Source organism: Pelobates fuscus, chromosome 5 (genome assembly GCF_036172605.1).
Source record: "Pelobates fuscus isolate aPelFus1 chromosome 5, aPelFus1.pri, whole genome shotgun sequence".
NCBI classification, from domain to species: domain Eukaryota; kingdom Metazoa; phylum Chordata; class Amphibia; order Anura; family Pelobatidae; genus Pelobates; species Pelobates fuscus.
In genome coordinates this window covers 49,347,638-49,419,726 of record NC_086321.1, presented here as the reverse complement: position 1 = coordinate 49,419,726, position 72,089 = coordinate 49,347,638, and positions in this window count along the sequence as shown.

Below are 72,089 nucleotides of genomic sequence, written 5' to 3'. Positions count from 1 at the left end.
AGACAACTTTCTTTCCTTAATTTTTTTCTAGATTTTGCATTTACTAGGTGTGATGGCTATGTTAATATTATTTTAAATGGTAAAGGTCAATTAACCCTTCTAGTTCCTGAAAGCCTTGAACGACTATTTGGCAATTGTAGGGGTTAATTGTAAGTCAAGATTGCTTCAAAGAACATGAAGAATTACCAAGCTTGCAACAAACATAGAATAGTAATACAAAAACCATAGGACGCCTCTGTATTTATTTCAAACACATAATTCAAAAGCTTTTAATTACATTTAATGAAAAATGTTCCTTGACCTCACATCCTGTGAACGCACACTCCTGACAAAGAAAAATGACTTGCATTTAATTTAAGTTATGCTTTTTCCCATGTTTAAATAAATATGGCATAGGTTATAAGAGGTTTATTCGGTTTCCTTAGCTGTGTTTAATTGTGGGAATCTTAACAAATCTGTGTTCTAGTAATTTTTAACTCAGGTTTAAAAGTCAGGTTCGTGCTATAAAATAAAATTATATTGTACAAATTTACCTAAACTTGACCATTTGTTGCATGTCTCTAAATACTGATAAGTTTAGGACTAACCCCTTAATGGCAAGTTTTTTTTTGTACATTTCAGAATAATGATTGAAGCAATTTTGATGCATTCTTTTGTATTTATTCCACTATAATATATATATATTTTTTTTTTATTTGCATTAGAGGGAACCAGATAAAAAATATATAGCTATATTAAATTATGGGGGGGGGGGGGAATTAAAATCCTTTTGCTTATAATAAAATCTGTGGTTGGAGTATGTGTATGCATTATTTGGTAAATACTGGTTGTCTAGCTGTGTACAAGTCTCTGTCTATACTTGCATTTGTTATTATTCTTATTATTAGCATATACGTGGTGCCAACTTATTCTGCAGCACTTTACAAAACTATTAAAGGGGAAAATTAATAATAAGGACCTTGCTCAAAAGAGCTTTTAATTTAGAGGATGTCTGCATATGTATGTTCTCTGTTTTAGTAAATTGGGAGCAGGTCCTGTATAAATAAGGGGTGTGCGATTCATTCTATGTCTTGTTAGCAAAAAAAAAAAAAGAGTACAAAAGTTAATATTGTCTGCAGCACAGAAAAGGGATATTACTATTACCAACATGGGGTTGATCATGAGCTAAAACCAATTAAACATCTAACACTTTTTATGTCATGATTTTTGAAGCTGCTAATTATTGATCAAAATCTGCATATCTCCCCAGCTTATAAAACTAAAATTGTAACCCATTTTTCCTTCTACAAACCAGAAGACCCTTTAATTTGCCTTGCAATGGTTAGGGAACTAACAACTCATGATCTGTTATCTGAAAAAAAAAAAAAAAAACCATAACTTGCTGTTTAATATGACTGCAAAGGAGATGAAAGGATTTCCTGCTCTACTTAAGTAAAACAGGCTAATATTTATTTTTTTGAGAGCTGGAGATATAAACATAGTTGGTTTATTGCATTGGAAGAACCTAGCTTAGCCATCCTTTTCTCAGTATGTGGAAGATATGAGGTGACTGATCAATATAGGCTTCCTTCACTTCTCTTCTTCTCAAGCCAATATTGTTATTTACTGCTATATTTTCATTGCTTGAAGCTTTGCTTTCAAACTCTGAATTCTCCCCTCTTAGAGTGCTCCAGGGGGAGTATAAAGGACAGTTTAAATGTGTTATTTTCACTTGCCACCTATACTCCCTTAGACATTTCTGAACCTATGATTATCTATTAGAATCATTGCTACAGGCTAACTAATTCTCAGCCAGCTTCCAGGAACAGAGGCTGAGTAAGATTTAAAAAAAAAAAAAAGGAAGTGATGGAGTAGCTTCTAAGGAGCTGCTAGTCTGAAGATAATAAAAGGTAATTGACAACCATAAAAAGGAAAAAATGTACTTATTTATTATAGACATAAAAGAAACAATAGAGAAATAATACAAATAAGAAGTGAGATTGTGATCTAAGTATTAATTTAAGGATTAGGGATATGGTAAAGATATGTACACTAAAGGCAATTAATTAAGTTTAGTCTTGTTATGTACTAGAATTGGGGCTAGTAAATTTGAGATAGGGTTAGAGTTTCCAATTACAAGATAACTGATAGTATACACTTCACACAACTTAGACATGGATTTTTCTGACAGTGTGAAGAAAATGTTGACATATGTAAAATAAAATAAGGTATCTGCACTACAATATTAATATTTATGAACAATCTAAAGCCAAAAATCTAAATATAGCATAACCAAAATAAGTAAAAGATTACTTTAGGTACTGGTAAAAATATGTGGAATATTTAAAACAATGAATTTGTCATCACAGATTTCCCATCTAAATTTAATATATGAAGAATTCTGTGGTGAATCAAATCCCAAACCTCAATAAGTAAGCTACTCAGCCGAAAAATCCACTTTGACTCGTTCAACTTCATTTTCTTTGATGTATTCAGACTATCCAACATATTTTAAACTATGAGATTACACAGGGTGAATGATTCTTACAAGGATGGTTCTAGTTTTACCCATTTTCAAAAACCACATGTTTTTATTGAGGGCGAAAACAGAAAAAAATAATGACAAGTTTTAAGCTAGCTTACAAAATACTGCAACCCTGTATCATGAATTGATTCCAAAGTTTTAGGAGCTTGAATTTAGTATGCTACAGTTTGCAATATACAGGTGTATGTTTAGATTTAGAGGAGGGTGATATGATTCATAAAATGTATTTTTAATTTGTTTGAATTAAATTAATGCTCTTATTAATGTGATAGTGAATTCCTTGGTATGTGACTTGAATTGTGAATTTCTTAAAGAAGATTCACCAGCATAACATATTTGTAGGATACTTGTATACTGCCACACAAAACATTTATTGGCTTAGTCTGGAGAACAGGGTCCACACTAATGGATCTTAGGAGCCTTTCATGTGACTCTCCTCTCTTGACGTATTATTATTTTTTTGTTTTATAGGGCCCAATGATCAGGGTATCTTGTTTATAATGTTAGTGAAATGTAATAGCAAGATAAAGATAGACTATTAAACATAAAGTTTAAATATAGCTACAGGGACAAATGCTTCATGACAACTTGACAGATGTCTCCAAATCATCACACGTTCCTTCATAACTAATTACAAAATCATTTATCTTAAGGAAAGGACGAAAGAGAAGTAATTATGGAAAACATGATTCTTAGGGGATAAAAAGATAGAATCAGTTTAAAACATTGAAATGATCATAATCATTTAGAATCTTTATTAGTTTTCTGGAAACACTGACAGTTGTACTTTTCTAAGCCAGCGGGAACAAGTTTTTTTTTTTTCTAAAGAGAAGAAAACATGATATATCTTGTTATGCTAAAGTTACCTCCTTACTCCGGAGACTTCTTTGATGAGCAGTTCATTAAAATTTTCTTCTGCAGATGGATTTCAGCTAAAATACACAAATGTTTTAATTATACATTCCTTTTTAATTACACTAATGACTTGTAATGTGTTTGTGTTGGTTTAAAGTTGAATTTCTTCTCTTAAATTAGGTGGTTGACTTAAGGATTGTAGTTGTTGGTGAAACAGTGATATTCCATAACATATGATCATGTGTTATTCTGTAAAATATAAAAGCAGAATGAATCCTCGCTATAACAGTGATTTATAAATTAGTCCTTGAATTTTCAATATGTAATTCTGCAAAATGAACAATCTGTGATCTGTAGGAATAAGAATAATGGGTGAATCAGATCTAAAATGAATACTATAGGGTCAGGAACACAAACATATATTACAGACCATATAGTGTTAAAACCACCATCTAGCCCCCCTGTGACCCTCATGTCTCCATAAATATAGCAAAATCTTACTGTATTCATGCCAGAAGCTGTAACTCTGCATGCTGTTTGCCAAAAAAAAAAAAACAAGCAGTCTGCTGACATCATCAGAAGTGGTAGCCTGATCCAATCACAATGATTCCCCATAGGATTGGCTGAGACTGACAAGGAGGCAGATCAGGGGCAGAGCCAGCATGATTCAAACACAGCCCTGGCCAATCAGCATCTCCTCATAGAGATGAATTGAATCAATAAATCTCTATGAGGAAAGTTCAGTGTCTGCATGCAGAGGGAGGAGACACTGAATGTTTGGATGCATTTTAGGCAGCCATGACCCAGGAAGGATCTCTAACAGCTATCTGAGGAGTGGCCAGTGAAGTTATCACTAGGCTGTAATGTAAACACTGCATTTTCTCTGAAAAGACAGGAATTACAGCAAAAAGCCTGAAGGTAATGATTCTACTCACCAGAACAAATTCAATAAGCTGTGGAGGATGGAATGATCACTAAATGGGTATAAAGGGTCTTTGGGAACCTCATTTTATAAATAGTTATCGGCCCTTTAAATTTCCTGTTATTGAGATCGTAGGGGATCCATATTCATTTTTATTTACATGTGGACTTAATATGTTTCTCCTTCTGTTATTTCATTTGAGAGCTGACTGTTACAGAACTGAAAGGGTTAATCTGGATTAAACATTTGACTACTTCATTAGAAATCCCACACAGCACTCTGATTGGTTGGTTTGAAATCCACCAATCAGAGTGCTCTGTGTCATTTTACACAGCGTGGGAAAGTTCTGTGGAATTTTCACTCGCTGTGTAATTTGACTCATAACACTCTGATTGGTGGATTAAGTAACCAATCAGAGAGTTATGAGTCAAATTACACAGCGTGGGAAAATTCCACAGAACTTTCCCACGCTGTGTAAAATGACACAGAACACTCTGATTGGTGGATTTCAAAACAATCAGAGTGCTGTGACAGGTAAATGTAGAGACTTACCTGTCAGTCTCTTCATTTACCTGTCAGAGCACTCTGATTGGATGGCTTAAACCCACCAATCAGAGTGCTCTGAGCCTAATTGCAGGGTGGGGCAAGGCTTTATAAGCCTTCCCTCGCCCTGCAGAGCTCAGTCTGTGCGGAGCCCTCTATGGGTGAAGATGGATTATTATTTTTTGCGCTCGTTTTTTTTTTTTTCTTTTTTTTTATTGCTTCGGTTATTATGGTTTTTTATTTGGCCTTTTTTGGGGCTGAAAAAAGAAGATTTTAGAAGAAAGAAAACATCCAATGTGAGTTTTTTTTCTTTTTCTTTACAGGTTCTTAGTTAAAGGCCCCCCCCCCTCATTCTTTTTAGGGTGAGGGGGGTAGGTAGGGGGATACTTTTTTTTTGGGGGGAGGGCTGACTATGGGTTTGGGACCCCTAGTCACCTCGGGGGGACATTTTTTTAGGGCCCCCACCCGCCGCTCAGGGGTGGGGGCCGGGGGGAGGACAATAGGTCCCCCCCTATTGGTATTTAGGGCCCCCACCTGCCGCTCAGGGGTGGGGGCCAGGTGGGAGGACATTAGGCCCCTCCCAATTTGTGTTTAGGGACCCCACCCACCACTCAGGGGTGGGGGCCAGGGGGGAGAACATTAGGTGTCCCCCCATTTGTGTTTAGGGCCCCCACCCACCGCTCAGGGGTGGGGGCCAGGGGGGAGGACATTAGGTCCCCCCCAAACACAGGTTACTGGCTATGGGGGGATAATGTATAATAAACACAGGTTACTGGCTATGGGGGGATAATGTATAATAAACACAGGTTACTGGCTATGGAGTATAATGTATAATAAACACACAATAAAATAAAATAAAATAATACCAAAAAAAATGAATGCAGCTTCAGAATTAATCTAAATTGTATGCTGTCTAGGAGGTCGGAGGGTCTGGGAGGGAGGGTCTGCTGCTGATTGGCTGGAATGTGTCTGCTGACCATGAGGTACAGGGTCAAAGTTTACTCAATGATAAAGAATAGGGGGAGGACTGAACATTGCATATGTTCGCCGTCCGTGGCGAACGCGAACACGCTATGTTCACCAGGAACTATTCGCCAGGGAACCGTTCGGGACATCACTAATATAGAAGGATATATTTGATACCAAACTGCTTGAATTATTCAAAGTGATCCATAAATTAATATGCATAACTAGTTTGTCACTAGGTAACCTACCCTCCCATAGTAGTTTTATTCACCTGTACTTGATATTACTCATTCACAGTAAAACATTTGTGACTTTGTACAAAAATGAATAATCACCATCTTAAAATAATTCTCTGAGTGTGAAATGCATTGGGCTTATTCAATAAACAGTGTACCGTAGTGAAGTGAAAACTAATTTGCAAACTTTAGGATAAGGGTTACGTAAAAACTTTGGGGAGACTTTTTTTACTGTTTTGGACTAAATTTGGCATTTTGATTTTCACTTTACAATTTCTTATGTCTGGTCCAACATTATGTTTTATCCAAATACTAACGGTAATAAATTGGTATGAAGAGAACTAGATTGGTAAAAAACACTTTGTTTTCTAAGGAATCAAGAGCTGAAGATATATTGACAATATTTATGGTGTGAAATGGAAGATGACCTTTGCTAATGATAATCTATCACAGCTATTCATTACTTTCGTAATTATTATTAATCAGAACAAAAATCTCATAAACAGTTTTCATCTTAATATTTGTTGATTCTAAACAAGTTATAATTTAGTTAATAATCTCCTTAATTATTATGAACTTTGAGATTAACAACCTTAATTATTGCAACTTAAAAAGAAATTCAAACTAAACTCATAATTTAGGCCAAATTCTTGGCATTTCTCAATTTTGAATATTAACCATGTGCATGCGTTAACCAATATTGACCTAAATATTGTTGGATAAGCTTTCCAAGTGATGTAATATTTTTCGGTAAACATTTACAATTTCTTTTTTCAATATAATAAAAGGTAAAACTGTATAAATATATTAAAAACTATCAAAATATTACAAGGGTAATACATTTATTATAATATTCAATTAGTTTGTATGTTTATCCAAAAATACTAAAACATTTGGAAACCTTACAACTAGTGATGTTCCGAACTATTCGCCAGCGAATAGTGTCGGCGAACATAGCATGTTCGCGTTCGCCGCCGCGGGCGAACACATGCGATGTTTGATCCGCCCCGGGGACCTACTGTCCTCCCCTCCTGCCCCCACCCGTGAGCGTTGGGTGGGGGCCATAAAAATAATGAGGGGGGGACCTACTGTCCTCCCCCCTGGCCCCCACCCCTGTGCAGTGGGTGGGGGCCATAAATCACCTAAACCGGCCAATCAGAGTGTTCTTAGCCTAATTGCAATGCGTGGCAAGGCTTTATAAGCCTTCCCCCGCCCTGCAGAGCTCAGTCTGCGCTGAGCCCTCCATGGGTGAAGATGGATTATTTTATTTTATTTTTTTATTTTTTTATTGCGTTGGTTATTATGTTTTTTTATTTGCCCTTTTTTGGGGCTGAAAAAAGAAGATTTTAGAAGAAAGAAAACATCGAATGGTACGTTTTTTCAGTTTTTTTTGACAGGTTCTTAGTTAAAGGTCCCCCCTCATTATTTTTAGGGTCAGGGGGGTCGGTAGGGGGATAATTTTTTTTTTGGGGGGAGGGGGTGACTAGTGTCTCCCCCATTTGTATTTAGGGCCCCCACCCGCCGCTCAGGGGTGGGGGCCAGGGGGGAGGACATTAGGTCCCCCCCTTATTGTTTTTTTAGGGCCCCCACCCACCGCTCAGGGGTGGCGGCCGGGGGGGACAGTAGGTCCCCCTCTTATTGTTTTTTATAAAGCTCCCACCCACCGCTCAGGGGTGGCGGCCGAGGGGGGGTCAGTAGGCCCCCCCCTTATTGTTTTTTTTAAAGCTCCCACCCACCGCTCAGGGGTGGCGGCCGGGGGGGGACAGTAGGTCCCCCCTTATTGTTTTTTTAGGGCCCCCACCTGCCACACAGGGGTGGGGGCCGGAGAGGGGGAGGACAGTAGGTCCCCCCCTTATTGTTTTTTTAGGGCCCCCACCCACAACTCAGGGGTGGCGGCTGGGGGGGACAGTAGGTCCCCCCTTATTGTTTTTTTTAGGGCCTCCACCTGCCACACAGGGGTGGGGGCCGGAGAGGGGGAGGACAGTAGGTCCCCCCCTCATTATCTTTATGGCCCCCACCCGCCGCCCAGGGGTGGGGGCCAGGGGGGAGGAAAGTAGGTCCCCCTTCCTCATTATCATTATGGCCCCCACCCGCCTCCCAGGGGTGGGGGCACGAGAGGGACAGTAGGTCCCCCGCTCATTATCTTTATGGCCCCCACCCGCCGCCCAGGGGTGGGGGCCGGAGAGGGGGAGGACAGTAGGTCCCCCCTCATTATCTTTGTGGCCCCCACCTGCCGCCCAGCGGTGGGGGCCGGAGGGAGAGGACAGTAGGTCCACCCCCCTCATTATCATTATGGCCCCCACCCGCCGCACAGGGGTGGGGGCCTGGGGGGGAGGACAGTAGGTCACCCCAACTCATTATCTTTATGGCCCCCACCCGCCGCACAGGGGTGGGGGCCTGGGGGGGAGGACAGTAGGTCCCCCCCTCATTATCTTTATGGCCCCTTCCCGCCGCCCAGGGGTGGAGGCCGGGGGGGAAGGAGAGTAGGTCTCCCCCCCCTTCAATCACTATTGTGGCCAGAAAGAGTCCCTGTGGGTTTTAAAATTTGCCTGCCTATTGAAGTCTATGGCGGTTTGCCCGGTTCGCCCGGTTCGCGAACATTTGCGGAAATTCACATTCGCGGTTCGCAAACCGAAAATTTTATGTTCGACATCACTACTTACAACATTAAATTGAGACTATAAGTAGGAACACAATATGTGCTGGATATAGAACATTACTTTGAATGAGTTGTTAATCTGACAGCAATATAGAATTATTCACTGGTAGAAAATAGAAATGTCCCTCTCATGTAAAACTACGCACAACACATTAAATACATTTAATTAAACTAATAAGTGGAATATTTTAAAATTGTCTAAGAACTCCTAATAAAATATAAACCCTGGTGGGCTTGCTTGATGTTATCTTCATTGAGCAGGGCTCTGCTGCTGCTGCCTTAACCTGCATTGTTTAGTATAACGGTATGCCAGGTAAAGTTCAGTCATTGTTTCATGTTCTGTGGATGCTGAGTTATGGCGAACTTTTTTACATAATAGATCTTGCACAGCTTTAAAGAACATACCATGATACCTTGGATTGAATATGCTGTCAGTACTCAAACAGCTGGGTTTCCAGTACATTTTCAGTACATTTTCAACAGAGGGCTCACTATCATGCTCTGATAAACTCAAATGCTGACCTGTGTAATTAAACCTTGTTTATCTCTTTCATTATTAACTTGATGCTACTTTCTTGATCATATACATTGCTTGGTTATTGTTAGCTGGTTATTGTGAGTTTCCTTATAAAATCATATTTTCATCAGTTAAGAGCCTTTTAATGCATGGAAATACTTCAGAGGTCCTTCCATTCAATGACACATTTACTAAGTTTGGTTTTTAACACTTTTTTTTAAATATAATTTTCATTTATTTCATCAAATCAACTCAATATGAAATATAAATATGCAAATCTAAATGCATTCATAGAACAGGGATAGACAACCTTCTGCATAACAGGTGTTGTGGACTACATTTCCCACAATACTCTTAAAGCCATAATGGTGGAAAAGCATCAGGGGAGATGTAGTTCACAACATCTGGAGGGGGGATGTTTGGTTAACCCTGTCCTAGAATGTTATTTATTTTTTCTCACATTTTTTGACAATAAATTTCAGCAGCCAATTTCTCTCCCAGTTCAACTATTTGAACGCATTTTCCTATACTTTAAATGGTTACCCCAAGTGTCATAACCACTATAGTCCACTTTAGTGATTATGATGCCAGGAGTATACTGGCTCATTTTTCCCTCTTACCTGAGTCCTGCTGGATGCCTGGTCTTTTCTCCTGTTGGTTGTGACAACATCCAGCTTCTACAGAACTGTGGAAGCTAGATGCCAATCCTGTTGGCCATTTATTGGCTGAGAGCATCAGCGTGGTGCTCTCAGCCAATGAATGACATTATGTGCATAGAAATAGATAAAGTATATAACAGACATTATAATGGAATATTAAGATAATTTAGAATTGGCCTGTCTAATTACGTATCCGACATTGATTACATGCTGGGTGCTAGTTTTCCTCTCGGTATTCAGAAAATGTTATTGAAAAAAAATGTTGTGTTTTTTTTTTATATTTTATAAATAGACCCCTTTTTGAATGTATTTTACAGGTCCCCTACATCATTGCTATGTGCTATGTATTGCTATCTATCTATCTATCTATCTATCTATCTATATATATTTGTCTGTCTATTTATATGTATAAAGAATTGTCTTTGTAAAAAAGATTTTTACCATCTTTATGTAAGTCTCCTTTAAGAGTTTGCAAAAGTAGTTATTTGTCTCATAAAATGTCCCATTTACTATGATATTTTTGTTATCACTCTTGTTTAAAGTTTATGTTTCCAAAGTTATTTTTTTTAAATAACTTAGATACTTCTAGGTTATCCAGTTGTATCCATTTGTATGTTTATTTTTAGACAGAGACTGGAGCATTTCCTTTGCATCCGCGAGACTGATCAATTGCATGGACATTTACTCACAATGTATCTTAAGATATCAAAGAGACTTGCATGTATGCTGGGGTTCCTTGTTTTAGATCAATAACGTTGGCTTTGTTTTTTACTCCCTAGTTTTTTGGGTTTTTTTCATAGTGCACATGCAGAAGTTTGCATGACCAGCAGAAGAAACATTTACAGTGTATTGCGCTTTTCGTGAGTACAGTTCCATCAAGGTAAGTCACATTGATCGTACTTCACCAAACTAAAGAGATTTCCAGTAAACCCCTTGGAGTTGCAACCGAGGTTTCCACTTTTTGAACTCCTGACTTTGCTGGGTTCTGTCTATACTACAGCCTTTGTGGCAAAGTGCTTATGCACATTGTTAAGACACTCACCGCTTAAATAGATGAAACCGCCGTTTAGCCGATAATCCCCCTTTATATAAATGCAGGCTCTGCACGGCCGACCGCCAAACTCCCGAACCGAGTGTAAGGGAATGCGGTAACTGACGAACATAAAATCAGCCGAACTCCTTCCACGGCTAAAACAGACGAAATAAGTCCTTCCAAGTAGCAATCCCCCCAAACACGAGACCAAGCTCCGTCTTGAGGGTAAAACAGGATTCTGTTTAATGAGGGCTACCTGCCCGGTATTTATGCAGGTCTCCCACCTGGTGGACACTCCCCTAGGGGACCAGATGGAAGACTGAGACATATATTGGACAGTAGCCAATCACAGTGGCTCAGGTTTAAGCTCTCCCCTTTACATGCATAAATCCCTCCTCTCTATCCTGGAGATAATTGTGAAGAAACCTAATTATCTCCAGGGATAGAGGCAAATCGCCATTTTAAATACAACTGAAAAAATACATAAAAATATATAAGTATACAAATACCGAATGCATGTGCTTCGTATAACGTATCACCCAGATAGCCTGGATCTGAGTGCATATTTCTACCGAATAGCGCTCAGATCCAATGCGCATAGTTCAATCGCCATGGAGTCAAAGTCTTTCATATGTCTTTCGGTATACGATTGACTCCATGGGATGGCTATCTGGGTTAAGTCCATGCGTACGTTCCAACCTCCCGAATGGACCGGTGTTCGTATGCCTCGACGAAAACGACGGACGATCGGTAGTTTCAGCGGTGTTCGGCAGATAAGGTGTCCGTTTATAGTTCCATAGAATCCTCGCCGGACACCGCTGGTCTTTCGTGTGTTTAAGATGTTTTTTTTTTTCCTCTCCTCCTCTCTACTCTCCTTTTCTCCAGGGCCAATGGAGAGAGAAACAGAGTACAGTGGTGATTATTTTTCTTTATGATGTCACTTAATATTGTTTCATGGAACGTTCAGGGGTTGAACTCACCCCAAAAGAGGGGTACCGTACATAAATTTCTAAATGATAATCAGATAGATGTTGCCTTTATCCAAGAGACCAATTGGATTAATCCATCAGACAGATTGTGGAAATTTAAAAAATATCCTTGGGTATTTGCCTCAAAATTAGAAGGGAAGAAAAAAAAAAGAGGTACTGCTATTTTCATCTCCAACAGTCATATTGTTGAAACTGTACACATCTCTCCTGATCCTATGGGTCGATATGTTTTCTTAGTGGTTAAGATAGATGGAATAATATATACTTTGGTTAATATTTACGCTCCAAACCGAAATCCAGAAAAATTGCTTGATCAAATCATGGAAACATTAGATGAATCAACTGGTGGTAATATATTAGTGGGTGGCGATTTCAATAGTGTTATGGATCCATAAAAGGATAGAAGTTATAAACAAACAGGACATTTTAAACCATTAAATAACTATCCATATAACTTAACAGATTATATAGCCAAAAATACTCTCTACGATTGTTGGAGGATATTTAATCCAAATGAAAGGGACTATACTTTCTTTTCCCATGTTCACCAGACATATTCACGTATAGATATGTTTTTTGTAAAAGCAGGCCTTTTAGATTCTATCGTTAAGACAAGTATTGGTTCTATAATATTATCGGATCATGCCCCTATATTTTTGAAAATTAAATCTAGAGATAATTTTAGACCTAGGACAAGGTGGAGATTTAATGAAAGTCTGCTGAAAGTTGACCATATCAAGGATTCTATTACAATGGAAATCGAGAATTTCTTAAATATTAACAACAATGGAGAAGTCTCGGCCTCCATGGTATGGTGTACTCTCAAAAGCTTTATTAGAGGACTATTAATTATGGTTCTGAACTTAAAAGGAAGAAAGGTGATAGTCTCCAAAAATTAAGAATTAAATTGGCTGAGAAAGAATATTTAAATAAAAAAGTAACAACTAAAGAACTAACTGAAGAAATAATTAAATTAAAATGATCTATTAAAGATAAAATATATGATTCAGTTAATAAGAACCTTACACTTCTTAAACAAAGATGGTACCACAATAGTAATAAAATAAATAGAGATCTCTCAAATAAACTTAAAAACTATAATAAAGACAAATCTATAAAAAAAATAATTTCAGGTGATTCCCATCTAACCCTACCAAATGATATTGCTAAAGCATTTGTGGACTACCATAGTTCCTTATATAATCTGGACGAAGTTAAAGCAACTGACCTAGAAATCGATAGATTTTTAAGTAGCCTTAAACTCCCTAGAATAAAAAAAATTAAATCTAGAAAGACTTAACGCTCCAATTTTATTAACGGAGATTATTGAGGCAATTAATAATTTAAAACCTAATAAAGCGCCTGGTCCTGAAGGATATCCGGCAATATATTTTATGAAACCTTTCTTAAAGGGAAACTCCAGTGCCAGGAAAACGATCCATTTTCCTGGCGCTGGAGGGTCCCTCTCCCTCCCACACCCCAATCCCCAGTTGCTGAAGGGGTGAAAACCCCTTCAGTGACTTACCAGAGGCAGCGACATGTCCCACGTCGCTGCTTCCTCCTCCCCGCCGCTCCTCCTTCTGCTTACGTCGGCCGGTGGGCGAGACTGATCTCGCCCGCCGGCCGAGGAGACCTAATGCGCATGCCCATAGGAAAGCATTGAAAATGAATTTCAATGCTTCCCTATGGGGAATAGAGCGACGCTGGAGGTCCTCACACAGCGTGAGGGCGTCCAGCGACGCTCTTGCACAGAAAACCTGTGCTATGAAGCAGGCACTAGGGGAGGACTTAACCCTGCAATGTAATTATTGCAGTTTAAAACAAACTGCAATAATTACAGTTGCACGGTTAAGGGTAGTGGGAGTTGGCACCCAGACCACTCCAATGGGCAGAAGTGGTCTGGGTGCCTGGAGTGTCCCTTTAATCCCATTTCTTCTATCCTATTGGAAATGTTTACAAAGGTATCTACATATCTTCCCTTCCCAAAAGAAATGATGATAGCCTCAATAATACTTATTCCAAAGCCCGACAAAGATCCTACTCTAATTACCAACTATAGACCGATCTCATTGATCAATACAGATACAAATATTCTCTAGTATATTGTCCAAACGTCTTAAAAATGCTATTAGCGATATAATTGGAGTGGATCAGTCAGGTTTCGTAAAGGGAAGAAGCACTACTGACAACACTCGTAGGATCTTGAATTTAATATAAATATATTAATATATTAATATATTTATATTTAATATAAAAATTTTATGAAAGCAGATTGGGTTCGGTTGTGATGGCCCTCGATGCCGAAAAGGCCTTTGACAGGGTCAATTGGAGATTCCTTGACTCTGGCATGGGCCGGTTTGGCATCGAGGGCCAATTTAGGAGCAAGACTATGACACTATATAAGAAAGCTTCAGCAAAAATCAGTAATCCTTTTTTCGACTCAGATATCTTCGAAATTAATAATGGTACTAGGCAAGGCTGCCCTTTGGCCCCACTATTATACATTTTGTCAATAGAACCACTAGCTGCCTTGATCAGGCAAAACACTAATATAAAAGGAATAGCAATGCGAGAAAGCAAAGTTAAGATAACTTTGTTTGCGGACGATATTATTCTTACTTTAGTTAACCCTCAGGTGTCAATTACACACTTATTAAGCGATATAGCTATATATAGCTCCTTTTCTAACTATAAAATCAACATTAAAAAAAAAACAAATGTTATCCTACATATTAAGTGATGTTGAGAGAGAATTAATAACCAAGCAGTTTAATTTAGCTTGGGCTAAAGATGAGATTGAATACTTGGGGATAAAGATCTCTCTTGACATCCCTAGTGTAATCCAAATGAACTATGAAAACCTATTTGGCAATTTACAACACCAAATTACCAAGTGGAAACGAATAGAACCATCGTGGATTGGTAGAATAAACATGGTTAAAGCATTTCTGATACCAAAACTCTTATACCTTTTTAGGGCAATTCCATTTAGAATTAAGATAGAAACGCTTAACCGGTTTCAAAATCTTTTCTCCAATTTCATATGGGCTAATAAACCTCCTAGGATTGCTTTTGAAATACTACGTAGAAGCTACCCAAAAGGAGGCATAGCATTTCCGGATGTGTATAAGATTTATGAAGCCTGTAAAGCATCCCAGTTATTAATGTGGATGAATATGGATCAAGACATTTTATCATGGTTTGGTATAGAACAAGAAAGTAGTCCTAAATATAAATGACCTATTTTGGTGTGGTTAGGTCCTATAGACTTAGTTGTATTGGAAAATAATTTTTTCCCCAATAATATTCTAAACGATATGTTTATAACTTCTAAAATACTTATGAAGAAACTTAATTTGAAAGAGAGAATATTTTATGACACTCCAATAGAAGTGCTACGTTGTATATTGATAGACCTAGACATTAACCCCTGGCACCAATTAGGGATAAATAAGATCTCTGACTTATGTGAAGGAAATAAACTGATTACATTTAATCAACTACACTTGAAATATAACATACCCACAAGAGATATATTTAAATATCTAAGACTAAAGAATTTCTTAATGTCTAAATCAATTTGTAAAGAACATTATATAACCTTCCAAATTGTTAATAGTCAAAAAAAAGGAAGTATCGCTAGATTCTCTAAACTATTTGACCTAATGGACCAGGACTTTCAAATCCCTTGTTTTAATAAATGGGAAATTGATACCTTTTGTAGAATGGATTGGAGGTACTCAATTAGTGAAACAATCTATTCATAATGTATCTTTACTAGAAACTCATTTTAAACTAATCTATAGATGGTACTTTGTTCCAGCTAGAATGTATAAGATCGATCCCACTCATAGTAAAATTTGCTGGAGATGTGGACTGGAAAACGGTACAATATATCACATATGGTGGGAATGCCCTAAATTAAACAATCTAAAAACTCAAATGTTTGAATTAGTAAGTTCTCTATACCCAGATATTAAAGAGATCAGCCCACAAATGTTTCTATTCAATATAGGTCTTCCTACACAGGATAACAAGTTAAATAAACTCTTGACTCATGTTTTCTTTGCAGTCAAAATCAGTATCGCTAGATGCTGGAAATCTCCTGTACCCCCTGACTGGATAGAAATCATGACCCAAATTGAATTCCAGCGTAAAATGGAGATGAGCTACGTTTTCAACTCACAACATAGGAAAAATGAGAAAATCTGGTCCCTCTGGACTTCCAAATATCCAATTTTCATTTCAATATATCTATGCACTGTCCTTTTTCTCTTTCAGTGGCCCGGGTGGAGGAGGAGGGGGGAAGAGGGGGAAAAATATTAATTTTAATTTTGATCTCTTAATTTAATAGTTATTTTTTATTTACATTTGTGATTGTTATATAAGTTGAAAATCCTTTTTTTTCTTTTATTCTCCCTATTTTTTTTTGAGTTTTTGTTTGTCTGTGTGTCTATTTTTAATGTTTATACATAATCTAAATATTTTGAATATTTTGATAGATATCATCACTTATATTGTACGTTTATATCAACATGGGATGTTATTATCTAATTGCATAATTATGGTATGCGTGGAATGATGAAGTCTATATGTTATAAACAAATGTGATTTTATGTATTTTCTGAAACTTTTTTCCTGAATAAATATGATAAATATAAAAAAAAGATGGCCGCCGCCTCGTGGTCAACATACGAACGACGACCACCCTGCATACGGATAGAATAGAGAGGTGTCTGCGGTTAACCACAACATTCTAATCGGGGCCAAGAGGTTACCCAGCAGCACAATTCTCTCCTGGGTGGCCGTCCGTTCGGTAGTTTCAATCGGTATTTCCTGAAACAAACTAACAGGGGCATACGGACAGGCAAATAAACAAAAAAGGGGCAAACAGACGAACCAGCAATCTCAGTCTATACAGATGGATCTGTCACACACATATTAAACCTATATGTGCCATTCCTTTTGTGAGTGTATCATTTATGTTTTTTTCCTATTTTTAATAAACAGTATTAAAGGAACACTATAGTCACCTAAATTACTTTAATAAAGCAGTTTTAGTGTATAGATCATTCCCCTGCAATTACACTGCTCTATTCACTGTCATTTAGGAGTTAAATCACTTTGTGTCTGTTTATGCAGCCCTAGCCACACCTCCCCTGGCTATGATTGACAGAGCCTGCATGACAAAAACTTTCAAACAGATGTAATTTACCTTAAATATTTGTATCGCAATCTCTAAATTGAACTTTAATCATATACAGGAGGCTCTTGCAGGGTCTAGCAAGCTCTTAACATAGCAGGGGCTAAGAAAATCTTAACAGAACTTGCAATAAAGAAAGCCTAAATAGGGCTCTCTTTACAGGAAGTGTTTATGGAAGGAAGTGCAAGTCACATGCAGGGAGGTGTGACTAGGGTTCATAAACAAAGGGATTTAACTCCTAAATGGCAGAGGATTGAGCTATTTCCTATTATCTCTGCCTAAGCTATATTTGAAAAAACAAAACAAAATAGAGGATGTATTTTTTAGTGTAAAACTCCTAGTACTCCTTACTACACCTAACCCCTCACTACTGCCCATAATCTCCCCTACTACAGCCCCTAACACTCCCTACTAAAGCCCCTTACTACAGCCCCTAACCTCCCCAACTAAAGCCCCTTACTCCTTACAACAGCCCCTAACCTCCCCTACTAAACACCCCCATACTACAACCCTAACCTCCCCTACTAAAGCCAATTACATCTTACTGTAGCCCCTGACCTCCCCAACTAAAGCCCTCTCTACTACAGTCCCCAACCCTCACTAAAGCCCCTAATCTCCCCTACTAATGCCCCCCCACCTACAGCTCCTAAATCCCCACTACAACCCCTAACCTTTCTACTAAAGCCCCTAACATTCCTTCTATAGCCCTAACCTTCCCAATTGCAGACCCTAAGCCCTCAATGGCAGTCCCTATGCCCTAGAGCTCTAACCCTCACACCTCTAACATCCCTAAAGCAGTCCTTATCTCCACTGCTGCTTCTAACCCCCTCCATTGCAGCCCCTATCCCCCGCTTAGTCCCTAGACTCAAAATGTAGCTCATATCCCCCACTACAGTTCTTAACCCCTAATGCAGTCCCAATCCCCATCTACAGCCCTTAACCCCATACTACAGCCCCTATCCTCCCACTCCAGTCCCTATATCCAATCCCCCTACTACAGTCCATTAACTCCCACGGCATCCCCTATCCCACACTACAGTCCCTATCACCTATATGTAGCCCCTACCCCCTGACTACAGCCCCATTTATCTCAACATTTTACCATCTTTACATAAGTCTCCTTTAAGAGTTTGCAAAAGTAGGTATTTGTTTCATAAAATGTCCCATTTACTATGATATTTTTGTTATCACTCTTGTTTTCTAGTGTGTGAAAAATGCACACAAAAAAACAAATATGAATGCTTACTTTGGACAGGGTTTTGACTAAGTGATTATTAAAAAAGACTTGACATACACCATTTTGAATACCCTGGGTTGTCTATTTTTGCAAATGGTATGATTTTCAAACCTGGGCAACATAACCAATCTGGCAAATATCAACATGTAAAAACTGAGAAGTGGAAAGCCCTATATTTGACCCTGTAAGTTTTAAAAACCCATACAACCTGTACATGGGGGTTATTGTTGTACTCTTGAGACATCACTGAACACAAATATGTGTAATTTATTGCAGTAAAAGCTAACAGTATTATGACAATCAAATTTAAAATTATATGTAGAACTTGCAAAATAACATGTCTTAATTGCTCACACAATTTTTAAGATTTTATTCAAATTAAATTATATTTTATATATAAATATTTGAAATGAAAGCCCTGTTTCTCCTAAACAAAATAATATATAATAATTGAAAGAGGTATATTATGGTTCAACAGACATATACCTCAAATTCCAGGTGCTATTTTGATCAGAACTTGTACAATTGCCTCCTTCATTAAGATGTTAATTAACTAAACACCAAATTGTAGATAACTTAAAACCCAACTGAACTGCAAATTTTAGACAAAAGTAACCTGCTCTGAACTAGAATACAATTATCTAATTATACACTAATCATACACAACATTAAAACCACCTGCCTTATATTGTGTAGGCCCCTCTCATGTTGCCAAAACAGCTCTGATTGGTTGAGGTATTGACTCCACAAGTCCTCTGAATGTGTCTGGCACCAAGACATTAGCAGAAGATCCTTTGAGTTCTGCAAGTTGCAAGCTGGGGCCTCCATGGATCGGATTTGTTCTACCAGCACATCCCGCAGATGCTCAATTGAATTGAGATTTGGGGAATTTGGAGGCCAAGGCAACATCTTGAATGATTTGTTATGCTCCTCAAAACATTCTTAAACAATGTTTGCAGTGTTGCAGGGTACACATTCCTACTGAAAGTGGCCACTGACATCAGGGATAACCATTGTCATGAAAGGGTATACGTAGTCAGCAACAATCTCTAGATAGGTGGTACATGTCAACACTCACATGAATGCCAGGATCCAAAGTTTCCTAGCAGATCATTGCCTAAAGCATAACACGACATCCACCATCTCCCCCAGTTAAATGACACTCATGCATCCACCTGGTGTAAAAGAAGACATGATTCATCAGACCAGGCAATCTTCTTCCATTGATCCATGGACCAGTTCTAATGCTCATGCCCCTATTAAAGGCATGTTCGGTGATGGGCTGGGGTCATCTTTGACACTCTAAAAGGCACTATATAGCTGGGATAATTGCTAAGTGGCAGGGGGTATACTAATGATCTGAAGGTACTCTTAGTCTCTATAGTGTAGACCTTATACCTATTACCAAATCAGTTAATCAGCAATCCAATTGGAGGGTCTGAAAACTATATTCAGAGAATAGTAGGGCAGCAATCAGTTTGTCAGTATATTAAACAGGGTCAGGAAATAGCAAGTAAAGACTTCTGATAGCAGGAGCTCGACGATCTCAACTATTAACAAATCATATTACACCTAGCAAAAAGCTTTAGAACAATTTAACAAAAAAAAGAGAGAGATACTGAGCTAGTAGGACCCTATAATTCCTAAAAACACCTTTGAGGGTGTTCTATGCTGTCCCTAAGAGCTAGAGATAGGACCTATCAGATTGCCCCTTGTCAATAAGATAAATAAAAAGAAAAACTCCAAGCTACAAAATTTAAGTGAATAAAGGTGTTAAACACCTAGTGCTCCCATAGTGAGTGAAATAACAGCAAACAAAGAACACAACGTGCGTTCCGGTGCGTGTAGTTGCACCTTCGTCAGAGGTGAGATCATTAGTATACCCCCTGCCACTTAGCAATTATCCCAGCTATATAGTGCCTTTTATCTAAATGTACCAAGAAAGTATTTATTATTTGATTTTTCATTTGCACACTTTGGGACTAGATATAATTGCTGTTTGTAGTATACCAATTTAACTCCAAGCTTATTTCTGTATTGATTACATACCTTCATAATGTATTTTTCAGACTTTGTATAAAACCAGATTTGGAGTCTCATTAGTTTTGGGACTCTTTTAGTCATTCATTATTCCTATGTGTCTGTGTGTTTGTCAATATGTCTGTGTGTGTTAGTATGTCTGGCAGGGGTCAGGGTTCAGGGGGCCCAATTAAATGATGTGTGTTTGTCAATATGTCTGTGTGTGTTAGTATGTCTGGCAGGGGTCAGGGTTCAGGGGGCCCAATTAAATGATTGCCCAGGTCTGGTCAATATTAAAAATGGTCCTTGGCCACATGCGCAGCAAACTGTGATGCACTCTGTGTTCTGACACCTTTCTACCATGGACAGCACTGTGTTTTTAACAATTTGAGCTACAGTAGATCGGGCCAAATGGGCCAAATGGGCTAGCCTTTGCACCCCAAGAGCATAAATGAGCCTTCGGCACCCATGACCCACACACCAGTTGTTCCCCAAGTGCATAAATGAGCCTTTTGCACCCATGACCCACACACCAGTTGACCAGTTACCCTTCCTTGCACCACTTATGGCAGGTATTAACCACTGCATACTGGGAACAACCCACAAGGCTTGCCATTTTGGAGATGCTTTGAACCAGTCATCTAGCCATCACTGTTTGGCCCTTGTCAAAGTCACTCAGATGTTTTCGCTTGCCCATTTTTTCTGCTTTCAACACATGAAGTTACTGTTCCCTTGCTGCTTAATATATCCCACACCTTGACAAGTGCCATTATAATGATATAATGAATGTTATTCACTTCATCTGTCAGTGATAGTAATGTCGTGACTGGTCAGTGTAGTTCTCCAGGTATTACAAAATAGAATAAAAATATCTAATTGTGGTAATCAGTTTTATCTAAGACAATATGTTAGAAACACAAAATAAAAGTTTTGTTGTTGCAATTATTGTTCAAAAATCTTTGTGCCTGTCCCATTTTTTTGCAGGTATCTAAAACCCCTCTTTTGCCATTGATTCAGATGTAAAAATATGTCTTTAACAATTTTACAAACTGCAAAATCAAAATGGCCAATCTATACACATTTTTATTGAAGTAGTGGTACAACACAATACAGTCATATGGTGTGACTAAATCCCCATATTTGTTTGCAAGTAATAAAGGTAATGGTGATGCATTTGCAATCATATGCTGACTAAATCACTGAAAATCCCAAGTGTTGGTAATTTTGTCATTTTTCTGAATACGAACACATATGTCTAGAAACATGTCCCCCATAGTAGCTGTTTGCTGCTTATCTTTTAGTAAGCATTTAGGTATCCTCTTTATTCATTGGTAGGGTTGCAAAGGTCCTATAAAATAATTAATAAGCATTTGTTTAAAACAATTAATGTTCTTAAATGTTAATGTGGTGCATAATGTTCAGTATTTTCTTTAAATAACATTTTTGATTATTGATTTTATTCATACTACCCAGTAATAGAGCATATCTAATTTGTGTGCCTGCCACCTGTAACCATTGTTATAAATCAATTGTATTACTTTTCAATGAATACTTATCATTAGCCAAGGATCTATTCTGTAGTTAGTGAGGATTCAATTTTGTCTTCTCAATCTGTCTTTCAAGACATTCTTAGAACCAATATGACAGAAAGACATGTTATATCATTAGAAAACTAATGACCCATTGACTCATTTATTCATTTTTTCAGGTAATATAAATGACACTAAAAAGTAGAATTTTGATTTAAAAAAACTGCAAGATTTCGTGTGCTTAAGTAGAACACCATTTTATATAGGTTTCTCATATTTAACAGATTAAGAGCAAAACGAGAAGGCACTCTCAGCAAGAATGGACAAGGTATCATTCATGGGGGTATTTGCATTTTTTGTAAAAAAAAAATCAACATCAACGAAAAACAACCCTTGGTGAATTGTCAACTTATAGGTTAAACTAGGAAAAGTGTCTAAACTTACCTAAGCCTCTTTCTTTCTGGTGCCACCATCCTGTTTTTTAGTCCTGTTTCCAATTCTTTTCATTGTCAACAAAATTTCATCACACAGAGGTATTCACTAAACTCCGAATGTACACAAATTCGATGAGAATGGTAAAACCAAGGCCAAATTAGCTAACCTGAAAAAATTATCCAACTTAGCCATATTCATAACATGGCTATTTTTGCCTCAGTTTTACCATTCAGATTTAGTTCAAGAAAATTCAGAGTTTAGTGTGTAATCCTAAAAACATTATTTTATTAATTTTTTATTTTATTAGTAACTCAAAAGTAACAGTACAACTTTCAGAGTAAAGGATAATCCAGACTTTGATATATTTTGTGGACCATTGTGTAAACTAGGAGTGGGGGCAAAATAAAACATCAATCCAATTGTGCCCCAAAACGAGCACAGAAAGTGCCTGTAGCAAGTGTGTTAAAAAATTATAAGCTTAGAGTCATGTCTACGAATGCTCACAGTTTAGAGAATAACATCCATGTACTTGTGGCAATAATGGCAATTGGTAATGTAGATTTAGTCACTGAGACATGGTATAATGAGAAAAATGACTGGTACATTGCAATACCAGGGTACTCTTTATCTAGAAAAGACAGAGAAGGCAAGAAAGGGGGAAGGGTGGCCCTGTATGTGAAGGATAGAATAAAATCTAGCCTAATAAAAGTTAGTGAGGCGAACATAGAGTCTCTTTGGGTTACGTTAGAATTTTGTAATCACACAGTAACTCGTATAGGTGTCATTTATAGGCCCCCAGGACAAATAGAAGAGTTAGATAATCTACTAGTTGAGGAAATAGCAAAAATTTACAATGAAAGGGGGAAGTTATCACCATGGGTGACTTTAATCTTCCTGATGTGAACTGGAAAACCAAAATAGCTGCTTGTGCCAGGAGCACACATATTCTAAACTCCCTACTGGGATTGTCTCTAAAACAAGTAGTTGAGGAACCAACTTGTAAAGAGGCCATACTAGATTTAGTGTTAACAAATGGAGATTTGGTATCAGATATTACTGTAGGTGAAAGTTTAGGATCCAGTGATCATCAGTCAGTGTGGTTTAATATAAGAACAGTGACTGAGTCACACCACACAGAAGCAAAAGTTTTAGACTTTATAAAAACAGACTTTTCTAAAATTATAATATGTGTAAAGGTGTCATCAGACAGGAGCAGTTTAAATAGAGTCCAAGAGCAATGGGATTATTTAAAAGTTGCACTACTGAAGGCAACAGAAAATCGCATAAAGCTTGTCCGTAAGAGCAAAAAATTAAAGAAACCACAATGGTACTCTGCAGAAGTGGCAAAAATAGTAAAAAATAGCATTTAGTAATTATAAAAAAAAAAAACAGAGTGGGGAAGATACACAGATCGATGAGCTTAGGCAGAAAGAGGCTAAGCACGTTATAAGCGTTTCCAAATCACACACAGAAGAGAAAATAGCACAGTCAGTAAAAAAAGGGGACAACACATGTTTTTAGATACATAAATGAGAAAAGGAAAGTAAAACAAGGATTAACACAGTGAAGGAGTTTAAGCATGCATGGGTTAGGCATAAGGCTATCCTAGCTATAAGGTAAGGCCAGGGACTAATGAGAGTATTTAGAAAATTGGGCAGACTAGATTGGCTGAATGGTTCTTATCTGCCATTGCATTCTATGTTTCTATGTTTCTATGACTAGGTTATAATATTATTTAGACATGTTAATCTTAATACACATTGGTACTATTTACATATGTGGAAATTCTTTAAACATGATATGACTAGATGGTTTAAAGAAGCACTATAGTGTTAAAGCCACCATCTAGCCCTCCTGACCCTCTCTTGCCTCCCTAAATATAGTAAAATCTTACTTGTATTCAAGTCTGCAGCTGCTACCTCTGCCCCTGTGTGCCTGTGAAACTGTCTGCTGTCTGCTGACATCATCAGAAGTGGTGGTGTGAGCCAATCACAGTGTTTCCTCCTAGGATTGGCTGAGACTGTCAATGAGGCAGATCAGGAGCAGAACCAACACATGTCAAATACAGCCCTGGCCAATCAGTATCTCCTCCCAGACATTAATTGAATCAATGGATCTCTATGAGGACAGGTCAGTGTCTACATGCAGAGGGTGGAGACACTAAATGTTGTGATGCACACTAGGCAAGACTGAGATAGGAAGCAGCTCTAGCAGCAATCTGAGGAGTGGCCAGTGAAGTTATCACTAGGCAGTAATGTAAACACTGCATTTTCTTTGAAACTATAGTGTTTACGGCAAAAAGCCTGAAGGGAATGATTCTACTCACCAGAACAAATGCAATGAGCTGTAGTTGTTCTGGTGACTATAGTGTCCCTTTAATACAAGTTTTATGTTCTAAATACAGTGACGTCGACTCTTGGTGCTGAAGCGCCAGGAGCTGAAGAGGATCCACTGGAAGAAGATAGTGGTGCCTGCAAGGGACATGATCAGGTAAGCAAAACCCACCATCCTCAGCCACATGACCCCATTGGGGGTCTTTGCAAATTCTGTAAATTCTGCAAAGTCCCCAGATAGTGATAGTGCTATTTTAGAAAGAAAAATATTTAGTTATAGTTTCATAAATGATTCACTTATTTGTCTGTTTTAGCTAAAATTAAACAATGCAGTAACAGTCTAATTTTAATGGGAAAATGTCTTTACTCGGAACCCTCCATTTGTATTGTTTTATAAATCATATACCAGCCGACACCAGACTATTGCTTGTTTCTTTATTAATCCAAAGAGTTGCTTATCATAATTTTGTATTTGAACAAAGAATTATATGCAGCAGACAATCAGATCTCACATTAACAGGGCATCATTTTTACGGATACAAGTGCTTATATTTCCATGTTTTATTCTCAATTATAAACATAAATCCCTTCTCCAACAATTGTATACATTATACTCAATTGCTTATGAAGTAAAACTGCTTATGGGGACCATGTATACTGCTTCATAAGATACAAAGTGCCTTCTGACAAAAAATAGTCTTTCTTTTCTTACCTTGCATCACTCTGACAATCTGAAACACTGAACATTTGGATTTATTACCAAATTGGCAAGAGTTAAAGGAACATTCCATCTAAAGCTCTTAAGCTTTCTAAACTGCATTTTGGGTGAAGTCTCCTTTTTTCATTTTACTAAACGAAAGAGGCAGGCAAATACTTAGATCACCTCCCTTGAAAAGACTTCTTATTGAGCTGCATTGGAAAGTCTGTGATTAAACAGCCAAAAAAAGGGCTGGTTTACAAGAAGCTGGCTGATTTTGCAAGCAGTTATTAAATATACTCCCAGTGAAAAAAAATCATAATTACCTCAAATTATTATCAATTCTCGCTTTCGTGAAGAACAGCCTCAATGGAGAATCATTGGAGGGCATAGGCCATGTGCATGAGACCACACTCCATTAATCCAAAACTTCTCATATAAGTGCATTGTATTGCTTTTCTATGACATGATATGCAATAGCTACATTCAGCACCATTATTCTGGGCATGATAACACATTACCTCTAGTGGCTTTCTATCTGACAACCACCATAGGTATATTTTCGGACAAATGTAAACAAATTTAAACATTACACCAATTATCCAACCAAATACCATAGAAGGTAGAGTAGAGTTAGGACAATAATCTGGAACCCTGACATTAGCAGAGTCATTTACTGAAGTGCGAATTGCTCGGAAATCAAAATGTTTGCTTGTCTCTGTATTTAACCCAGTCTATTTAGATCTTTAAGTTTATCATATTTTTAAGCTTCCTCTTTCTCTTGTAAGCATCCATTTCAGCATCCTTACATCAGTGACATGTTATCTCATATATACATCCATGGCTCCCCATGTCTGTAATATCCATCCACTGCTCCATATCCTTTCTTATCTTAATAATTTCTGCCTCTGTTTATCCCATTACAGCTTTTTCCTCAAGTCTATACAGAGTGCCCATATCCCCTACTTATTATTAATACTTTTGCAATTTAAATGAATAGCAGAAAGGCTGATTATACACCTATGCTCTCTGTTTTGCTGCTAAATGAGCATATACCTGTATTGTTCCATGCGTTCTTGCCATCACAGAGCATGTTATATGAAATTCCAACATTATTACAAACCTAGTTAACACACAAAATATATATTGGGGAAAATACCCTACACTACATGGGAAGGTTTTTTTTGTTTTTTGTTTTTTTTTAAAGAAAAGTTGGAATAGTGTCCATTTATGTATTTAATTCTGCTAATATCTAAAGAAGAATTTTACTGACTTATATTTGACCAATGTATTTATTTTTCTGCATATGATATCAATATTTTGGATTTTCTGATATTTTTCTTTAAAATGTAGCACTTGTAGTGTAGCTTTTATTTTTCGTTTAACCTTAAAGAGCTTTTTTTTAAAAAAAACAAAACAAAAAAAAACCTTTATCATTGATTTCTAATGTACTTTGAAGTGATTTTGGCCCATCGTGGACAAAAAAAAAGAATAATGACAAAAGACGCTTATATCACACATTATTATGCAGCTTCTCCTTTCCAAACACTCAATTTACGACCCAAACTATGCTTTTTCCATGATATGCCTCTTCAGCTATCTATTCAATGTTTAGCAGAGAGTGCTATAAAAATGTCTAGTCTTCCTCTAAAAGCTTCTAATGATTGACAATAAAGTGGAACACTGTTAGCCAGATAGCCTTGATGCCAGACCCACAGAATATTTATTCTACAATAGTCATTTTCTTTCTACTTCTTTCATTCTTTTGTGCTTTCTAGTACATAAGATGGTAGATTTTATACCAGTAGGGAAATACCATAAATTCTACACTTTTGAATAAATATATTTCAAATAAAACAAAAGGCAAATTATATAGCATTTTTGCAAAACAACATAATTAACTTGATTAACCTTAAAAAAAATGTGTTAGTGGTTTTGGGTAGACTAAATGACTGCTTGTGTCTGTGGGACTTAATGGAAATTTGTATCTACGCATACCTCGATCATAACAGCTACTGTAGCATAATACATATTTAAACCCTATTTAAGAAATATTTGTTAAGCCTAATTCTAGACGTGTCAATACAAGTATTTAAAGTATTCTGTAAAAGGGACACGAAAAGTTAAAGGAATGAAGCAGATCGTGCACTTGCAGTCTAACTGCATAATTTCTGCCATTTTGGAGTTAAATCCCTTTGTTTACGCGGCCCTGGCCACACCTCCCCTGCACACTGACCAAACAAAATCCACTTTATTTTTAGCTTCCATTATTAATTAATTAATTTAGAATTCCTTATCTCCTGCTGTTAGTTGCCTGCTAAAACCCACACCAGCCTTCTGTATGTGATTAACATGCATTTAAAGATAAAAGAAACAGGTAGAACTTTTAAAATGAACACACTGTTCTGTAAAAATGATTTTCCTTTGGCTAGAGCTGTATAAACAAAGCGATTTAACTTCTAAATGGCAGAGAACAAAGCTTGGGTATTATCTGTTCAGATGGTAGCTTTAACAGCTAATGCGCACATACTGATATTGGAGTTTTCCAGAATTTAGGCTCATGCATATCACTTTTGACACCCTTTTGCAGGCATTGTTTAACCTTTGTACCTTATTCAGAATTTGGACTGGTGGCCCGATTGTTACCACTAACTAAGTCTAACAGTTTCCTCTTGTGCTCTTACCTAACCCTAACATTTCCAAGGAATACTCTAACATTTTAAATTCATTCTCCTTAGGCCCTTATAGCTTACTGAGCACCTGTAGATTTAATCCAATGACATCCCTTTTTCCCTGTGGCCCCCACACATTCTTCTGCCAATCAAACTGTTCTCCACAGAGCAACATTGAGGATCATGCAGCTTGTGTGCAACATTCACCAATACGATCCTCCTCATAGAGAATCATTATAATGCTTCTCTATGATAGACTTAACAGTTTGCACTGTGTTCATGATGCCAAATGTAAAGACTGTAAACATTTTACAATATTCACTAGACAACGCCTATAGTAGCTGCCTGATTGATAGCCAGTTAGTTAGAATTACACAGACTTATACATGCTGCTTTCATAAATGGCATTGCTTATAATTGAAAAAAAAAAAACACACATCCAATAGGGAAAACCTAAGATTCCACCGACACACAGGTTAACTCTGAAAAAAACATTAATACCAAGCAAATATAGAACAAAATTGTGTTGTAGATAAAATTAAAAGGTGAGTTATTGGTATATTTGGGGAATTTCCCCTAGGGTGGTCTTGATATATAATACTCATCTTTTAATTGTATTCACAGCACATTTTGTTTTATAATTGCTTACAATTGTCAGCCTGCAGGGACAGCATCAAGTCACCAAGACCTCTATATTAGACTATAGTGATTTTGGTGTCCAGATTGTCACATTAAGTATCTTTAAACCCCTGTACTAATGCCTAACAACCCACTTTAACCTCTCCCTTTAATTCCTAACTCAACACTTTACCCTAAATGTCAACATATTATAATAAACCCTAATGTCGGATCCAAATTCCTACCCATAACTTTTGCTCCTAATTCAAACCATTCACCCATATAGCCCAACTTGCTCATAATTTTGTTGTGTTCAAATCAACTGCAGTAAGGTTAAAAAACATGAAAAAAAAAAACAAGACAAAAAATGAAAATCAAAATTAAGCTGTTAATCTGTGGTGGTCAGTGTGGGTTCAGACATTGTGGGTTCAGAGATAATATGCCACCCCTACCAACATGAATTCATTAAATATATTGCAGATATTGCAGATCATATTGTTGATATATGTAATTAAAGGGACACTATAGTCACCTAAATTACTTTAGCTAAATAAAGCAGTTTTAGTGTATAGATCATACCCCTGCAATTTCACTGCTCAATTCACTGTCATTTAGGAGTTAAATCACTTTGTTTCTGTTTATGCAGCCCTAGCCACACCTCCCGTGGCTATGGTTGACAGAGCCTGCATGAAAAAAAAACTGGTTTCACTTTCAAACAGATGTAATTTACCTTAAATAATTGTATCTCAATCTCTAAATTGAACTTTAATCACATACAGGAGGCTCTCGCAGGGTCTAGCAAGCTATTAACATAGCAGGGGAGAAGAAAATCTTAATTAAACAGAACTTGCAATAAAGAAAGCCTAAATAGGGCTCTCTTTACAGGAAGTGTTTATGGATGGCTGTGCAAGTCACATGCAGGGAGGTGTGACTAGGGTTCATAAACAAAGGGATTTAACTCATAAATGGCAGAGGATTGAGCAGTGACGCTGCAGGGGCATGTTCTATACACCAAAAATGCTTCATTAAGCTAAAGTTGTTCAGGTGACTATAGTGTCCCTTTAAATCACATACATGCTTTCAAAGTGTTACCTTTAACAACTTAATAATAGAACAGTAATCATAAACTTTCAGGACAACAAGCACATTCTTGGCATAATTATACACTGATATCTATTTCTGCCAACAAATGATATATCTAGATTATGAATAGTCAATGGTGTAATTAGTGCTATTAAGAGGAGCTATATGTATTTATCAGGTTGCAAGTCATTCTGTTTCAACATAATTTACAAGTTGGGACTTCAATTGGCTGCATCTTTTCTGCTGAAAAATATTCACTATATATTTTTTTTCTGTTCATAAAATATTATACTGTCAGCAGCACAGCTGGTTTTCGGATTCAGTAGCTATTTTCTTGCAGCGGAAGTAACATATTATGTGTGCGTATTTTAAATCCCATGGAACTCTAGCACTCAGTGCTGTCAGTGTGACATTTTACGTTAAATAAGCATTGACTCAGCAGTGAAAAATGAGCAAAGCCAAAATTAGATCATTTTAATGACCAACATTTTCATCCTTACAAATTAAAAACAATAATAATGTATCATTTTTAAAATGAGACCATTTTTAATAAAATTAATAATGAATTTTTACGGTATCAGAAATAGAACTTTCATGAAAAAAAGTTGTAGTCAAATTAAAAAGTTTAATTAAAGAATATGCAGGACTTCCTGGATACCGAACAATGTAAAAAATGTGTTAACAAGATAACTAATTGCCTTAGGTTTCAAATTCTTACAGTATCCATCTGCATTACTTCGTAGAACAATTATTTAAGCACGCTGTTCAGAAAAAGAGAAATAATGTAGCTTATTCTAAGTGCATGAACAATTTATCGATGATTTTACATAATAGAGCCACATGAAACATACACAAAAATAAAATTAAATGTACATTATTTTTATTATTAATATTTTTAGCACATTATTCAATTATTGCTGCGGGCAGTACAGGCAAACAGATATAAAGAAAAAGAGACATTACGGAAATGCTTATAATCTACAGACAGTGGCAGATATTACATAAACCACTATATTCACATTTAACAGCAGTAATCTTTATCAGTGAAAAAATGGGTATGACTTATTGGTTATAAAATGGAAATAATTGTTTGGGTTTTTTATTTTTTTTACTTTTTTTGCATATTTTTGGGGATTAGTGTATTTTTTTTTATAAACACTGACTTTCATTTATTTATTTTGTTCAGAAACTTGATACTTCCCTTTCATGCACTCCACTCAACTTTTCACATTGCTTATATTATTTCCAGATAATGTTTATATTGTTTATTCATAGTGTACAGTTTATGGCCCTTTTATCCGTGTTACTAGGCACTAAAACAGTAAAAAAAAAAAGAGCCACAGCCTGAGTGAATTTGTAAAATTTCATTACTTGATTTCATTATCGTTATCTGTTTCAGAGCCTAATTGAGCACAAGATTAATCACATTATGAACAAAAGGAAAATAACTGTTTGTGTAAATATATACAATAAATATCAAGGGAATGAACCAAGGATCTTCATTTAATCTCTTAAAATGGAATGGTGGTCCCTCTCCCTCACCATAAATGTTGTGGAGAACTGATTTGGGATGCAAATCAGATGAGTCTCTGGGACTAAAATGCGCAAGGATTTGCTTGACTATTTTCCTCCTGTATAAGTTTTTGATGCTGAATAAATGTTTTTATTTGCTTGAGTGAGTGCTTGCCTTTGTGTTCTTTTTGTGCTGTTTGTCGTACACGGTTGTAGTACACGGTTAGGAGCATTTCCCGCCATTTGTGGAGAACTGATTTGGGATGCAAATCAGATGAGTCTCTGGGACTAAAATGCGCAAGGATTTGCTTGACTATTTTCCTCCTGCATAAGTATTTGATGCTGAATAAATGTTTTTATTTGCCTGAGTGAGTGCTTGCCTTTGTGTTCTTTTTGTGCTGTTTGTCGTACACGGTTGTAGTACACGGTTAGGAGCATTTCCCGCCATTTGGGTCACAGATCAATTGAGAAAACTAATAGAGGGGAAAAAGAGGATCAGTTGCAAAAAAAAGCTATATATATATATATATATATATATATATATATATATATATATATATATATTTTACCCTCTATTGCTCATTTCGCACTTGATATGTGAACCAAAATTAACATTTAGTGCCATTGATACTCTTTTTTTTTTTTTTTAAATAAATCATCTCCCGAATGAAGAATAAAACCAAACCAAACCATGCTCAGCCATTGTGCATTTTGATTGGTTCGGGAATCTGGTACACTTCAGAGTTCAGGAATTTGGTTAATCAACAGATAGGCTCAAATGCAAACGAATTGCAGATCAGACTGAAGCAAAAGTATATTGGTGGGCATGAAGCTGCCCGGTCATTCTTTGTCCTGTGCTAGACCATGTCCACCCCTGCCAAACTAATATTGTGATAAAATGTTTAACTAAAAGGTGACATATGTCCTTAACTTCATGTGGGTTTGAAATAGAGGAGATATGTATATTATGTTTAGCCCTGGAAAACTGATTTCTCTTTCCTCTTGAACGTACATTTGAGTTGGTAATGTCCCTGGTGTCAGGGTACCTGAAGTCTCTACCTCCGAGAGAGGCAGAGACTTAGACGTCTATCCCTCCGGACGGGTTGTTTCCTCTGTTCCTCGCGGTCCTCCCGGTCACGTAAACGCCGGCCGCGAGGGAGTCACTTCCTTTTGTAGCAGGACGTCCGGAGACCGACGTCATGACGCCAGCCCGGATGGACCTGTCACTCAATCCTTTAGTGACTAATCAGATCTCGTCGGAGGCGTGTCTCTCTCTCCGAGCCAGGGTATTTAAACTTGCTTCTCCCATTTGCTCATTGCCCTGTCGTGGTTCTAGCCTGTCTAGTCACACAGTGCTCTGGTATTTTCTGTTATCCCTTTGGTTCCGACCCGGCCTGTTTGACTTACTCTGTTTACCTCTGTTATCCTTGACCCGGCTTGTTCCTCGCTTACCTGTCCTCTCGTTCCCTCGACCTCGGCTTGTCTCTGACCATTCTCTATACTCTCCGTACGTTAGTCCGGCCATTCTAAGGTCCGGTATACGTATCCTGTACCTGTTTGTACTCTGCGTGTTGGATCCCTGTCCCGATCCTGACATTACGACAGGGCCAATGGATCCTGCAAGTACAAACAGTCAGCTTGGTCCTTCTGATCCTAGGTTTGAAGCCATGGAGTACAGAATGGATCAGATGGCGCTAGCACTACAGGTGTTATTGTCTCGTGCTAATAACCCGCCAGAGGAGACGCGTACTACTTCTATTTCTCCTGTGAGCTCAGGCCTAGAGGTAGCCACTGTAGGTGCCTCTTCCCGTATTACACCACCAGTACGTTATGGTGGTTCACCTGAGAAGTGTCGTGGTTTCCTTAACCAGATCAGTATCCACTTTGAATTACAACCTCGCTCCTATCCTACAGATAGGGCAAAGGTTGGATTTATTATTACCTTACTCATTGAGAAGGCTCTGAGATGGGCCAACCCACTATGGGAGAACGATAACCCATAAGTATATAACTATAATGCCTTTGTAGCTGCCTTTAGAAGAACTTTTGACCCCCCTGGTAGAAAGGTCAATGCAGCCAGATTACTGTTGCGCCTGAGACAGGAGAACCGAACTCTCGTGGATTAGGCACTAGAGTTCAGGTTTCTGGCGTCAGAAGTTAAGTGGAATGAGCAGGCTTATATAGATGTATTTTTGAACGGGTTATCAGACGTAATCCTTGATGAGGTTGCTACTAGAGAACTCCCTGAAAATTTGGAGGATTTAATTTTGTTCATTTCTCTTATTGATGAGCGTTTAAGAGAGAGACAAAACACTCGAGAGAGGAACCTTAGACCTTCCTTTAAATTAGCTCCCGCATTTCAAGGTCCTGATTCCACTACCTCACTGTTTCCTGAACCTATGCAGATAGGCAATACTCGCCTCTCAGAAGAAGAGAGACAATACAGGAGAAGAGAGGGATTATGCATGTATTGTGGAGTCAGAGGTCACTTACGCCTGAATTGTCCTAATCGTTCGGGAAACGCTCGCACCTAAGTTTCTCTAGAGGACAGGCCTTGGGTGTTTCTATTTTGTCCTCTACTCATAATTATAAAGATCACAGGCTTCTGCTACCAGTTTCTTTAACTTGGGAGAAGGGAGTACTAAAGACTATGGCTTTGATAGATTCCGGAGCTGCTGAGAATTTTATCGACCAAGCCTTTGTTACTAAACACACTGTCCCATCCCAGTTAAGGGATACACCCTTGGCCGTTGAGGCCATAGATGGTAGACCTTTGCTTGAGCCTGTTATCTCCCGTGAGACTATACCCGTTAACTTAACTGTTGGTATCTTACACGAGGAGAACTTATCACTTATGCTCATTTCGTCCCCTTCGGTCCCCATAGTCCTGGGGTACCCATGGTTAAAGAGACATAACCCTATTATCGATTGGGAGTTAGGGGAGATACTCTCATGGGGTCAGGGCTGCCAGGAGAAGTGTTTACGCAGGGTTTCCCCATTGGCTGTAATAAACACACCGGGTAGTTCCACTCAGTCTACAGAGGGACAGATACCGTTCATCTACCAGGACTTAAAAGCAGTATTCGACAAGAAGAATGCCGATACCTTACCTCCACACAGGTCATTTGATTGTAAAATTAAGCTTTTACCTGGTACTATGCCTCTGAGGGGCAATGTATATCCTCTATCCACTCAAGAGAACTCAGTTCTAGAGGAATATATTCGTGAGAATCTAGAAAAAGGATTCATTAGGAGATCCTCTTCCCCCGCCGGGGCTTGTTTTTTTCGTTAAAAAGAAGGATGGCACTTTGAGACCTTGTATTGATTACCGAGGTTTGAATAAGATAACCATCAGAAATGCCTATCCCCTTCCTTTGATTACCGAGCTGTTTGATCGTTTAAAGGGCTCTAAAATTTTCACCAAGTTAGATCTCAGAGGGGCGTATAACTTGGTGAGAATCCAGGATGGCCACGAGTGGATGACAGCGTTCAATACCCGTTATGGTCACTATGAATACACGGTTATGCCATTTGGTCTTTGTAATGCTCCGGCAGTCTTTCAGGATTTGATTAATGAAGTTCTTAGGGAGTTTCAACATGATTGTGTCATTGTATACCTGGATGACATACTTATACACTCTAGGGAGATTGAGACCCACCACAGACAAGTCAGAAAGGTATTGCTCAAACTTCTGCAACATGGCCTATACTGTAAATTGGAGAAATGCAGTTTTGACCAGTCTCAGATAGACTTTCTTGGGTACGTGATTTCTGGGGAAGGCTTTAAGATGGATCCTGACAAACTCCAATCTATTTTAGAGTGGCCATTGCCTAAGGGACTCAAGGCTATTCAGAGGTTTATTGGTTTCTCTAATTATTATAGGCGCTTTATTAAGGGATACTCTTCTATTATTGCGCCTATTACCAATATGACCAAACAGGGGGCTAATACTAAGACCTGGTCTACTGAGGCTCTTGTTGCTTTCAAGACGCTCAAGGAACTTTTTGCTTCTGCTCCAATTTTGGTTCATCCTGATACGACTCTGCCGTTCCTACTCGAGGTCGATGCCTCTGAGACGGGAGTAGGGGCTGTTCTGTCACAAAGGTTAGGGGTGGACAAACCGTTACACCCTTGTGGGTTTTTATCTAAGAAACTATCTGGTCCTGAAAGCAGATATGACATCGGTGACAGGGAACTGTTAGCGGTCATTATGGCTCTTAAGAAGTGGAGGCATTTATTAGAGGGGACCTTACATCCTGTTACTATTTTAACGGACCACAAGAACTTGTCCTATATTGGGGAGGCTAAACGCCTATCCGCCAGGCAAGCTCGTTGGTCCCTATTCCTGACTAACTTCAATTATGTGCTTACTTATAGACCTGGTTCTAAGAACTCCAAAGCCGATGCTTTATCTCGCCAATATGAACCGTCCACTATAGTTGAGCCAGTTCTTTCCTCGATAGTTCCTAAATGTAATATCATCGCTAAAACGAATCTCAGGATTCATTCTCCGTTGCTTACCGAGATCATAAAGTTACAACATCTAGCTCCTAAACAGACTCCTGGGGATAGACACTTCGTTCCTCCTGCTCTCCAACTGGAAGTATTGCGGTGTTTCCACAACAGCAAGGTAGCTGGGCATCCTGGCATTCGCAAGACGTATGCTTTAATCTCCAAAGATTTCTGGTGGCCTGCTTTGCGTAAGGATATTAAGGATTTCATCGATACTTGTGAGGTCTGTACTAAGACTAAGCAACCTCATACGCTTCCATGTGGATTTCTGCATCCCTTAGAGGTTCCAGAGAAACCATGGTCCTGTTTAGCTATGGACTTCATTGTCGATTTGCCTATCTCTAAAAAACAGACTGTTATCCTCACCGTGGTTGACAGATTCACCAAGATGGCTCACTTCGTTCCTCTGCCTAAACTCCCGTCTTCACCCGAATTGGCAGAGATATTCGCAAGGGAGATTTTTCGTTTACATGGGATACCCTCCCAAATTGTATCTGACAGAGGTTCCCAATTTGTTTCCCGTTTTTGGAGGTCCTTCTGCTCTCAACTGGGCATCAAATTGAATTTCTCTTCTGCCTATCATCCTCAGTCTAACGGAGCTGCTGAACGCACCAACCAAAAAATTGAACAATATTTACGTTGTTTTGTTTCTGAACACCAGGACGATTGGGTTGGTTTGATTCCTTGGGCGGAGTTTGCACACAACAATCTCGTTTGTGATTCTACTCATTCAAGCCCCTTCTTCATGAATTATGGCTTTCATCCATCTATTCTTCCCGCGGCCTCCCCTTCCCAAGGGATACCGTCGGTTGATGTTCATGTTGCCAATTTGAGGAAGTTGTGGGATCAGACTCGACAAATTCTTCTGCACAATTCTATGCTGGTTAAGAAACACGCCGATAAACGTAGAAGGGCGGCTCCGGTGTTTGTTCCAGGTGATAGAGTATGGTTGAGTACAAGAAACATCCGTTTAAAAGTACCTTCCATGAAATTCGCCCCTCGTTATATTGGACCTTACAGGGTGCTGACTCGGATTAACCCAGTTGCGTATCGTCTAGCTCTTCCAACTGCCTTACGCATCCCTAACTCATTTCATGTTTCATTGCTGAAACCACTAGTCTGCAACAGATTTTCCTCCACAACGTCCCCTCCTCGCTCTGTTCAGGTGGAGGGTTAGGAGGAGTATGAGGTTAACACTATTATCGATTCTCGAATCTCCCGGGGGAGAGTACAATATCTGGTCGATTGGAAGGGATATGGTCCTGAGGAGAGGAGTTGGGTACCTCAAGAGGATGTTCATGCTCCTCGTCTCCGCAGTGGGCGTATCTGAGAGGGGGGGTACTGTCAGGGTACCTGAAGTCTCTACCTCCGAGAGAGGCAGAGACTTAGACGTCTATCCCTCCGGACGGGTTGTTTCCTCTGTTCCTGGCGGTCCTCCCGGTCACGTAAACGCCGGCCGCGAGGGAGTCACTTCCTTTTGTAGCAGGACGTCCAGAGACCGACGTCATGACGCCAGCCCGGAACGACCTGTCACTCAATCCTTTAGTGACTAATCAGATCTCGTCGGAGGCGTGTCTCTCTCTCCGAGCCAGGGTATTTAAACTTGCTTCTCCCATTTGCTCATTGCCCTGTCATGGTTCTAGCCTGTCTAGTCACACAGTGCTCTGGTATTTTCTGTTATCCCTTTGGTTCCGACCCGGCCTGTTTGACTTACTCTGTTTACCTCTGTTATCCTTGACCCGGCTTGTTCCTCGCTTACCTGTCCTCTCGTTCCCTCGACCTCGGCTTGTCTCTGACCATTCTCTATACTCTCCGTACGTTAGTCCGGCCATTCTAAGGTCCGGTATACGTATCCTGTACCTGTTTGTACTCTGCGTGTTGGATCCCTGTCCCGATCCTGACACCTGGAAACCTACGTCAACATAGTTGGATTATAATAAGCAGTATTTCTGATATAACCCTCATACTAACTGTAATACCTTTTTCTACTTCTCATTTTTTTCACCTCCCAATAATATTTTTTCTATCTAAAACACTTTTTATTGTAATTTTTGTTCTCACGTTTTAATATCATTTGTCTTCTGAAATTACACATTTTTGGACTTGGCACAAACCCAGGAATTATAGCGAATTGACAAAGAAATTTCAATTTTTAGTGCAAAATAACAAAATTCTCAAGCTTTATTTTAGAATTTTGGCTTAAAATAAACAATTCCCTTGTCAATTTTCCTCAAATCACAGTTTCATGAACAGATGTTTTTTTTGTGTTCAGGAAAAATGACATAGAAGAGCATCACTAGAACTTTGATTTATTGTAATCATGTCCTCTAGCTGTAAGTAAAAAAAAAAAAAAACTAAATGAGTATTTCAGGGCCAAGCCAAGAATAATAATTATCTCTGGAAATATATATTTTTTATACAAGTAGGGTTTACTGAATACCATTAGCAAATATTTAAGCTAAAGCAAAAAACTCAAAATGTTAAAATAATCTGATAAATTCATCCAGCATTTTACTAATGGAATTATACATTCAAGATTTTACGTCCGAGTCCAACTTTTATTACCGCAAGATTTTATTTATTTTCCTTTGACCTTCATTTCGCTATTCTATGCCTTTGCGTGTCTTTCTGTCTACAAACATTACATTTTATATTTAAGCAGAAGTAATGCTAGTAATACTAGTACACAAAATACCGTTAAGGACCCACCTCCTACACAATGTCAGTCAACATGCATCAAGTCACACCACATCACATAGAGCATCTATGTAGCATTCATTTAACTAATAATATTTATCTAAAATACTGCACATAACTACACGTATTAAAGAGACACTATATAGGCATCAAAATAACTTTAGCTTAATGAAGCAATTAGTTTTATTGTATAGACCATGACCTGCAGACTCACTGGTCAATTGCTGCCATTTTGGAGTTAATTACTCTTGTTCCTGTTTATGCAGCCCTAGTCACACCTTCCCTAACCTGCAAGAAAACAAAAAAATGGTTTCATTTTCATATGCTAACTTGCTTTAGAAATTTGTATCCCCTGCACTTTAAATTAAACTTTAATCAAATGCAGGAGGCTCCCACAGGGTCTAGCAGGGTATTAACAGAGCAAGAAATAAGAAATTATAAATTAAACAGACTGTGCAATAAAGTAAGTTTAAACATTAGATCTCTTTACAGGAAGCATGAGGTGAGACTGTGTAGGAGTGACCAGCATAAGCAAAGTGATTTAACCCCTAAATGCCAGAGAATGTAGCATTGAAACTGCAGGTGCTTGATCTATACACCAGAAGCGCATTATTAAGCTTCAGTTGTTTTGGTGCCTATAGCATCCTTTTCAGCTCCCACCTTCTCTTTTACATATTGCATCCATATAGTTAAATAGTTATATAGTTGTATAGGCTGAATACAATGTTGAAGTTAAACCTTTCATGCATTTGTTGAGTTGATTCAGAGGACATTGAAAAGCAATTTAAAATGTATTTCATATTGTGCCACAAAAAGAGAGAACAAAATCCTTCTTGACTCCAAAGAATTCTCCTTAAGTCTTCAAACTGTCAATAACCTACAAATTAGCCTTTATTAATTAATCTTTACCAGAAAAATGCCCTCAGATCTTTCTTTTAAAATATATGCGGAATTGGATAAAACAACCTCTTTAATCATAGAATTCCACAGCTTTTCCTTTCCAAACATTTGTTATTTTTGTTTTTGCATTTGTTCTTACTAAGCATTCAGTTCTTCTGCCTTAGGCAAAATGTTGCTTTTTTATGTTAATAAATGACCTCTTATCATTTGTAGAAACCTGAAATGAACAGAAAGTTGTTTGTACCCTTTGTACAGTCATTGTGTATTTTTGTATAATGTTATCACATCTTCTCTGAGATATGTTTTTTCTGAACAAACAACTTTTCTGACCTTTCTGCATAATTGAAATCTTTAATTCCCTTTTTATTGTATTGCTCAACTCTGCAATTTCTTCATATCAGTCATATAGTAGTTCAAAACCAGCGTCACCATATATAGAGTAAAAACGGTATTTATAGTAGAAATATATATATATATATATTGTAACGGAATCACCAGTACTCCGACCGAGTACCCTCCTTTGATGGACGCTTCCTAGCTTGCGTCGAGGACCACAAGCACTGCACCGGACACCACAATCACCGCAGACTCCAAAACTGCCATAGCTTAACTGGAGTCTTACCGTCTTCCTTCCACCCTGGATCAGCCTCTGTCCTCCAGGACCGTGTAGGAAAGACCTCTCCTCCAGGAGAGCGTAACAGGAACAGCTCTTACAAGAGCTAGGTGATTAAAGCTCAGGGGAGTATACAAGTATAGCAATCCCCAGTGTGAATTTAGCTGTCCCCTCCAATCACGAGACAAGACTATATGTTGAGGGTCAAGAAGATCTGCTTTATTCAGCAACAAAGGGCTTTCTTTTATGCAAGTTTTACACACAAAGTACCACCCACATGGTCTTGTGGAACAGCCAAAAACGTACAATACAGTAAAACACTCCCATTAATTCCAGCAAAATCCTCCCCTCTGCCTGTGATAGAATTACTGTACACAATGGGTTAATGTAATTATCACAGTCAGGAATATACCGTTTTTATACAATTCCTATAACTTTAAAAGTACACATGCAATATTAATAAAAGTTACATATTCGAACTCAGCATACTTCAAATATAAACATCCAAAAATCAGACAATTCCCTTCAGTGGTTTAAAAGTTTCATGGAAGTCTCTTTTTGACCGACCGCATGCACATTTTCATGCCCAAAACAGTTCCAGAGAATCAGGCTGTGCGGCCGGTCTATTTCCGATGTTAAAGTCAGTTCAAACAGATGAACGACAACCATTCAAATTGTCAAATGAACTGTCGAACGGCGTTCAAATTGACGAACAGCGTTCAAATTGTCAAATGCATTAGTTCCAGGGGAGGTAAAACTTAATCGGTGCTCATGCCGTTTTGTAGCCGATTTTAGTTCTATGAATTTGACAGCACACACCGCTGACCGCGTTCGACTAAATAAAGATGGCTGCCGCAACGTGTTCAGATGTCGTATGGCGGCCACTTCGACTACTTCGGCACTTCGGCTGCATCCGAAGTGCCAATTTAAAGTTGCAGAATTGTGCCAGTACAATTTAAAGGGCCAGAACAGTCTTTTAAAACACCAATAAGTCCAAATAGTGTTTTCAACTGGCAAAGTCTCCCAGGGACCATAGTCACAAGGCAGGAGGATTGCAAGCAGGCCTCTCCATGACCAAGTGGCGAAGGGCACTTTGTCACATATATATATAAAAAAGGAAAAAATCCCCTGCACTCATGCTTTAACTCCTTCACTGTTGGGTGCATAAGCCTGAGCTCCAAAGACACAAATCCAATATAGAATGGCTGCTCACCGATCTTTTAAAATGTAAATATTTTATTAAAAAAGTAAAAAAATGACAGTTTTTTTTAACTTTATTTAATAAAATATTTATATTTTAAAAGACCGGTGAGCAGCCATTCTATATTGGATGTATATATATATATATATATATATATATATATATATATATATAAACTATAATATATATAGAAAATAGAAAAAAAAAAAAAATATATATATATATATATATAAATAAAATCTATTACAGTATGTTATTGGCCATTGCAGCTGCTGGCAGATATTGTACATTGTTGCTTAGTTTGTCATCGATAATTATTTCCAAGGACTTCTGTTTTAATGATCTCTTTATGGGCATTCACAAATCCAAATAGCCTAACTTTGCATGTATCTATGTTGAATCTTATATGTTACTGGTCTCTCTTTCAGGACAATACTCGATAATCACAACTTCTTTTTTTAAACTTTTTATTGAGGTGCAAGAAATAGTAGACAACATCTAAGTTGGTGCAGAAAAAAGGAAGGATGGGAGACTGTTCTAAGTTAAAGATAAAGATGGTGAAATATAAATAAAAGGCATTGTATGACAACATTTGATATATCTTGACATGGGTACAGGGCCGGCGCTACCTGTAAGGCGGACTAGGCAGCCGCCTAGGGCGCCCCTTGGGAAGGGGCGCCGCCAGGAGCGCCGGCCCCCCTAATGCTGCAGCCGCCCGAGCGCTCTGTAGAGAGCCTCAGGCGGCTGCAGCTTTGCCCGGGCTGGTGCGTCCATGAGGGCGCACCGCCCGGGCGCAGCATGAGGAGAGGGAGGGGGCTGACAGGAGGGAAGCGCTCAGCGCTCCCTCCTGTCACTCCCTCTCTGTAGCGTGACCGAGCGCAGTATAGTCCGCCGGTACAGGGAGCATCTGTCTCCTGTACTCGGACGGACTAACAGGAAGTGAACACTGGTGTTCACTTCCTGTTAGTCCGCCGGGTACAGGAAACAAAAGCTCCCTGTACCCGCGGACCATGATACAGAGCTCGGCCACGCTACTATAGAGGTAGGGGAGGGGGGAATAAATAGAGAGGGGGGGGAGATAAATAAATGGAGAGGGAGGGGAGGAGGAGAAATCAATGAAGAGGGAGGGGGGGAGAAATAAATGGAGAGGGGGGGAGGAGAAATAAATGGAGAGGGAGGGGAGGAGGAGAAATCAATGAAGAGGGGGGCGGGGGGGGAGAAATAAATTGACAGGGAAGGGGGAGAAATAAATGGACAGGGAGGGGGAGAAATAATTGGACAGGGAGGGGAGGAGGAGAAATCAATGAAGAGGGAGGGGGGGGGAGAAATAAATGGACAGGGAGGGGGGAGAAATAAATGGACAGGGGGGGGGAATAAATGGACAGGGAGGGGGGGGGGAATAAATGGACAGGGAGGGGGGGAATAAATGGACAGGGAGGGGGGGAAATAAATGGACAGGGAGGGGGGGAGGACAGGGAGGGAGGAATAAATGGACAGGCAGGGTGGGGGGAATAAATGGACAGACAGGGAGGGGGGAATAAATGGACAGGGGGGGAAATAAATGGACAGGGAGGGGGGTAAATAAATGGACAGGGAGGGGGTAAATAAATGGACAGGGAGGGGGAGGGAATAAATGGACAGGAGGGGGAGGGAATAAATGGACAGGAGGGGGAGGGAATAAATGGACAGGCAGGGTGGGGGGAATAAATTGACAGGGAGGGGAATTGACGGGATTAGGAGGGGGAATGAGAGTGGGGAGGGGAGAAGAGAGTGACAACGGGGGAGACGAGAGTGACAAGGGAGGGGGAGAAGAGAGGGACACGCAGGGGAGAAGAGAGCGACAAGGGAGGAGGGGGAGAAGAGAGGGACAAGAGGGGGGAGAAGAGAGGGACAAGAGGGGGGAGAAGAGAGGGACAAGGGGGGTTGAGAAGAGAGTGACGAGGGAGGGAGAGGGGGAGAAGAGAGTGACAAGGGAGGGGGGAGAGATTGACATCCATCACACACACACTTGCACACAGAAAAACACACAATGCATTACACACACAGACACACACACACAAGCAATTCAACCCTTACACACAATGCATCCCAACACACACAGAAACACACAATGCATTCCTTACACACACTCAATGCACCCCTTACAGACGCACACACTGCATCCCGTACATACACAGAAACACTCATTGCAGCCCTTACACATACAAACACAGATTCACACAATGCATTCCTTACACACATATCAGGACATCCCCTACTCCTGTGAACAAACTAATTGGTGGAACATGAAGGTGGACCCTGGGGCCCAGACCTTGAGCTGTGCAAAGGGCCTTAAAAAAAATGGAGCCTTCTTCCTGTTCTCCCAGAACACAAACAGCCTCCAGAGAGCCTGTTCTACACCAGACCAGTGGAGCCAGACTGCAGGTAGAGCCCATCACCATCCTCATCTGATTGTAAGTAGGCAATCTAGTATATTATTTGTGGCACTAATCTCTAATTTACCTCACATTAAAGGGACACTTTAGTCCACAGAACCACTGCAGCTTAATGTAGTGGTTCTGGTGTCTAAAGCCTGTCCCTGCAGGCCTTTTAATGTAAACACGGTGGCACTGCAGCACTTGCGTTAGTTAACATGGGGCATTGTGATGTCATATCGGGGGGGGGATGGGGGGCGGCAAACTTTACTTTTGCCTAGGGCGGCAAAAATCCTTGCACCGGCCCTGCATGGGTATAGTGTATTACATACATAATAGACTTGTACAATGCAAACAAAATTTTAATTCAGACAGCCTAGTCTTATTGAGGCAGTGGTTTGACCTTTCCCAATTTCTGCAATGCAAGAATTTGGGGAAAGGGATTCAAATGAACCGAAAGGGTGCAAAAATAAGCCTGTATTGATAATATTTATAAGTATAAGTAGATATATTTTTCAGTACTGCAATAGCTTACTTTTCATGCCCTTTTACTGAAGCTTATCCTTTATTTTAGTATTCTAATTCAGTCCACATATAATCAATATTTATATTTTTTTAAGTGCTGAAGCATTTAGTTGTTTATTTTAAGCATTTGGTCTGGCTAATACTTGTTTTTCTTCTTTATTACATACTTATTGCGTTTTTGTTTATTTGTTTATTTCTTTTATTTATTGGCTGTCCCCTAAGTATCAATCATATTTTATTATTATTATTGGTTATTATTTATATAGCGTCAGCTTATTCCGCAGCACTTTCCGATAAGAGGGGAATTTACCAAATGAGACAATAACAAAACAGGAACAATAGGTAGTTGAGTACCCTGCTCAAACAAGCTTACAATCCAGAAGAGGTGGGGTATAAAACACAATATGAAGGGTATTGAGGGAGACAGCAAAAAGACACGGTGTGAAAGTAGCAGAATTTGAGGTGAGAGTAGAGTGTGGCTACTTAGGAGAAAGCATGAGATAGAAGTTACTCTTGAAGGCCATAAGCAATCCTGAGAAGATGGTTTTTGAGGGACTTCTTAAAGGATTGAAGACTAGGGGAGAGTCCGACAGGGGTAGGCAGGCTGTTCCAAAGGAATGGAGCAGCCTGTGAGAAGTCTTGCAGGCGTGAATTTGCAGTAAGGGTGCGAGCAGCAGACAAAAGAAGGTCACCAGTAGAGGTGAGAGACTGAGAGGGGGCATATCTATGAATCAGTAAAGAAATGTAAGAGGGGCTAGAGTTGGTTAAGGCTTTATAGGTAAGTGCTAGCATTTTAAATTGACACCTTTAGGGTACAGGAAGCCCTCAGTGTAAGGATTGACAGAGGGGTGAAGTGTGAGAGGAGCGACAGGAGAGAAAGATCAGCCTGGCAGCAGCGTTCATCACAGATTGTAGTGGGGCAGTACGGCTTCTGGGGAGACCAATTAGGAGGGAATTACAGTATTGCATGCAAGAGATTACTAGAGCATGATCAAGCTCCTTGGCAGCATCTTGAGTAAGAAAGGTGTGTATGCGGGCAATGTTTTTAAGCTGGTCAACAGGTTTTAGCAATAGACTGGACATGAAGTGCAAAGGTGAGGCCAGGATCAAAAATGAAACCAAGACAGTGAGTTTGAAAGGATGGGGTGAGGCAGGTACTGTCAACCTGCAGGGAGAGTGAAGGAGGAGGCTCAGTGTTATGAGGAGGAAAAGTGAGAAACTAAGTTTTAGAGAGATTGAGTTTCAGAAATCAGGAGGACATCCAACCCGAGATAGAAGAGAGGCAATTGGTGACACATTAGAGAACAGAAGGGGAGAGGTCAGGGGCAAAGAGGTATTTCTGGGTGTCATCAGCGTATATGTGGTAGTGGAATCCATATGAATTAATGAGTTTGCCAAGAGAGGCAGTATAGAGAGAGAACCAAAGGGGACCAAGAACTGAACCTTGAGGGACTCTGACTGTGACGAGGAGAGGAGGTGTCATTGGAAAAAGAGACACTGAAGGAGCATTGGGAGAGATAGGAGAGGGCTGTGTCACAGAGACCAAGAGATTGACGAGTTAGGAGAAGGAGGCTATGATCAACAGTGTCAAAGGCAGCAGAGAGGTCAAGAAGAATTAGTATGGAGAATTTGCAACTTTAATAAGAGCAGTCTCATTAGAGTGGAGAGGGAGAAAGCCAGATTGAAGAGGGTCGAGGAGGCAGTTGGAAATTAGGAAGTGAGTCATATGAGTAAAGACAAGTCTTTCTAGAAGTTCCGAGGAAAAGCAGAAGCAGGGATATGGGACGATAATTAGAAGGGGAAGATGGGTCTAGGGATGGCTTTTTTTAGGATGGGTACAACAGTAGCATGATTAAGGGGAGCAGGGGCAACACCTGGTGAAAGAGAGCAGTTTAGGATGTGTGTTAAGACAAGGGGAGAAAATCAGATGAGGTGGGAAGGTACTGGATCAAGTGGATAGGTTATGGGGTGAGAGGAGAAGCGAAGGTACCTCCTGTTCTGTAGCTGGGGAGAAGGCTTGTAGGGTAGGGAAGGTTGATTTGTGGTTGTGAAAGGTAGGAGCAAAGGGGGAGAATTTTTACCTTAACTGTTCAATCTTGTCGGTAAAGTAGCATGCAAGGCTGAGGTGGGAGAAGGAGAGAGTTGAAGATATTAAAGAGATGCCTGGGATTGCTTGAGCATGAGCAACTAAAAAGGGATGAAAAGTAGGATTGTTTAGCAAGGGTGAGGGCTGTTCTATATTTTTGCTCTGGATCAGAAAACAAATGCACTGGTTTGTCCTTTTTTTCCATTTTGACAACTCTTAATATGGCAAACTTCTGACAAATTGCAATTGAAACTGAATGCACAAGTCTAATGTATACCTATATGCAAATAAAGTAAATATCCTAAGACCTCAATCAGTGTTTAATTTGGCTAAAAGGAAGCCTCAAATGGCATAGCAAAGTGATTATAATGTTAACAATCAAGTACATTTTTTAGACATATAGAAAAGACATGTGTTGAGAAAGGCTTGGAGAAAGTTAGTACATAGCATAATACATGTGGTGAACACTCAATATTTCAGCACACCTCAAAATTCAATCAACATTATAACCATGGCTTCTTGTGCATCATCTTAACTTTTAAATACAAATTGAGTGTCTCCAAGTATGTATAGGAGACATAGTGTCAGATGGCTTAACTAATGATGGGTAACAAAACATCTACTTTTCTTTTGCAACTACAATAAAAGAACCTTGATTGAATTTGTGATGTGCTATACCTTTATCTTGTTTGGAATCTTATAAGAAGGCACACAATAACCACAAAATATCTAGTCAACTGTTTCCCCATAATTAAATGCTGCAGCAGGATGTTTTTTGGGGATTCTTGTTATAAAGGACAAGCAAATACATATTAATAAAATTATAATATATTCCTTGGGGTCCCTTGTACATATAAGTAACCACACAAAGTGCAACCTGAAAAGAAGAAAATAGCCTAATGTTGCACTCCATCTTGAGAAAAATAAAGAAAGGGAAAGGAAGTAACATTACGTAAATCAATATCCAAGTAAATAAAAAAAATGAACCAAAATTATTAGATAAACAGTAAAAAATTAACAAACTGTACATAGAAAAAGGAGAAAGGAGAAAGACATTTATTTATTTTATTTATTTATAAAATATTTTACCAGAAAAGATACAATGAGATTTCTCTTGTTTTCAAGTATGTCCTGTGTCCACACACCTGATGAAACGGGGTACACTTTTCATGCTTTTTGATTGCATGGATATTGAATAAAGAGAAGATTAACCTAATTTTAATCCCTTTATTTTTATTTTTATTCTGTTGGAGCAACATTTGGCTCTTTTGTTTCTGTTTTACAAAATCCCCACAAGCAAGGAGAGTCACTAGCTTCCAGGTGAGGGATGTCGACTACCTAGAAAGGGACCTTTAAAGAGACCCACATATGTCCTACAGAATAAAAATGGTCTTGTTGGCCCTCTTTCCTGACAGCATTTAAAATCTGGAAACCAGAAATATACATATAAAGTTTTTGTAAATGACGAGGAAGGTAGGATACCAGGTACACTTGCCAGAGAAGCTAGAACTTTGCCCAGGTTATCACAAGTGTGTGGATTGGGTACTCCTGAACACTAGACCATAGCTTTTAGCAATGTATGTGTTTTTTTGATAAAACAGTCAATGGTGTCAAAATGTATTGTGGTAGGAGTTAAGATTAAGTATAGTATATAGCAGGCACAATGGATGCATGGAATAGGCTTCCAGCTGAAGTGGTAGAGGTTAACACAGTAAAGGAGTTTAAGCATGCGTGGGATATGCATAAGGCTATCCTAGCTATAAGATAAGTCCAGGGACTAATGAAAGTATTAAAAAAAAAATTGGGCAGACTAGATGGGCAGAATACACAAGATCCAGCGCACTCTCCTATCTACTAAACAGCAACTTCAATGTTGACAGATTTTATTAGTTTGTAAAAGTTTTTTTTAAAAACACCTAATCTAGGCAAAAAAATGGGGATTTAGTTACATTATATGATCATACATTGCATAAGCCTGCCACAACGTCAATGTACCCCATCTTTGGCAGGTCCTACTCTCACAGTCTAATGTCTGCTCTTATGAGATTAACCACTTACTTGGGAAAAAATTCCATCTGAGGCTCTCTGCAGTACAAGGCTAAATAGGGACCTGAGATGAGGCACCTGTAACAGGGAGGGGTGCAAAACCAAGGAGTTGGCTAGACTCCCAAATATATATATATAGGAAACATGGGGGGATGGTTGCACTCACCTAAATATGCTTAAATGGGGTGCTGCTGGGGGCCATATTATACAATAAATACACAAGATCCAGCGCACTCTCCTATCTACTAAACAGCAACTTCAATGTTGACAGATTTTATTAGTTTGTAAAAGTTTTTTTTTAAAGTTTTTTTTATAAGTTGTTATATGTTTAGGTGAGTGCAACCATCCCCCCATGTTTCCTATATATATATATTTGGGAGTCTAGCCAACTCCTTGGTTTTGCACCCCTCCCTGTTACAGGTGCCTCATCTCAGGTCCCTATTTAGCCTTGTACTGCAGAGAGCCTCAGATGGAATTTTTTCCCAAGTAAGTGGTTAATCTCATAAGAGCAGACATTAGACTGTGAGAGTAGGACCTGCCAAAGATGGGGTACATTGACGTTGTGGCAGGCTTATGCAATGTATGATCATATAATGTAACTAAATCCCCATTTTTTTGCCTAGATTAGGTGTTTTTAAAAAAAACTTTTACAAACTAATAAAATCTGTCAACATTGAAGTTGCTGTTTAGTAGATAGGAGAGTGCGCTGGATCTTGTGTATTTATTGTATAATATGGCCCCCAGCAGCACCCCATTTAAGCATGTTTAGGTGAGTGCAACCATCCCCCCATGTTTCCTAGATGGGCAGAATGTTTCTTATGTGCCATCACATTCTATGTTTCTATGTTTATGGCGCAATCAAACTCAAAACTGGACTTTTTTTTATTTTTTTAACCCTAATGTTATATCACAAAAGAACTAATTATTATTAATTAGAAGAAAAAAGCAACGTATTTATTTAAAATGCAATACATTAGGGAGTTTGGTTAATGCTACTGTGACATTTAATCAAAAGAACACAATTACATGTGACTGCTTCTGGTTTTTTGTTTTTTTTTTGTTTTTTTAATTGTTTATTTTCATTCCCTGCCTAACATTTAGCAACTAAGATAATTTTTTTTTTTAAATTGTCTTAAAAAAATTATAATAATAATAATAATAATAATAATAATAATATTTTTTTTAATTAATTTTGACTTTAAAATACTATGTCTGTTCCTTGTTTAATTATGCAGACTTGTCACTCTAGAATGTTTTAAATGTTTTCTACTGTAAAGAGTCTTAATTGATTAGCAGAACAGCTTAGGTACAAAATATTTTACTGGTGTATAAAGCACATTATTATTTTCCTAAACTAATTATTTACTTTAAAGTAACTATTGTTTTCATCAACACAATACCTCTGCTGTCTGAGCTGTTATGGCACACTTAATTTGCTGAAGCAATAATCATTATTATTCCATTTGTGACTCCAGAGGGGATGTCAAATTGGCCTGGAAGAAATACTTTCACTCAATGGATTATTTTTAGCCATGTCACAGGCATTTCAGCTTAGCAAAAATAAGTTTTCAAATGTATTGCTATGAGATTTGAATTTAATAGCAGTAGCACAGCAGATAGCTTTCTTCTATGGAGAAAGAAAATTCGTCACATTATGTTTTAACAATTTGTTGGCCATTCTATATGTTTTGCAGAACTACTAAAAAGTAGAAAACAAACAATTGAAGAAGAAAAAACATAGCTCCAATAGATAGAATTTGAAGACGTTTCTTCAACTTTTATTGTAATGGTAGCATATGAATATTTAATTGTTTTATTTGTTCAATTCAGTTTTTAAATACATACTTGCACACCTATACCAGTTTAAATCATTTAATTGATTTTGTGCTCATTAATATAGTTTATTTTTTGCATACTTAATTCTTTACATTTATGCACAGAAAGAAAAATAAAGATTTACAGAATGCTGCACCTTAAGCCTGCCTCCTTAGCCACACCTACTCACTCCAGGTAACGACTTCCTTATCAAATAAGTACACATCTCAGTGTATCTGACATCACCGACTGATCTGAACTAAAAAGCAACCTAGGAGGAAAGGACATCCAGGAAGATATATAGTGGGGACATCACTGCCTGTTTGTGATTTCTCTGCCTGTCTGCATCTAGGTTTTGAATTAAAACTAACTCATTCAATGCTGTTAGGGATAAATTGTATGCATTTACTGGCATGATGAGGTGTGGTTAAGCAAAAATGCTTAGCGTGCAGAATTATGCAAAACCGTTGTCTTCTTTGTGCAAAACTATAAAGATTTGAACATGTAAAAATGACAGCATATTAATGAGGCTAAAACTGCAAATGCATTAAAGTTGTATTGGTAATCATAGTGTACCTTTAATGATAGGTAAGCCACCTTGAACTGCTATTTATTTATATCCTGGTTTATACATTTTTAGTTACATAGTTTAAAAACTATTTCTGGAAGATGTTAAACACTTGAAATAGAAGGGGGATGATATGTATGGGCAGCATGGAAAAGGCACACCTAGCAAAATTGGGAATTGGCATGCAGGGCAATGTGGCAATGAATGAGGAATAGGGAAATTATCTTTAACACTAACACTGCAATTCTTTTGTAGAAAATCTTTCAAACGATTTGTCTACAGAGGTCACCATTAAAGTATACAGAATGTTTTGTAGATGAATCATTTAAGCAGTTTTCTACAGATTTTGATAATTAAAAACTAAAAAAAATATTAAATTGAGTCTGCAACTGTCATTTTCACAATTTTGCTATTCTGACCATAACAAATGTGTTTTTGAATCCATCATAATCCACAGTATAGTAACTACATCTCCCCTATCTATGCTACCATAAATTATTATTATTATTAGTAGTAGTAATAGTAGTAATAGTAGCAGTAGTAGTAGTATTTATATAGTGTCACTATTTTCTGCAGCACGTTAGAACTATTAAACAAGTTAAAAATATTGTTGACAGACACAACAGGTGAAAAGGTGAGGTGATGGTCCTGTTCCAACAAAGTTGTTCTTTAATTGGTTTCATTGTGTCATATATTAAGAAAATAAGGTAACTTTTTGAAATTTTCCAACTTTTTTTAATTGCATTTTTATTAATTCTTTTTTTTTTCGAGAATGTCACAAACAATTAAGTACTGCTACATGGATATATCAGTATAAACATCATAGTTTCCAGAAACATCATTAAATACTATCAATTATCCAGTTATAGTTAAACTGTAGATACTCTAGTAAACAGTAAAAGTAGGAGAACATAAATAACATGTAGCACACAAAACAGAGTAACAACATCATAATACTAATTACAGTTGTCCAACCCAGCCAGCGAACGTCACATGAAAGAGTGAATAATTTATGGGGAATACAGTATAAAATGCATAAGATGCAAGTAGGTTCCAGGGAATAGCTGAGAGGAATACGTAAAGTCAAGATAAATTATTGAAAGATAAATGGTCCTTACTACCCTCAGTGAAAAATCCATGTACATTTGCATAGTTTAAATAGGTAGTTCAAGATTGCCAGACACATACAAACATACAGTATATTTGGTAATGCTTCTCAACAGACCATTTGAGCTATTCATTTTTGTTAAGTTCCACACAATTATATAAATCAATTATGGACAGGTGTTGACTGGAACATGGATTCTTTAGATTTAGTTTTAGAGATATCACTATGGTGTAACAATAAACTTTCTGGAGAGAAAGAAATGTATCTGTTGATATTTATTTTTCTATTAATGCATGTACATTCCTGGAACCTAATAATAAGTGAACATGTCCACCTAAATTAGAAAATTAACCTTTGTCTGACTTACAATACTATCGGTTGGGATATGTTATAAACCACCTAATGTTATTATTGATGAGGAACAACAGCTGTTTGAGCAAATTGAGAAAGCTGCAAATCTGGGTAACACTTTAATTATTGGAGATTTTAATTACCCGGACATAAATTGGGACAGAGGGACTAGTAGCTCAGCAAAGGGAATTAGTTTTTTAAACTTGTTAAATGACACCTTCATGTCACAAATAGTACAAGCACCAACTAGAATGGACGCTTGTCTGGACCTGGTTTTAACAAACAACGTTGATCTTTTGACCAACATTCAAGTAGGTGAGCACTTGGGAAATAGTGATCACAATATAGTGTCCTTTTAAATAAACTTAAAAAAGCAAAAGCACATGGGGTATACTAAAACATATAATTTTAAAAAGGCCATTTTCAATAAGTTAAGGGAAGCTTTACAATATATTGACTGGCATAAACTCTTTAGTGAAAAGAACACTGAGGATAAATGGATCATCTTCCAACAAATATTAGAAAGGCACATTTCTCAGTATGTACCATTGGGAAATAAATATAAAAGAAACAAATTAAAACCAATGTGGCTTAGTAGAAAAGTAAAACAAGAGATTAAAAATAAGAAAAGGGCATTTAAAGCATTTAAATCGGACAAATCAGATGCATCTTATAAAAGATATAAGGAAGCAAATAATGCGTGCAAAAAGGCAATCAGACTTGCTAAACTTCAAAATGAAAAAATGATAGCTAAAGAGAGCAAAACCAATCCCAAAGCATTTTTTAAGTACATAAATTCTAAAAAAAAACAAAAATTAAAGTGTAGGTACACTAAAAACTGAAATGGGGGTGTTAGTTAATGAAGACCAGGAAAAGGCAGGAATTTTAAATAACTATTTCTCCTCTGAATATATTAAGGAAGAACCCATGGCAATAGATGTGCAAATGATTGCTACTAAAAACTTGCAGAATAATTGTAATTGGTTAACTCAAGACAAGGTGCTGCAGCAACTAAAGAAAGTTAATATAAACAAAGCTCCAGGTCCTGACGGTATCCATCCACGTGTACTTAAGGAACTTAAGTGTAGAAATAAGTGAACCTCTATTTTTAATCTTTCAAGATTCTTTTCTTTCAGGAAGTGTTCCGGAGGATTGGAGGAAGGCAGATGTGGTTCCTATATTCAAAAAGGGTTCAAAATCCTTGCCTGGAAATTATAGACCTGTGAGCTTAACTTCTGTGGCTGGTAAAATATTTGAAAGGTTATTAAGGGATAATATTCAAGAATTCCTTGAGAAGAACATGGTTATCAGCAAAAATCAGCAAAGTTTTATGAAGCACAGGTCTTGTCAAACTAACTTGATTGCATTCTACGAAGAAGTAAGTGGAAGTATAGATCAGGGTGTTGCAGTGGATGTGATCTATTTGGATTTTGCCAAGGCATTTGATACAGTTCCACACAAAAGATTAGTGTTCAAACTCAAGGAAATCAGTCTAGATGGAAATGCTTGTTCTTGGGTAGAACATTGGCTTAAAAACAGAGTACAAAGAGTTGTCGTTAATGGTAAATTTTCAAGCTGGACAGAGGTGGCAAGTGTTATCCCTCAGGGGTCTGTTCTGGGACCCCTTCTATTTAACATGTTTATAAATGATCTTGAAGACAGCATTGAAAGTCATGTTTCAGTGTTTGCAGATGACACAAAACTTTGTAAAATAATACAATGTGAGCAAGATATTACTTTGCTGCAGAGGGATTTAGATAGACTGGAGGACTGGGCACTCAAATGGCAGATGAAATTTAATGTTGAAAAATGCAAAGTTATGCACTTCAGCGTAAAGAATACACAAGCAACGTATACCCTTAATGGAAGCGAATTAGGGATAACAACACACGAAAAGGACTTGGGAATTGTTATAGACAACAAACTATGCAACAATGTGCAATGTCAATCAGCAGTGGCCAAGGCCAGAAGGGTATTGTCATGCATGAAAAAGGGCATTCATTCTCGGGACGTGAATATCATTTTGCCTCTTTATAAATCACTGGTAAGACCACATATTGAATATGCTGTGCAATTTTGGGCACCTGTTCTAAAGAAGGATATCATGGCACTAGAAAAAGTGCAGAGGCGGGCTACAAAATTAATAAAAGGAATGGAACATATCAGCTATGAAGAAAGGTTAACAAATTTAAACCTATTTAGTTTAGAAAAACGTTGCCTGAGAGGGGATATGATAACATTATACAAATATATTCGGGGCCAATACAAACCATTGTGTGGAAATCTATTCACAAACCAGACTTTACATAGGACACAAGGCCATGCGTTTAGACTGGAAGAAAGAAGATTTCGTCTAAGGCAAAGGAAATGTTTTTTTACTGTAAGAACAATCAGGATGTGGAATTCTCTGCCTGAAGAAGTGGTTTTATCAGAGTCCATACAGATGTTCAAACAGCTACTAGATGCATACTTGCAAAAACAGAATATTCAAGGATATAATCTTTCAATGTAGGGTAATAACTGATCCAAGGATAAATCTGACTGCCATTCTGGGGTCAAGAAGGAATTTTTTTCCTAGCTTGTTGCAAAATTGTGCTTCAAACTGTTTTTTTTTTGCCTTCTTTTGGATCAACAGCAAAAAAAGCAAATGTGAGGAAGGCTGAACTTGATAGACGCAAGTCTCTTTTCAGCTATGTAACTATGTAAATATGTAACTATGTAAGTAGGTAGGAAATGTATAAGGAAACATATTATGCATGACCGTAGACTTAAGATACCAACGAGTCAATAACTTGAAATTAATTTCTTGCAACTGAACACTATGTGAGGCACTTGTAGTGAAATAAAAGATCTTATACCATCAAGTCTAAATTCAAAACTTTCAACCAAGATTCTTTATAGGAAAGTAGTTGATTCTGAAATGTTTTTTTTTTCCAATAGCTTATACTATTTGGAGATACGTTTAGTAAATACAGTTTGAGGATTTGAACAAAGTAAGAAGCAAATAATTTTCTTTATGGGATGGCAAGGAGTTTAGAAAATATTCAGTTTGAATATATATGAAGTGATCCATAAGTGTTGGTTGTCTCTCTGTAATCATTTCATGATTAAAAGCAAAAGGAATAAGAGTTGAATGTTTTAGATTAGATAATACAAGGCAAGTGTCCAATGATTGTGGAGAGAAAATATTTCCAAAATTGCCAGGGAAAACAGAGATTATGAGAGATTGGTTACAAGGGAGATACAACTGAGGTCATATTAAGTGCCTTTCAGATCTCTCTCCATAAATAAATGTAGAAGTATTAGTGGAATGAGCTGAGCTTAATAAAGTATTTAGAGGACAGAGTGCAGAGAAGAACATTAAGTAAAGATTGTTCTAGTCATATCCATTGTTTCAATAGACCAATGTCCTACTTTTATATCAATTGCACGTCCTACTTAATGTTGCAGTTAAATAATAAAAGTAATAAAAGAGCTCTTGGGGTTTCACAATAGAGACTAAATTGTGTTTTCTCCTCTCATAACTTGTGCTATCAGTAGACCAGAAGAAGTAATAATGACACACTTGTGGATTCTTAGTCAGCTGAATTATGGTTCTGATACATTTGGGCTGATTAGATGTTCTTCCAAATTTTGTATGTCCAATCAATCATACATATGTATAACTGAGCAAACATGATTTTTTTCATTTGGTATTTAGAGCTCTGCATGTGGGAAAAAAAATGTAAAAATGATTGATGGCTAAGGGACAGCCATTAAATGTTGGTTTTATTCAAAAATCTAGTGAGAAGTGACCAATAGACGGAAAAAAAGGAGGAGCAGCAGAAAAGAAATCTACATTTATATATCTAATAAATATTTATATAATATATAAAAAAATTCTGTTCTTCCTCTTTTTCCCTCTATTAGTTACTTTCTCTCATTCGATCTATGGGCCAAATGGTGGGTAAATCTGTCTGTCATATATTTTGCAGGACACTGATTGATCTATGTTGCATCCTTTTTGGTTTGTCAAATGGTTTCCCCAAATATTTTTTCATGGACAATATTCAGCCGAACCAAACTGTTACATGAATAAGTGTGACGGATCGCCTAGCACCGTGACCAGGTACTTCCGTCAATCGCTGCTTCCTAGTACTTGTGAGCACCGTAAGCACCACACTGGAACACCATAACCACCATAAACACCACCAACCACCACCAAACACCACAGCTTGGTTGGGGTCTCACTGTCCTCCACCCACCCTGGACTCAAGACCAGGATCCAGCTTCCAGTGGGTAGACCTCTCCTAGTCCAAAGAGCAAAGCAAGCTGCTCTTACAAGAGCAAGTGTTGTATGGGAACAAGGGAGTATAGTGATTATAGCAATCCCCAGAGTGAATATAGCTCTCCAATCCCCCATACATGAGCCTAGACTTCATGAAGGGTAAAACAAATCTGTTTAATGACAGCCACAACTGGCTTTATATGCAGGTCTCCATGCAAGGGGCACTCACCCCTGGACCTAAGAGTATACTACAGTAAAAACATATACATGATTACATTGACTCTTAGGTCCAGGGCACTCCCATACAAAATAGGTCAATCCCTCCCCTATGCCTGGGAGATAATTGATTCAGCCACTGTATTAAACTTAATTATCTTCAGGCACAGAAAACATACATTTTTACAAAACCCCCAAAATACCTTAAAACACACAAAATCCCCACAAAAGTTACATCCCCTGACAGCCCTGATCTGGGTGACCAACATATCCAAAAATCACCCAGATCAGTTCAGGAATTTCTTGAAAGTCATAATTTACTACCGGTCTAGCTCGGTAGTTTAAAAAAAAACAAACAAACTACCGAACAGAGTCAATGTTCTTACCTGGAGCTTGTTCCCCTTGCTCATGGGAGCATTTCCACTGAAAAGCGCCTTTCTACGTGTTTTAGAACTGAACGCAGGCAATGCTGGAAGTCCAGTGGAGTTTGGGAGTTTCAGTTCCATGAGATTCATGCCAATCTACACTACCCAGCAACATGGAGTAGAGACTTAAAAAGACTTAATCAAATTTCACAGAAAGCCATGGCTGCAGACCTCAGTGAGACAGAAAGGTTAAAGAACATCAGGATTCAAAAGCCAACATAAGCCAATGTTACATACATGAATGCAAGTAAAAATTAAAAAAATAATATACTAACATTCCTAGATAGGCAACTTAACCACTACAGCCCATTACCTCACTGTCAGGACTTACGATTAGAATCCTCCCCGGCTCCGTTCTGACACTTCCGGTATGCGGAACAAGTCTCCGCCCCCTTCTCTGACGCAGCTCTCTCAAGCCCTTATAGAGAAACCGGGCCAGTTTCAAATCGCTTGGTGAATGTATTAGGTTACTTCCGCATTCATATCGCCGGCTAAAGCTCCTTACTTCTGACTACTGTGTACCGAACTCCTGGACTGTAAAACGGAATCCCTGCCTTCTCCAATCCTCTGATCATCGGACTGTTACTGGTTTCTCCTATTCTCTTCAAACCTCAAGACCCGGACTGTTAAAGGTTTACTCTCATCTGGCTACAAGCAAACAGCCTGAAGACAACTACTCTCATCAAACCTTAAGTATTCCTTATATACATAATTATCAGAGTTGCTTTCTTAAGGAAGTCTCACTTGTTAACTAAACAATTCAAATTCAACTTTTCACTTGCTCTCCTTCAATTAGTATTTACTTACGATTACAACTTCACTATCAATCATTAAAGCTACAGTATTGTGATGACATTGTGATGTAACACTTGGCTAAATATGAGGAAAACATAAACTCTGCAGTTGTGTTCCACATCTCATCTAATTGTAGCATAACACTCACTTTGGGGGAGACCTTATGGGGAAAAGGGACCTCAGCACCCATAGATGGACCCTTGTACAGTCAAATTGATAATGCAAAATCCAGTTACATGTCCTAAAGATGTTCGATGTATACAGTACATTTATGGTTTATGTATTGGTAATATGTTGCCCCTTTAAAAACATAACTGATCTATAGTGAATATTCTATACCTTTGTAGCTCTTTCGGTAGCAAGCAGCCCTTTAAAAATAGGTCAATGACACGTGCAGTACACTTTTTAACTTCCTTGCCATCATATTTCTTTTACTCTATCTATATTTTTAAATCACGTGGCATTGTTTTTATGAAGAATTTTATGTGTTTACGTAACTAATTCTAGCAACAAATATTTGTTATAAGCATTTTGTATATTAGATTAAGCAGGCAAATCAAATCATAACCAAATTGCTAATTCGTATAATGTTTCAGAATTAAAGACAAAATCTATGAACCATTAATCCATCTCCTTTTAATTTAAGCTGCTTCACCTTAATTAGTGAATTTTCTCTTTCAGATTTCAATTTGAATGGTTTGCATTATTTTTGGAATACAATAATGCAAGCAAACATAGCCTTGAAAGACGTTCTGCTTTTTTTAATGCAAACATTAGTGGGTACCGGAATACTTCTAAGAAGATAATACAACACCTGGCAGCATCTGTAATATTATTCAGAGTGAAGCATCGACCCTTGTGTTACTGCCACAGCTGGACTTCCTACTGCTTAATCTGTCCTCTCAGCAGGACAAGAAGCTGATTCACTGATTATGAATACAATGCTGTTTTTCTTGCCACGGGGCATGACATATCACTTGGCACACTATAGTCTATTCTCTGCAGTTGGTTGTGACTCTGGAAAGCCCCCCATGACTTTTAATATGGGGTCATGTGTCATTTATTCTTTTGTTTGGCTGCAAATTTAATACTAAGTTAACAGAGTGGAAAAAGAGCTACAATACCAATAAATCTAAACAAGAACTCAGCTCTCTGCTGACGTTGGGCTGTTACTTTATGCTGGAGAAGAATAAACAAGAACAATGTGGCCCTTCTTTTCTTTTTTGTTTTCAATACTTAGAGGAAATAAATATAGCTTCATGAAATGTAGACTGCAATATGTTCTAGAATTAATTCTATGTGGTTATATATGTGTGTGTGTGTGTGTGTGTGTGTGTGTGTGTAAAAAATCCTACTCTAACAACCTAATGCCTGCTCTTGTGAGATTAATCCACTTACTTGAGAAAACATTCGACTTGGGGTTGTCTGCAGATGTATTCCTAACACTAACATGTTTGTCTGCCCCCCGTGGCCCTGTCCCAGCATTGTAAAGGGTGAAATAACCTGTTTTCACGTACTCAATTCCATCGCTGATGCCCCTTGGTGATGGGTCTTACAATGTCATCCAGTTGGGGGGACCTAATGCGCATGCACAACGAGTGGCGCGTGCACAACGAGTGCCGCACGCACATGAGGCCTTGCTCATAGGAAAGCATTGCCTCCTATAGGGTTTTCTCTGACGCTGGATGTCCTCCATCATCGTTTAACAGAGTCGAACTCTGTGATACTCCAAGAATCGCCTCTAATGGTTGTCTGGTAGACAGTCACTAGAGGCAGTCTTAGTACTGCCATGTAAACATTGTAGTTTATTTTAAAACTGTAATGTTTTATATTGCACGACTAATCGATACAGGGACAGTGCACCCAGACTACTTCAATGAGATCAAGTGGTCTGGGTGCCTATACTGTCCCTTTGAGTAGGGCCCTGGAATGAGGCACCTGTGACAGGAAGGAGTGCAAAACCAAAGGAGTTAGCCTGGACTCCTAAATATATTTACATACAAGAGGACAGCACTCACTTGAAAATGCATACATTATAAGGGTAAGTGGGTTAGTCTCAGTGGCGTCTCTAGGATTCATTTGAAGGGGGGCACAGGGTAGGCCAGGGACAAAAGTAGGGGGGCACATTCAACCCCACCCTTGCCGCAGTTTGATCCCACCCCTGCCGCATGTTAAGCCCCACCCCCGACACAATTCTTTTTTTTGTTTTTTGTTTTTTTAGAATCTCTGTTGGAGGATTCATTATTTTCCACAGGGAATTATTAAAAAACCAAACACATTTCCTTTGATACAGTGCCAAAGTTGCCAACATTTGAAAAAAATTTCCAAGGACATTTTGCAGCACAGCTATCAATTACTGTCTGTGTATAATATCCCTGGACAGTCAGTGCACTCTGTATAATACAGGGTTGTGTGTATAATAAATTGGGACAGTCAGTGCTCCCTGTATAGTGCTGCTCTCTGTATAATACAGGGTTGTGTGTATAATAAATTGGAACAGTCAGTGCTCCCTGTATAGTGCTGCTCTCTGTATAATACATGGCTGTGTGTATACTATCCCAGGACAGTCAGTGCTCCCTGTATAGTGCTGCTCTCTGTATAATACAGGTCTGTTTGTGTATAATATCCCAAGACAGAGAGCGGCACTATACAGGAACACTGACTATCCCGGGATATTATACACACACAGATCTGTGTTATACAGAGAACAGCACTATAGTATTATAGAGATAGCTGAGCATATACCCCATGTCCCAATCTCTAGACTACTAGTACCTGTCAACAGCAGCTCCCAGACGTGTGTAACAGGGCTAAAGTGTGTGGCAGCTCACACAGATGATTCAGCTGTAAAGCGCACTCGCTGGCAGAGCCAAACTAAGAAACCAAAGCAGTACAGGAAAAAAATGTATGCCATTTCTACAAGTCAATATGTATATATTGTACAGTAAGCACACAAGGCTCACTGACATGCGCAAATAGGCTTACTGACAGACAAGACACTCACACACAAGCTTACTACAGACAAACTCACTTGTATAAACACAAAGCTTACTACAAAGAAGTTCAGGGACACACACAAGCTCACTAAAGACAAGCTCACTGACACACAAATGCTCACTAAATAGAAGCTCACTGACACACAAGCAGTACCATCTTAACAGCGTTAAGGGTCCCCGGGCAAAGCAGTGCACTGGGGCCCTTCCTACACAACAACTCACAGGAATAAAAAAATTAATTATTGATAGACTGCTGAGTACATACACACAGTACACTGAATACATACACACACACACACACACAAAGATTTCTGAATGCACACAGACTACTGAATGCACACAGGTGTTGCTGAATGCACAAAGGCTGATTTATACACGTACACACAGACTGCTGAGTCCATACACACACACACACAGACATGCAGACTGCTGAGTCCATACTCACACTCACAGACACACACACACACACACATAGACTGCTGAGTCCATACACACACACATAGACTGCTGAGTCCATACACACACACACACAGGCACACGCACACACACACACACACACACACATAGACTGCTAGGTTCATACACACACATAGACTGCTGAGTCCATACACACACACACACACACACACACAGACTGCTGAGTCCACACACACACACATACAGACTGCTGAGTCCATACACCCACAGACTGCTGAGTCCAGACACACACAGACTGCTGAATCCATACACACATGCAGACTGCTGAATCCATACACACACGCAGACTGCTGAATCCATACACACACGCAGACTGCTGAATCCTTACACACACGCAGACTGCTGAATCCATACACACACATACAGACTGCTGAGTCCATACAAACATACAGACTGCTGAGTCCATACACACACACACATACTGCTAATTCCATACACACACACACACAGACTGCTGAATCCACACACACACACACACACACACACACACAAATAGACTGCTGAGTCCATACACACACACATAGACTGCTGAGTCCACACACACACACACACATAGACTGCTGAGTCCACACACACACACACACATAGACTGCTGAGTCCACACACACATAGACTGCTGAGTCCACACACACACACACACACACATACACACTGCTGAGTCCATACACACACTGCTGAATCCATACACCCACAAACTGCTGAGTCCATACACACACCCACAGACTGCTGAGTCCATACACACACCCACAGACTGCTGAGTCCATACACACAGACACGCACACAGACTGCTGAGTCCTTACACACACATAGACTGCTGAGCAGGGCTGCCATCAGAAATTTTAGGACCCCTGACACAGTTCAAGATCTGGGCCCCCGTGGCCAGTCCCGAGTCTGCCCACAAGGATGAAGTGTGTGTGTGTGTGTGTGTATAGTGGATGTAGAATGTGTGTCATGGATGCAGTGTGTATAGTGGATGTAGAATGTGTATAGTGGATGCGGTATGTGTGTCATGGATGCAGTGTGTATAGTGGATGCAGTATGTGTGTCATGGATGCAGTGTGTATAGTGGATGCAGATTGTACGTTTTGTGTCATGTATGTAATGTTTGTATGCATGCATTAGATGCAGAGTGTGTGTGTAGTGAATGTAGGTGTGTGTATAGTGAATGTAGTGTGTTTGTAGTGAGTGCAAAGTGTGTATAGTAAGTGTGTTTTGTAGTGGATGTAGTGTGTATAGTGAATGTAGTGTGTTTGTAGTGAATGTAGTGTGTTTGTAGTGAGTGCAAAGTGTGTATAGTGAATGTAGTGTGTGTGTGTAGTGCAGAGTGTTTAGTGAATGTAGTGTTTGTAGTGAGTGCAGAGAGTGTATAGTGAATGTAGTGTATGTGTAGTGCAGAGTGTGTTTAGTGAATGTAGTGTGTGTGTAGTGCAAAATGTGTATAGTGAATGTAGTGTGTGTGTGTGTGTGTAGAGCAAAGTGTGTTTAGTGAATGTAGTGTGTGTGTGTGTGTGTGTGTGTAGAGCAAAATGTGTATAGTGAATGTAGTGTGTGTGTGTGTGTAGTGCAGAGTGTGTTTAGTAAATGTAGTGTTTGTAGTGAGTGCACAGTGTGTTTAGTGAATGTAGTGCAGAGTGTGTTTAGTGAATGTAGTGTGTGTGTGTAGTGCAGAGTGTGCTTGTAAGGATTCAGTGTGTGTAAAATAGGGAGGAGGGGAGTATTATTATTTTTTTTATTATTTGTGTATATTTCAATTTTATTCCCCCCTCCCTGGTTCTTACCATGCCAGGGAGGGGGGAGATCACATTTCCTGTTGATCCAGTGGCATGGTGGAGGGAGCCAGCCGCAGTACATTGAAGAGGGGGCACAGCAGCACACATTGTCTTCCTTTTCAACTCCTCTCTGACTAACTCTCACCAGACAGGCCTGCGTGCTGTGCAGAGCGTTGCCATAGTAACCCGTGGCAGCGCTCTGGCAGCCGCAGGGTGCAGGAAAGTTAGACAGAGAGCAGCTGGAAAGGAGGACAGAGTGTGCTGCTGGGCCCCCTCTTCATTGTACAGGTAGCAGGGGGCCCTCTGTGCATATATATGTGTGTGTACATAATGAATGTGGGGCTCGGTTGTCATGCCCTGATGGCGGCCCTGCTGCTGAGTCCACACACACACACACACACACACTGCTGAGTCCACACACACACACACACACACACACACTGCTGAGTCCACACACACACTGCTGAGTCCACACACACACACACACACACACATACAGCTGAGTCCACACACACACACTGCTGAGTCCATACACACACACACATACAGACTGCTGAGTCCATACACACACACATACACACACACACAGACTGCTGAGTCCATACACACACACATACAGACTGCTGAGTCCATACACACACACCTACACACACACACACACACACACACACCCATCAAGCCTACCTGTTGCTGGGAGTCAGCCATCTTCTGGGGCTGCTGCTTAACGGCGGGGGCGGAGCTTGTGTGCAGGAGGCGGGGCTTCGTTTGGGGGCTGTGCCTGTGCCGGGGAGCCTGTCAGTGCTCTCTCCGGCCACAGACAGCCCCCAGCCTCCAGCTGAGCTGCATTCCCTCGGGCTGTCACAGACTTACAGCCCGAGGGAATATAATCTAAATACATGGCCAGCAGGTTGCTGGCATTTGGGGGGCCCCAAGGGGGGGCACATCATGATGTAGGTGGGGCCCCCTCTGCCCCCCCCCCCCTAGCGACGCCACTGGTTAGTCTCATAAAAGTTTAGCATGAGTTGAGTTAAATAAAGAGATTGCTGGTGTCGTGTGATACAAGCAGCCCGTCTGAATGTATGATTTCTTAAAATGAGTTGACTGGAGTCAGTGCAGGAACATGTTAATGGTGTATTTCCACTGTCTGATGATGATGTATTTGAAATATATTCCAATTAAAATAGAATAAGGTTCAGTTTATTAATCCAATACAAAATCTGACAACAAAAACCTTCATGGATTACTTTGTTTACGAAAAACAAAACATTTTTTCTTCTATTTTTCAAATTCTACATAAGTAAAAACATAGCTTTGCTATAGACTCTGGCTTTCCCATAGCCTTTAAAAACTTGGTATACACAAGAAGTTTATTTTTTTGTCTTTTTTTTTAATAATTCTGAAGTTTTGTTATTAATTGGCTAAAACTTATTGCACTCTTGTAGCAAAATTACTTGTACTAAATAAGACAAAACTGCGTATTTCTAACAGAATTTCAAGCTCTGTACTTGATATTTTATTGGTTTAATTTTGCATTATTATGAATAACAATGCAAGCTACATTGCTGCAATTATGAATTCTATCATTGTTTAGAAGTAATACTTTAATTGCACAGACTCATGGGAAGACTAAATCTGCATCCACCTTATTAGTTTAGAGATAATGTTGTAATTCGTCCATTAAATGACTATGCAAAGGACAGATCATGTTCTAACAATATAATCTAATTTCTCACTGAAGAGGGAAAAAAACAACTTTCCATATTTCTTTTGATAGTTAGTTATGATTCCCAGCAGATTTTTATAAAGGTTAAATTAGAAGGACAATTTGCAAAATATCATGCTACAAAATCGGAATGAATAATTATTCTTGGCATCTTAAAGAACTCGACTCTGTTGGTTTTCAGGGTTTTTATTAAGAAAAAAAAATCGTATGCATCACATGTAATGATAGAAAAAGAAAAATAACACAGCATATTAAATCATTCGGGGTTATTAACTAAATAGCGAGTTTCAGTTGTTGAGAACTGGCTTGCGAATTGTGGGCCAAAGGAAAAAAATATCTAAAAAAACGCTGTACAGAAATATTTTTTTCAACTATTTTAGCTGAACAGGTCCTCAAGCCTTAAAAAATTGTGAGTGCCTGGACCTCTTTCCTTTATTCTATAAAAAAATTGTTTAGTGAAAATTTCAAATAAGGAACATACCTATATCAGCCATTATATAGAAAGGCTAGACAATTTGCCTTTGCTAATGTTAGAAAGAAAGGCATCTCAGAGGGGTTATGATACCTGTATACAAATATTTACAGGAACAGTACAGACATATTTATGGTAATTATTTCTTAAACAGGACTGTGCAAAGGACAAGAATCATCCACTTAAGCTTGAAGAAATGAAATGTTGCCTATATCGAAGGATTGATTCTTTATAGTAAGAACAATAATAACGTGAAATTTGTCTTGTGATATTACCATTTTAAAGTCAATAGAATACTTTAGAAATATTGTAGTATGTTTTTTGGCAAGACAAGATATAAGTGCTCATAACAGCTTGTTTATTGCCACTTTGGAATTCAAAGTTTTTTTTTTTTTCATCTTCCGGAATGATTGTAATTGCTTCAAGTTTGGGTTTTCTGCCTTCCTTTATATCTTCAGTAGCGTAACAGATGTATGAAAAGTTGAAATTATTGACTTGGGTTTTCAACTTTTATTTTGATGAAACGGTGAAGCAATAAATTTGTCAACAAATGCAGCATGTTCGGGATCAGGAGGCTATTTGTTGTAAACAAAAATTAAACCATAATTCAAAAACACCTATAGACACAAATATATGCAAAACCCAAGAGCTACTTGAAATAAATGTCACAAGGGATTGCTAGCTCTGTGTGGGTTTTGTATTTGAGTAGCAATGTGAAGGTGGGTAGGCCTACTGGGAGGAGGATCTATGTATTAGTGAGTATGGTTCTGGTTACAGAGAGATGTGCTGGTATAGAACTGTGCTGGTTAGAAACATGGCATATCTATAAATAATTGCTACGGAAAGCACAAAAAACATAAGGTCAACCTGACTTAAATATGGATTAAAATATATATGTAATGGATTTGTGAGAGCCCTGGAACAGGTGCCATTTTCCTTTTTCTCAACAGTGTGCTTGCATGATGTATGAAGTATGATCCATGGACTCAGGATCATTCTTTTAGAGGCATATAGAGATCCCTGGGTAAGCAAGTGGAGACACCTTTAAGAATTAGGAAGGCCTATTACCCTGGGACAGGGATAGGCAACCTTCGGCTCTCCAGATGTTTTGGACTACACCTCCCATGATGCTTTGCCAGCATTATGTGTGTAAGAGCATTATGGGAGATGTAGTCCACAACATCTGGAGAGCCGAAGGTTGCCTATCCCTGCCCTGGGAAGAAGCATTAGAAGAGGGATACAACTATAAGTGGTTGGACTGGGGGATGAGACTGTGAGAGATGAACTGAGCATACGCTGTCTTTTGGGAGCAGAGCAAAGTGAATAGAGTTGTGGAAGCCATTGGTAGGCAAAGTAAACTCTTATTATCTGTGCACGGGATTCTTAGCTGCAAAGTGCACACTGTATAGAAAGTGCCTACAGTAAAAGAAAAAAGAAAACTCATAGAGTAGTAAGGTTCAATATAGCAACATACTAATGTTTAAGGTTGCACTCACAAAAGTATATTGATTGAAGGCATATCAAATAATTAAAGATGGTATGGGGTCCAAGACACAAAAATCGGCATGTAGGAAAGAATGCAAATACACTATGAGTGCAGACTGTTAGACATTCATCTTTTGCGTTCAAATAGGTTAACACTTAAAGACTTGAAATTATATATGAGCATATCATGTCCAACAGATGTAATCTCCTGTAAGTATCCAGAGATAATCACCATCATGCGATTTTAAGGGTTATACAATCTATACTGCAAAGTGCACAGAAGTTTTTTTTTCAATATTTTAATCACTTTACAGTTAGCATGACAGTGTATCTGAAATTATTTACTATTGGTTGATCAGTTTTAGTGTTCGAAACTCTCATGCTGGCTGCATATTTTTACAATTGCATGATATTTATTATGCTGTTACTATGCATTTTCTCACCATAGTGGAGTTTAGGTTAAGGCATGGGTTAGTGCTTGCTGTAAGATATCCATGTCGTATTCAGTTAATTGGTAATAGTTGCACTCCCAGACACCAACTGCTGTTTGCAATTGCCACAATTAATAACACTTTTTGTCTCTTCAGCCACAATATCATTGTTGGGACAGGGCTAAATTACAACCTGCAATTAGAAGATACTGCTGTAAGTCCCACAAATCTCATAGGTGTTCTATTTGCCATGGAGCTTCCCTGAGATTTCTGTTACCTGTCTTACAAATCTGTGCATTACAAAGATTGTTGAATGGGCAATAACCTCTATGTTGCAGATAAAATATTCCTCTGAAATAACATACATATCATGCAATATAAAAATAAAAACTGAATGTGATAGTAATAGTAATCATTCCACCCCCTTCAACCTGTTGCCCAATGTCATGGGTAGGCACACTTCAACACTCTAGATGTTGTGGACTATTGTTCAGGTTAGTAAGGACTTCTATTCTTTAAATACAAGGTGTGGCGCTCATTTTTTTCATGTTTTACACTTGTACACAAAAATAGTTCATGAGCCCAAGGATGATTTCTGCGATGGGCAAAATCTCACATAGACCATCTCTACTTATCTTTTTAATAAAAATAAAAAAATAAGCATTGCACATTATCATTTTGCTTTACACAGTGTCAAAATGTTCCACATAGTACAGTAAACAGCTACACGCAGGAATACGTCTACGGATGGAACCGCACTGTCTGCTTTTTCTTTACTTCATATATGTCTTAAAATAAATGTCTTTAACTCACAATTCTGAAATGGATCAATAAAAAAATGTTAGCATAGTTGGTTTCCGTGCTGTCTTTGGTTTTACACTGATGCTTGTCTTTATGCTTTCATTTGTATTCCACGGCTTGCCTGAGACACGTATTCCCAGCTGAATAGCCACAAGTGGCGCAGCAGTTTCTCAAAGCCTCAGTTTGTTTCCTTCCCAATCAAGCCAAAAGTATACAGCACCGGTCGGATCATGCACAGTGTTCCAGGTTGATTATTTATGTTCCAGTTTCAAAATCATGCTGTGAGCAGCCAGAGAGCAGACATGCATAATACACCCTTCAGTGGATTCTTCTTTTTTTATTGACATACATTTTTCTCATCCTGACTGAAGGTAGCAGAATGTCCATGTATTGATGAGCAAGTACATACATGTACTTTCCTTAGTATGTTTTAAATAAGAAGTAACATTACTTCCTACTTCCATAAAATTACTATACTATTATCACAATACTTTTTACTTTGCAGATTCACTGTTAATCCAATTTTTTTTATTTTTTTATATTGCTGCTAGTTTATTGGTTTGGGATTTAGAAATAGTACATGTGCTCTAAGATAACAATAACAGATTTCTATAAAAGTGACAGAAGTTATGATACTGCAAAGCTAAATATTTACAGCATTTACAGCGAGTTGCTGAATTCTTAGAAAAAAATTAAAAAGGATAAAATAATAATTGCAAATATAAACATGCATAATTAAACCCTTAGCTCAAACCTCCGCCACTCCTGGCGGCAATAAGGGTTACAGCACTGATCGACCAAAATACATAGAACAGAAACAAAACAAAAAAACTTTACCTGCGCACTATCCCAAATTGTGTGCAGGTAACTTTTTTATTTTTGCTTTTATGAAATAATCATTGGCTTTTGTGACTAACTATTGGGGCTTTGTGAAGCATAAATAATTGATGGCCACTTGAAATGCAGCTTCAGTTGCATTGGCAAGATATATCAGTGCTAACACCTTTACTACATAATGGATTTTGTAAAAAAAAAAAAATACATTTTTTTCATTTGCACAAAATTTTGAAAAATACCCAGAACCTTTCCTTCCCTCTAACTTCTAAATTGCAGCCAGTAGTTTTGAGTCAGATAACGTCATGTACTGTGTAAAAGAGCAGACAGAGAAGAATATTTACATTAAAGGAATACTATGGTGTCAGGAATACAACGGTGTATTCCTGACCCTGTAGTGTTAAAATCATATGTTAGCTCCCCAGCCCCCCTTGTCCCTACTAAAAAAAGTTGAAATGTATCTTTATTCCAGCATATCGAGTGTCTGCTGATGCTGGCTCCATCCCGCTCTGCACCCTTAGCTGAGATTATCAGAACTGACAATCATAGCCAAACCAATGCTTTCCACTGCAGCACTTCTCCAATCACCATCTTCATATTGTGCAGCACTGACCCAGGAAGCACCTCTAGTGGCTGTTTGAGTGACTGTCACTATATATGTTACTAGGCAGTAAAGTAAGCATTTCCTTTTCTTTGAAAAGGCAGTGTTTACATTAAACGCCTGCAGGGACAGACTATAGACACAAGAACAACTACATGAAGCTGTAGTTATTCCGGTGACGATAGCTTTAACTTTCTAGAGTGCAGGAAATGTAGGATATACTTTATTTCAAGCACCGGTTTAAAATAAAAGCAAACTCAAGTCCAAATGTACATTAGTGGTAATGAAGGGGTTAAAATAGATGTCACTTGCGTACAAAAGTAGGTACAATGCCAGACAACTTTTATCTACTGTTAATATCCCCCCTACAAATATATTCACTCCATAAACAATATTGCCAAAACATTTCAGAGAAAAAAGTATTAATTGCTGAAATTTGATTGCCAGCATAAGCAGTATGACATACATTGTGAAAGACATTTCCACTGTGAATTTAACGCACATTTTTTTATGCAAACCAAATCAGAATGGCATTGAATTCCTAGGTTCTGATCTTTCTCCAGTGCCAGGTATATTTCTCATAATCCCCTAGGATTATTATAGGCACTTCTGTATTTAAAACACTCAAGTGAATTCTGATTCATTGAAACAAATTAATGAGGACCATGGATGCTGGTGGCAGGGCTATCTTTAGGCATTCACATCCGTGTGTGGAACATGATCTGGCAACCTTCCTCCCTCTCAATGCAACAGCATACTTTTTCATAATATTATGTGAAAAGAGAGACAAAAACAGTTTAACAAACATATTTAATTTAATTAGTGGATGGGGAAAAAAACTGAAAATAAAGTTACCAAGGAATAATAAACATTAAACTTGTGCACAGCAGAAACATTTGTTCCGGCTCCATCAATTCATGCAAAAATATACTTTGTTCTTGTAGTCCAATTTTTGGTTAATTGGATGGTTTGGCTCAGATGATTTTTGTCCATACAAATAATCCAGAAAAACAATGTGGACCTACCAGACAAGGTGCGAAAATGGGCCAATCAGTATTCTGTAATATATAAATATTATGTATATATTTTCCAGTACACTGATAGGATCATTATTATGTCATTTGGTTCACAGATCAAGTGATTATTTTTTATATATTTGTTTTACAGTTTCTCATTTTTTTCTCTTAATTGGTCACTTTCACTTGATCTGTGAAAAAAAGCAAATTTAGTGGCTGTCCTAACAATGAATCATTGTTTTTCCCATCATGAATTTCTTTTTTTCTGTCACCACTGTTGCAATTCCAAATCACTAAACAAATAGACATCTTTATTTATTGTTTGTTTAGTGGTTTGTTTGTTCATGATATGCCCATACAGCAACCTAAAATTCAGATAAATCCCAGTTAATTTGAAATTGAATACACAAGTCTAATCATAACAAATTAACATCTGAAGGATCAGTGTCATTTTTGACATCATAACATTATTGTCCCAAAATATATATATTTTAATTTTATTAACATATAGACAGACAATACAAAGTGGAGCAAGAGACCCATCACTGAGTAGAATAGCAGGTTCTAATAGTTAAAATATTTCAAAGCCGGTATTGGCAACAGTACATTTGTAAATTTCTGTTAAGTGAGACATTTATGTTCTTTTATGTAAAATCATGGGAATATCTATAAAATAAAAGCTAAGATACAGTTAATAGTAAATGCCTACTCTTTTTAAATTGCTTTCCAATTGATTCATTATTTGGGAATTCATCACACCCCTACAGCTTTGTAACTTGTTTAAGGTCAATCACCTCCCCTTGCTCAATTCCTTGTCACATTGTGACAAGGCTCTCTGTAAGGCAAGAAGGTTACTCCAGACATGGAACCTGTACTCACTTTTCCTTTTGTTTGTGAGTGTGCTGTTCCTTTTATCTGTAATTTGTATATTTTAAACTTTATAGCACATCACTACTGAGAAAAGCATGTTCTGGGTGTGCCCTCAGATTCCCCTTTTATTCTGAGCCTATTGAACTTTCAGCTACACGTCACTGATGAGGCCCAAAGAAGACTTAAATGATGATCTGGGGGTTTCTGTATTTCTCATGTGGAGGGAATTTACCCGTATTTTGGAAAATGACTGCCCTTGTGGGTGGCATCAACCTGATATGTGAATAGTATAGGTTCTTTCTGTAATGGCAAAAGTGAGCAAAATCATTTTATGGTCTGAGCAAGGAGTAACCAAAGGGTAAGCTACCGAGGCTTCTCTAACCTTTTGCCAAATCTCAGAGTTCTCATATTCTCTGTTTTTTTTTTTTTAATATGTGTATACAAGTGTATGTATGTATCCAAGAATGTATTTATTCATTGTCTGTTTGTGTATAAATTTACTGGAGCATTTAGTTAATGTCTCAATGCATGTGAATGTAGGAGTCAGTTTGTGAAAGGCCAGTGTGTGTGTATATGTGTTTTGCAGGGGTCTACTTGTGTGAAAGGTCAGTGTGTCACCCTTGAAAGGGTATGTTTTTATGAATGGTCACTCAGTGCTTCTTTATTGGTTAATTTGTGTAAAAGGTCAATGTATGCGGTTGCACAAGTTGTGGAGCTAATGTATGTGAATTTAAGCATGTATTTGTAGGACATTTCAATGTCTGTGAATGCATGGGTATGTTTGTGAAAGGTCAGTGTGTGTATATGTGTTTGTGGTTTGCAGGGATCTGTTT